The sequence below is a fragment of the Vigna unguiculata genome, chromosome 11 (genome assembly GCF_004118075.2).
Source record: "Vigna unguiculata cultivar IT97K-499-35 chromosome 11, ASM411807v1, whole genome shotgun sequence".
Taxonomy (NCBI): domain Eukaryota; kingdom Viridiplantae; phylum Streptophyta; class Magnoliopsida; order Fabales; family Fabaceae; genus Vigna; species Vigna unguiculata.
Window position 1 is genome coordinate 29,656,967 of NC_040289.1, and position 72,089 is coordinate 29,729,055.

Here is a 72,089-nt window from a genome sequence, read left to right on the forward strand (position 1 = left end):
GACCTTAAGTCGATCTTAGAGAACACACCTGCCCCTCTCAGCTGATCGAGCAAATCATCAAACCTCGGCAGTAGATATTTGTTCTTTATGTCAATTTATTCAACTGTCGATAATCGACGCACAACCGAGAACTCCCATCCTTCTTCTTCATTAGTAACACTAGAGCTCCCCACGGTGAGGCATTAGGTATGATAAATTTCTTCTCTAATAAGTCCTCGATCTGCTTCTTCAACTCTGCTAGTTCTGCCGGTGTCATTATATACGGTGCTGCCGACATTAGACCTGCTCCAGGGATTAGATCAATTGAGAAATCTATATCCCTACTAAGTGGTAGCTCGGGCATCTCATCTGGGAAAACATCGGCATATTCATTCACCACTAGTATTCTACTGATCTGCTCTTTTGTTCTTATCTTCTTCTCTTGAGCCACTATCACAAAGCAAGTAGATCCTCCCCTCATTTCTTTCACTGCCTCTTGTGATGACACCAACCTTATCCCTTTAGTTTCTGAAAATACAATTCTACGCCGTCCACAATCAATCACCACATGGTTGATAGACAGTCCCTCCAAGGGCAAGCAAACGAGGTTCAACTTGAATCGTTTGCCCTCTACTTCCATCAAGCATCCACATAGGCTGAATTTGTTGAAACCTGTCCAAATGCAGGTGTTGAGACTATCAACTCACATCCCAGGTCACGAGTAGACAACCCTAGTTTCTTCACACAATCGTGGGATATGAAGGAGTGCGAAGCTCCTGAATCAAAAAGAACTAACACATTGTTACCATATAATAGGCAGTAATCTAGGATGATATACTTGATCGGGTGGCCTCAGTGTTGGTCATGGCAAAAACCCGGCCTGTTGCTCTCGGCCTATCAGAGGAAGGTGGCTGAGATCGTGATCCTAATGTGGTCTTCTTATTAGGACATTTGTTAGGTCACATGCATAACACTTACGAGTGCTCATACTATTGCCTCCACTGCCAAGTGGTGTAATGCAGTCTCTCCTCAGATGCTCTCCTCCACAATTAGAACACTTCAGCTTCTGCGAGGAAGGTGTAGGTCTGCTGTAGGGCTTCTTCTGTTGTCTGCCCTCTGCACTATTTTTTTGAGGTCTGCTGACCCGATTAGGCCCCATCTCAGGCTGCTCAACACTCTTGGCTTGCTCCACCAAGACCGGAAACTCACGTACCCTCAGTGGTATAATAAACCGCCGCAACTCATGTTTCAAACCTCCCTCGAACTTCCGACAGTGCCACTCCTCGGTGACTGCCTGCGAGTAGAATCTCGCAAGGTACTCGAACCTCTCCACGTAAGCCTGCATAGACAAATTCCCCTGCTGCAAAGTGAGGAACTCGGCCTTGCACTCATGTTTAGCGCTGTTCGGAAAGTACTTCTCCAGGAACCTCTTCTTGAACCTGGTCCAATTCACCTGCTCCTCCCGGGTTTGCATCTGCTGCTGCATCCCCATCCACTAGTACTCAGCCTCGGTCACCAACAGAAAGGTGGCGAAAGTGAGTTTCTGTGCCTTTGTGCACTCGATTACTTGGAAGATTTTCTCGCACTCTCGCATCCATGCGTCTACCTCGTTTGGGATGCCTTTCCCAGTGAACTTAGCTGGCTTATGGCGCATAAAATCCTCCATCGTCATAGGCCTGATAGGTGGGATCATGGCTCTTGGTTGCGTTGCCACAGGCTGCATCGCATCCACCATACTGTGGATTGTATTTGCAATCTCGTTAGCACCTGCAGTATTCTTGCGTCTCCGGTTTGCCATTGCCTGTGCACGCCACATATTAGTTGCTAACAATCAACCACACATCACACAATTTCACAACAAAAAACGGTCAGCTCACTCCCTAAGTTCCCCAAAAATTCAAAATGTTTGCTCTGATACCAAATGTAACATCCCTAATGAATATTACTTAATTAAATGTTTAAAGATATAAAAAAAAGAAGTTTAAACGTCGCAATATTATTAATCCCAAATGCGATAAAATCAAAATTTAATATTCAATGCGACAATACTCAAATGAAATTAAATCAAAAGTTATTACAAGTTCCAAATTAAACCATGAAAGCAATAGTAAAATCCCTAGCTCTATCCCAGCTATCCCTCACTTCGTAGCCTGAGCACCCTCAGCATCACCTGTATTATCATCTGCTCCCGTGTAACGAGTTACACGATCATCGCCAAACATAAACAGAAGGGTAAGCTCAACAGATTATAAGAAACATATCAATTAAAATAATGCAAATACACCCAATGATATTCTCATAGTTAGACCCTAGTCACATCCTTAATACCCCAAGGCTTTTAAACCTCCAATTTAATCAACAAAGTTGGCCATGGACTCTGGATTCATGATGCTCACACGAACCTGCCCGTTCGTGGTCCTGCCTCTACGAACCTTCCCGCTCGTAGTCCTACTCTACGGACCTGCCCGCTCGTAGTCCAACACATGTGATCCACTAGCTACGTACCTCCCCGCACGCAGCATCTCTCAACTGTGAGCATGGAACATACGAACCTACCTCTCTCGTATCCCCATAGGAGAGTAAATATGTATGAACCTCCCCGCTCATACCATCACATGTTAACCACCCTCCATGAACTTACCCTCTCATGGCACAACATCTCCTAATCCACGTTCGCATCGATGCGTACAAACAATACACACAAACTACACTAATCTCGTTTGGGCTAGAAGCCTTAGCTTAAGCGACCAGGCCTGTCTCGCTCAAGCTAAGCTTCCTCGCCTGAGCGAGCGTGCTATAGTGGCTCACATACGAAGTCTCGCTTAGGCGAGCCTATCTCACTTGGGTGAGCCCCTCCTTCGCCTAAAGCCAACCCTCTCGCCTAGGCGGTGAGACAACAACATTACATTCAACCTGACTCGATCTCTCGCTTAGGCGAGTACCTCTCGTCTGAGCGAGATGTTCAGTCGCCCAAACCATGGGCTTCTCGCCTGAGCGAGACCCTAGAGCACAACCTTGCCACTACTCCATTCCTCGCCTAGGTGAGCTACTCTCGCTTGAGCAAGATGTGTAGACACAAACTAGAATTTCGTTTTTGTTATTCTCGCCTAGGCGAGCCTAGTTATCTTGAGCGAGAATAATTGATATTCTCCCTATCATGCACACAGAAACCAATCCCAATTGCCCAAAACCCCATTCCACTATGCCAAGCAATCCGTCACAGAATACAAACATTATGTGCATGATTTGAACACCAAATTAAACACCCAAAATGCGAAATCGAACCTTAAAACACAAACAGTACAGAAAACCTCATAATTTCCATACAATCTCATAAGGGTTTAATCATACCACATCAAAATAATCAAAACCCCAAATCCAAACCACAACATGCACGAAATTTCATGGTAGAGATACTTTTATTCATGTATATTTCAGAATTAGGCGAAATTATTAACAGCCAGAGATATTCATACAAAAGAGCTCCCCTAACCTGAAATTCCTTGCTCCAAATTAGATATTAAGCAGGCTTTGATACCATGTTGAGAATAAAGAAAATAGGGATTGAGATTAATTTCCCTTGTGTATAAACCACACATAGGGTAATCTATTTATAATAGAGAGAGCTACAATTAAAAAGAGTAACTAAAAATAAATAGAGTAAATAGAAGATATTGTTTGATATTGTGATTAACAATATCTAACAATATCTTAATAATATCAAACAATATCTAACACTCCCCCTCAAGCTGGAACATACAAATTGTATGTGCTAAGCTTGTTACAAATATAATCAATTATAGGTCCCCGTAAAGACTTAGTAAAAATATCTGCTAACTGATCACTTGAGTTAACAAACTCAGTCTTGATTTCTCCAAACATGATCCTTTCCCAAATGAAATGATAATTAATCTCAATGTGTTTGGTCCTCTCATGAAAGACAGGATTAGAGCTAATATGAAGAGCAGCCTGATTGTCACACACAAGTGTCATTTGGATAACATCTCCAAATTGTAACTCTTTAAGCAATTGTTTGAGCTAAACAAGTTCACAGGCAGCTGAGGCCATAGCTCTATATTCTGCTTCTGCACTGGATCTTGCTACAACACTTTATTTCTTACTTTTCCAAGAGATCAAGTTACCACCAATGGAAACACAATACCCAGATGTAGATCTTCTATCAGAAGGAGATCCTGTCCAATTAGCATCTGAATAGCAAACAACTCTTGTATGGTTATTAGAACATATAACAATCCTTTTCTAGGGGATTTTTAATATACTTCAAGATGCGAATGATTGTATTCCAATGATCTTCACATGGAGAATTAAGAAATTGGCTTACCACACTAACTGAAAAGGAAATGTCAGGACGAGTAACGGTAAGATAATTCAATTTCCCAACCAATCTTCTATATGTTCAGGATCAGATATAGGCTCCCCCTAATTTGGTAGAAGTTTAGTATTGGGATCCATGGGTGTATCAACAAACTTTGAACTCATCAACCCAGTTTCCTCCAGAATATCCATGGCATACTTTCTCTGAGATATAACAATACCATCATTGGACTGTGTCACCTCAATACCCAAGAAATATCTTAGTTTGCCCAGATCTTTGGTCTGAAAATGGTGACAGAGATGTTGTTTCAATTGAGAGATGTTCTCCTCTGAATTTCGTCCTTCTATTAGCACTTTAGGTTAAAACCCTCCTAATTACCTTAGTTTGTCTTTTTATATGGTCCTTAATTATGGTTAATGAAAAAAAATGAAATTACCCTTTTTTAATGTTTATAATTACCTTTCATAGACCATTGTGGGCTGTTTTTCCCAACTCCCTTGGCTACCCATTGTCTCTAAGGTTTTCCCACCCTTTCACATTCAGACCACAAGTATTTTAACAAAAATAAAGAGATTAATTTGTTCTAAGCAAGGGTTAAACCCACAACCACTCAATCACAAGGCAATTGCACAACCAATTAAACCAAATTCATATTTGTGATAATCCCAAATATTTTAGGATTTCATTATCACATCTCACATTCAAATATATCAGTAAAATAATTGCACATATTAAAATAGCACATAATTGGCATACATAGGACTTAAACCCAAGTCCTCTCACACAATAAAAGTACTCTCAACCATTTGAGCTAGTACTTTTCCACGTCATAGCACTCCGCATTAAATGCCTTAAAGGCTCCTTTTACCCGCATTTATTAAATAATTATTTAATTAACTATTTAATTTTCTCGGGTCTTAAATATTACATGTATGAGTGTTTATCTAGCAAAGGCAAGTGAAGAATAGACGCGAGGGATCTCTGTGATGGAGAAGTTTTTGGTTATGTTCTAAAGCAGGTACTAGAGTTATCACCTTGAAGCGATAAGGTTGTTATTGCATTGGTGTTTGAGACATAACCAGTGTCAATAGTTTCTTATTGAATAATTTTTGCTGGAAGTGTGGATTTAAGACGACAAGTGGAGGAACTATTGGAAAAGCAGTAGTTTTATCACAATATGTCACCGTGAGTAATCTAGTCTAATGAATTTTGAAAGAGAAGTAATTGTTGTTAAGATTTACAAGCGTAAGTGTGTTTAAAGGAGGTAAATCTTTTAAGATGGATGATTAAGATGAACGAAAACATGTTAAGGGAAAAAAAGTTCTAAGAGTGACTCTAAGTAAGGTTTTCAAGTAAGTTGTTGTTGTTATCAAGGTTTCATGACGAGTTTCTCAAGTGTGAAAGGCTTCGTTAGGATGTTGAAGAAAAGCATAATTGACGCTTCAATGTTGATCATTCTTGGCACAGGTAAGTCTTTAAGGTCTTTTGTGGCTAAACACCCAGATGTGAGAAGGTTTGTTGATCAGAGTGGCATAGCAAAATGATGGTGTGACATGCTTATTAGTAGTGGGAGTACATGATGAGAAGTATTTTACTCTTGACTTGGTGGAGATGCGGTGTAGCAAGATCCCTAAAACAACAAAGGTTTTGTTTGTATGTAGACTAGTTAAAGGTGTTCAGTGATCATCTATAGCCAAGAGTGTGAAGTTTCACAAAGGAAGTTGGACAAGAAAAGTAGGAAATGAACATAGATGTTGTTTCAAGATGGGATGTCCACCTAGAAAAGGGTTCACGACTTTGGTTTGATGAGCTAAGAGTAAGAGTTTGTGAAGTATAGCAATCTGAGTTGAGAAGTGGGGTGATGAAGAGGTTTTATTAGTGTAGTCTTTTGACTATAATCGGTGAGTTTCTCAAAATGATTGGGAAAAGACAATTGGACAAATCTTAGATTGAAATGTATCATGGAGCTACTAAGCAATAATCAAACCAGTGGTTTCAAGTTGAGAAAATATGTGGTTCTAAAGTTTCTTTGGAGATATGGTTATAAGTTAGAGGATTAGAGATGGAGATGGAGTGTTTGAGTGAACCAGGTTGTTGCAACAATTAAACCTTTTAGTTTGGAAGTGGAATAACTTAGTTATAAACTTTGTTATCTTTTATTAAAGTCAGTAAAAGAAGCAAGATGTTATAAGGGTAGTAGTGAATAAGGGTGGCCAAGAGTGTTAATGTGTGGCAGTAGGTAAGAAGACATGTGTGATCAAGTCAATAGAGTGATGCTTCGAGAAGGGAATAATGTAATGTAAAGTAATAACTAACATGTTTTAGTTTGAGACCTGAGGTTATTTTTGGATTTTGCTAAAAACCTACGAGAGGTAGAGAGAGCATATGGAAGGTAAGGAGTATATATCTTATACAATAAGGTTGTTTTGGCGTAAAGGATCTTTCAAGCTTCAGGTTTGAGGTTGAGAAGTTGCTTTAAGAGTAGTGGCTATATCAATCTACACTGTTGAAACATAAATTGCTTAGCACAGAGGCAGAGTTCCAGTGAGTTCAAGTGTTGTAGTCGTTACGTCAGTCAAATCTAGCTGGTTATTATAAGAGAAAATGAAGAGAGCATAGTTTTCTTTCTACCTAATGAGTGAACTTTTGAGGGCGAAAATTTTTTTCTTGTTGGAGAGAATGTAAAATCCTAGAAAATGGTATTCTAAGATGGGTAGTAGTTTAAAAATAGTGAGACTCGATTATTTTAATATTAAAAGGTTTTATTATAAATAGAATTATTATAAAAGAGATTCATTATTCTAAAACACATCATCTCTCTAGAAACCACTTTTCTAGAGTTCTCTGACTTCTCTCTACAATTTCCCCTCCTCTGTTCGCCTAATAGAAGATCTGAAACAGTAGGAGTGATCCTCACGGCGAGCTCTTTAACTTGGACTGATCAGTTTCTCCGTTCGCATAAGTTGAGTTTCCGCCTTCTTTTTTGTCTATTTTTGTTTTCTATTGCATGTGAGCTCTCTTCCGCTTGCATGCGCCATTTTATTCATCAGTATGAGTCTCTACTCATCAATGATCATGACGGTATGTCCTGATCGTTCTTGTTTTATTTCTATGTATAGATAGAGCATCCTATGGAATTATAGGTGTTTGGCGTTCATAAAGTTGTTTAAGTAGGATAACAGGTAAGAGAAGCTAATAATTGATTGATTGATGATTTTATTTGGTATAATTGTGGTATAATTTAGAATTGATAGCCTGACTGTTGTGAATTGGTGAATTGATTGGTGTTTTGAATAAATTGAGATGTGAATGTATTGTTTGAATTTGGTGTAAATTAAGAAAGATGGATTCCTGAGTCATAACTCTAATTGGTATTACCTTCCTCTGTTTAGAACTATTTTTGGACCAAAATCTATAATGGAAGTGCAATTTAGAGTCATGAAAACAGGTAGCAGATTTCTCAAGAAAAACCAAAACCTGTGTTGCTTTCTAGTGTGGTGCTAAGTGCTAGAATCTGACGCTAAGCATTGAAAAGTGCGAGAAGTTTGGCGTTGAGCATTGGCCGAGCAGTGCCTAAGCGCTTGGACCTCTGCATGTCTGGAAGTGATTTTAAGTACGGACGTTTTGCGATGGAATTGGCGCTAAGCGTTGAAAATGCGAGGCAAATGGCGTTGAGCGCTGGATTCTCATGTTTTACTATTTGCTATTTTTGATCTGTGTGAGGTATCCAGTATGATTAATTTGTATCATTTATGAATTATTGATTTGTATAAGATAAATATATGAGATTGCTTATGTGAAAATGAGTTGAGAATGGTTGATGCTGATCCAAGGAGGATTAGTACTTGGTTTTTTTAGTGTATGCATTGACATAGGGTAGGTAGTAAGGAGGTATCTTGATACTCTAATAAACATTCACACTCAAATAGAGTAGAATGTGTTATGTGGTGAGAGTGGCAGGAGATCCTAGTCTAAGGGCTTTACCTTTGCCAAAGACGTTATAACGGACTAACCTTGAGAGTAGTAGGGTGATAACCCCTTTGTTATGGGCTCTACAAGGCGTAAATACTATTTCAAGTGCATGCCTCTAGTGATCTCCTGTGTCAAATGCATGTATCCGGATATTGAGTCTTGTTGGAGTCATTGTATGTGGTATGTTTATATTTATCAATGATTTGTATGATTGATCAAGTGTGTGATATAAATTTTATTTCTATTATATGAAAACTCTTTTGCACATTAGCTTACCCTTCTTTTGTGTGTTTGTCTTGTGTTGTTTGTCTTGTTTTTGCGATGATCACATATTCGGTGAGAGTAAATATGGTTAGCAGTGGTACTTCTAGAAGATGAAGAGCCACCTTTGAGGTTGGGAAAGTTTGTTGTAGAAGTTGTTGTAAGTGAATAGTTGGTATATATATATATATATATATATATATATATATATATATATATATATATATATATATATATATATATATATATATATATATATATATATATATATATATATATCTTTTTGGTTTTTAGTTGGTTGTATAAAGTTTATATTTGTATGGTCCTATTGTTGATAAGACTGTATTAATATACTTTATACACATGATTATCTGTTTTGAACACTAGAATGAAATATTCTATTTTATTAGCTGTTTTAGACTATTAAAAATTAGGATGTTACACATACACACACTCCTTATGTTATTTATATATACTTTTATTTTAACAACATATTATGGTTTTCTTAAAATAATATTTAAATATAATTGCACATTAATTAATTCAATTATAGTTTTAAAACTGTTTATTTATCTTTATATTAAATAATGCTTTCTCAAAAATATAATTTTTATATTTTTATACAAAATTTATAATTGAGTAATAAATTGTTTATACATATATTATTAATGTAAATAATTAAATAATTCAATTTTTATAAAATGTATATTTTTTTCTTATATTTTAAAACTTATTTATTAATTTTCATAATTTTTATTTAATATATTAATTTTAAATAAAATAGAAAAGTTAACATCATTTTACTTAAAATATAAAAGACTAATGTTATTTATTTAAAAAACATAAAAAAGAGTTAGTATTTTTTTAAAATTAAATGGAGTGTGATTTTTATTTTGTTAAAAATTAAAAAAAAATGTAAATATATATTCTGAAACAAAACAAAATATGCAAACTACACATATGTTTTAAATTTTAACTCTTAGAAAAAAATAAACAAGATGAAAGAACCTATTGATGAATATGACTCCTCTATTCACATCGTTGAATGCTTTTTAAACCAGTAGGTAAAATGTGAGGATCATTCATGCTTAGATTAGTCTATGTTAAAATCATCAAATTATCAAGTCAATGGATAGAACTTAATCAGGGTTAAGGAAAGACCCAAAGGGAGAGAAAAATTAACTTGGGTCCAAAAATTAATATTAATGTTATTTTTGTTTTTTTTTATTTTTTATTAAGGGCATGTCCAGAAGAAATCTCTTCAGAAGAAAAATAAATTATAAGCTAAAATTATATTATGTGTGAACTACAAAAGAGACCGCTAAGAAAATTTTCTTTCTTATTTTAGATGCAATTACATTTTGTTAAAATTAAGGGTTAAATATTATTTTCACTTCTTTCTTATTTTAGATGCAATTACATTTTGTTAAAATTAAGAGATAAATACAATTGTCATCCTCAAACCATTATAAAAAATTGTTATTGTTTTAAACTAAATTATAAAGTATTTATTCTTTGTATTTTATGAAATACATATAAAATAGACAAATAGAAATGGTTTTTCATGTAACAAACGGAGTTTTACCGTTAATTATAATATAATCTTCCATACCATTTGTTGAGTACAATATTCATATTGTAAGGAAAAAATACTTTATAATTTAGTTTAAGAATGAAACACATTTTCTACAATAATTTGGAAACAAAAATCATATCTAAACCTAAAATAAAAATGAGAGATAAAGGTTGTGTACAGAGCACGTGGAATTATATATTTATAAATACAAAAATACAAAAATATATACTCAAATTCGTTATATCTAACACTCTCCACAAATTCATGCATATAAATCATACGTTCCAAACTTGTTAAATTAGTAACAGAAGAAAAAAAATAAGATCAGTTATTTGCATAGCTGATATACATGAAATCTAGGAGAAAGATTTAAGAATCTTAAGTTAATGTTTTACTCCATGATAAACTAGTGAAAGTAATGATGATTTGTTTGTACAAGAGTTGAAGACAGTCTTGAAGCAGGGGTAGTTGCCACAGAGGACTTTGCACACTAATCTGAGACTAATCTTCAATTAACACAAAATTCTTTGTGATCCCTTTGGTTTAAAGAAATCCCTATTCTCTAATTGCAGAGTTTCTTCTCTTGCTGTCCCTCTCCAACTCCACTCAAACTACTATGAAAATTACCTGGAAGGAGATAAGTCCTTGTAATGCGCATGGTCAAGTGCAAACAGAATCAAGAGCACTGTTGACTTTCTATCAAAGTACAAACCGTATCTGTCATCTAGAAACTCATTGCTACACAAACAACCTACTACATTCTTTCGTAGGTTTTAGTAACGGTTAACCGTCACTTTTAACAGGTTCTTGTCATACTTTTCCATCTTTGGATTATTCCATTCTCTAACCATCTTGCTTTGTACTAATCTCAAACGTGAACAAGACAACATGATTAAGCACAAGACTATGCTTTCTCCTCTCAAAGCCACATAAAAGATTTATGAAGATTTGAATTCTCTGCTGATTTTTTTGTATTATTCTTCTGCTATGTTTTCAAAATACATTGATGGATACTGATTTTGATGTTTTATAATATATTAAGTAGATTTTCAAAGTACCAATATCAGTATATTTTATACACTGAACCAATAAGAAAATATTCTAAGTATGACTTTCAGTATAGCTATTTTAAGAAGTTTACAAACCTATTTTATATGTATGTATAAGGTAATTTATAATTGGAGTGTGAGTGCATAGACGAGAGAAATTTCTCTTATTTATTAGCATATATAGTGATTCACTCATTAGCCATTCATTGCCATAGTCTCTAAAAGCAATGGCTTCAACTTCAGCATCTTGTTCCTTTACCATTAGAGTGGTATTCCTCATTTTTGTGCACCTGTCATGTTTGGCAAAAAACCTCAATGCAAAGCACAGTCACAACCATAGCAAGCCTCAACACACTGAGAATCCTCCCTTGAATCCAAGACTTCACATGGCCTTTCTTGGCCTCCAAGCATGGAAGCAAGTGATCTACTCAGACCCAAATAACTTCACAGCCAATTGGGTAGGTCCTTCGGTTTGCAACTACACAGGTGTGTACTGTGCTCCCTCAGTAGATGATCCTAAAGTGAGAGTTGTGGCTGGTATTGACCTTAACTTTGGAGACATAGCAGGGTTCCTACCCGATGAAATAGGTCTTCTGTCAGACCTTGCACTCCTTCACATTAGTAACAACCGCTTCTGTGGCATTTTGCCAATGTCCTTAACCAATCTCACTCTACTCTATGAGTTTGATATTAGCAGCAACAGGTTTGTCGGTCCCTTTCCTTTGGTCGTGCTTTCCCTTCCCATGCTCGCCTACCTTGACCTCCGCTACAATGAATTTGAAGGGCCATTGCCTCCTCAACTTTTCAACAAAACCTTTGATGCTGTTTTCCTGAACAACAACCGCTTCAGCAGTTCTATACCTCCAAACTTGGGCAAAAACTCAGCTTCTGTCTTGGTCTTTGCCAACAACAAATTTGGAGGGTGTCTCCCAGAAAGCATAGTGAACTTTGCTGACACTTTGGAGGAGCTTGTGCTGATCAATACTAGCTTGTCAGGTTGTTTGCCACAGCAAGTGGGGTTTCTCTACAAACTGAGAGTGTTGGATGTGAGTTTCAACAGCATTGTTGGCCCCATTCCTTATAGCCTTGCAGGATTGTCTCACTTGGAGCAACTAAACCTGGGACACAACATGATGAGTGGCACTGTCCCTATGGGGGTTTGTGAGTTGCCAAACTTGGCAAACTTCACTTTCTCTTACAACTTCTTCTGTGAGGAAGAGGGTATCTGTCAGAACTTGACATCAAAGAGAATAGTGTTTGATGACAGAAGGAACTGTTTGCCAGAGAAGCCACTGCAGAGGAGCCAAAAGGAATGCAGTGCCATACTTGAACACCCAGTTGATTGCTCTGAGCTTTGCTGTGTTGTTGGGAGCAATGTCTCTGCTGGTTCAGTGGCTGTTCCACCTGCTGCTGTTCCCTCAGCAATGCCTGTATCTGCTCCTCTTCTTGCACCAAGCCACCCTTAAGCAAAGTGTTTGTATTGATATGAATAGGAAAAATAAAAGTCCAAATTTGAGTTAGGAAGTGATCTTGTAGATATAAAGTGGTGTGCTAAATGTGTCTGTATTCTATTGTGTCATGCGTCTTATTCCTTGTAAAGTGTTTCATTTGACAGGAAGTGAGCGAATTCATAGATATCTCTCGTTTTGTGGGTATGCTAGCTTCAAAGGAGACCAATCTTTTTTCTGGAACAACACTTTTCCTTCATCCTATTTTAGAAAATCATGGTTCTCTCATGAAAAAACAGATTAACAGATTATTACATTCGATTAGATCCGATCTTAGTACCTACAAATTTTGTGATGTCACTATTTTTAGCATGTTTGTTTTGTTTTTGCAATAAAATTGACAGTTTCATGTTGTATTTTTTTATTCTCAATGCATATGTTACAACATACTAGGAAAGTCACATGATCCTCTACGTTTAGTAAATTTTCAGTGTCATTGGTGTTGGACATTCTCAAGTACTCAATTCCAAATACAACCATGTTTCTTCAATGTGCACGTAATCATCCACACGATCACTCGAACCATTCTACCTATTACATCATTTCCTACTTGAAAATACTTGTCATTAAAACAGTGTTCATCCATAATACATAAGAAATGAAAGCCGTAGTTCTATTCGTGACTTTGGCTTAGTTGCATACACTTGGGGAAACACAGATCCTTTTTATTTACAAGTGAGGCAAATCAGCAACAAAGAAATAACACAGGAAAAATTGTTTAATATCATTTAATCATTCTCGTCAACCATGTTCTATCAGTTTAAGGTTGCCCAGATAACCTTTTAATCATTTGTCAAATATATTTTGGTAGCTTTGAACCATCATAAAGCATGATTAATCAATAAAAAAACATCATTATTAAAATATTGCATTCAAATTTCAAAAATTATCTAAACTTCTTGTCAATACAACCTATCTAAACTTCTAATATTTCTTTTAAACTTCTAATATTTCTTTTCTTACGTTCTGTTTCACTGCAACTATCATACTTTCTCCTCTCTTTTTTTTTCACAATCCTTCTGCCATAACCTCTTTTCCAGTTGTCATCTCACTTAGACCATAATTTTTTCACCGTGATTAGTTTATCACCATTTTGTGTTCAATTTTTGTGTTTATTGTTCTATCTTCGGTGGAAAAGAGGAATGACAAACTTCATTTGAACCTTAGTTAAATTTGGGTTAAATTGAAGATTTACCTATTTTGTGCTATCATAGTTTTTATTTAAATGTACACAACCGTGCGTCGGAAAACAAACTTGTTGGAACTAACGGAGAATAAAGAGATTAACCAAAAGCACAGAATAGAAGTCAAAAGAACATCATATTGAATTTCTAATGTACAACGTTATTGATACATAAACATTGAAAGAAAGAAAAAAAAAACTAAAATTATACCAATGATGCATGATACAATTGTGAGAAGTATCGTATTTCAGTCTTGTACTGAAGTAGCAATTTTACGTACGCAATAAGGATTCTATCCCAACCTGCGAAACAAAAGGAGAAAAGTTTGTAAAATGCAAACTTCAAAGTTAAGATGTAATCATGCTAGTGACTACCATTGGACTATAATAGGTAAGGCAACGAGTAGAAAACTAAGAAATAATAGCTAGTTTAAAAAAAATACTCGTTTTAACAAAAAGAATGAGAAAAAAGTTATTTTCATGCTTTGAAAAGGAAAATATAGTAATGTTCATTTCATTTCAAAATCATGTACAGGAGCCATATTCATAGCATATGGAATGAGGAGGAAACATCAAACAACAGAATTGCTAAGATGTACCATTTTCTTGCATCAGAATTATATAAGACAAAAGTAAATGTACATCTTGGATAGCACTAAGCATATTACCAAAATTATGCAGTTGGGTAGTGTGAGTTGATCCTATTGATATGAACAATGGAAACCTCTTCAGGCAGGTGGAAGAGGGCGACGGCATGTTGGGCACTCCATCTTTATATCCATCCATCTTTGCAAACAACCAGAGTGGAAGAAATGATCACAAGGTGTCACCTGTGGAAGAGTTAGTGCATTAGACTTGTGGTATGTTCAGATTGTAAAGATTGATTTCAATAGACAAAGGTAACACATTCACATGCCATGCAATCATTGGATCGTGGAGAAAGATCAATGGCTGTCATGCATATAACACAGTCAGTGGAGCGATTTGTATCTTGAGTAAACCTCCTATAGTAGCAGTATTTCTCAGGTAGAAACTGCAAATGACAAAGATAAAGTTAGATGCGAGAGAAGCATTGTGCAAAAAGGAAAAGGAAACATCCAGCCGAATTATGATGCGTGTTATTATCAACACCATGCTCATGATTAAAGAAAATGAAACAATGTAGCCAATATTATAGGACAAAATTATCAAAAATAGATAATAGAGCCACACATATTTGAAGGATATCTAGCAAATCCTTCAAACAATCAAAGGCACATCAGTTATAAGTAAATAAAATAACTTCAGTCAAGAAAAAGAGTTGGATGAAATCAAATGAGTAAAAGTGGATAAAGAGAGATGAGACAGATGGGTCCAACCTGACGAGGAATGAACCACATAGACCCAAAATAGTGCTGAAGCAAGAGAATTGCAGCTTGAAGTCCAACAAATATAGCCAAACAAACACACCAGCTATGATCTGGTTCTATACGCAAGAAGTTGTTAGGACAACCAAAAATATATAATGGGATTGCTAGCCGAGTAACAGTTATGCCTAATATGTAATGAGGATGCAATGGCTTGCGTGAGTCACGAACAACATTGGTGATTATCTGAGGTATCCAAAAGGAGTATACAAGAAGAAGAATAAGTCTCAAATGATTGTGGAATTCATACATGAGCAGTATGCCTCCCAGTAGGATCCCATCTGCAAAAGAAGTTAAACAGTTAGGCTAGAACTGAGTCTCACTTCTTCAAACGGAAATCCTTGCACCAGTTGAAGTAACTGGAAATATATAAAAGAAGTTATCCGTCATGCTTGAACAATAGAGTGGAATGAGACCTTTTCGGATATGCACATTCTAAGAACACATGACATGGGGACCCAAATGAAAATATAACCAATAAAGTACGAAAATCATAGATGACAAAAACAGCAACTTGAGATTAATAAGACAGAAAATATAAAATTGGAAGACTTGAGAGATCCCTCTTATGATCTTCGATTTATAATATGATTGAAAACTGATACAATGAGAAGATGAAAGATCAAAAGACTGACCTAGGAGCCTAGGTACAGAATTAAGTACAACTCATAGGTACAGTAGGTAGTAATTCCCAACACAGCATAACTTGCATTTACTTATCCTATGGAACAAATGACTCCAGGGCATATCATAGTGACTAGATAACGAAAACAGGTAGCCAAAGAAACTTAAATTAAATGTGTACATACAGAATCGGCTGTATAAAACTGATAGTTCACGCCTCATTGCCTCCCAACCTTCACCATTGCTCAAAGGCCTACTTGCCTTCCAGATGGCAAGGAGATATCTCATCTCAAATATTGAGAATACCACAAACTTGAAAAATGCAGCAGTTGCAAAAGCATTGAACAAGGATTCTGCATGGCAGGTAGGTAGTAAGTAATAACAATTATTCATAAGACAAGCTTAAATAAAGAAAATAATCATCCACTCGTCACATCTATCATAGCAACGATAATGATATACTACAACCAAATTGAACACAAATACAATTAAAATCTTCTCTTCTGGTTACATCAAGAGTGCAACCTTCAAAAGCTATGATGTATTCCAAACTAACCATAATCTTCAGGCACTACCATGAACCAAAGATGATAGTTGATCTCTTCATATGGCACAGATTTAAAAACTTTTATATAATTATGAGGTGCTCTGAGGATTAGATGTTGTAATTGAACTATATTTTACTGTTCGATTACAAGTCCATTTGGTTTGAAGGTCCAAGGAGGTAGTGCAAGCATAGACAGGTTTTGTGCATCCAATCACCATTAGGTTTATTCCCAAGATTGATATGCATTTTTTTGTGGGACTTGCACCAGTGTTTGAGTAGTGAGTGGGGGATACTGACACCAATGTGGCAATTTGGCAATGTGTATTCACACTGCCCATACAATGCAGCTCTATGGCAAGCTCGCAGAAAACAAAATTAAGCACAGAGAAAAATATTTAATGACCTCTTCAAAATAAAAAGGATCCTTTGATATTTTATGAATCCCCTGAATTGGTACCTCAAAACTCTACAAGGATACTAGAGATTTTAAGATGACAGATAAGAACTGTTTGTAGAGCAATCTAAATTGATGATATGAAAATCCTTAGCACTTATTTGGAAAACTTACCAACTAGTATTCCAGCAGTCAAATGTATAAGGCAAAGATAAGCATCTACTATAGCTTGCTGACCAATCGTTAATATTGAAACCTTAGCAGCCCCCTGCAAGGGTATACATGAATCATATTCGTTGTAATTTATAATGAAGCCCTGTCCAGTAGAATCTTCACTAAATCTATAACACGAAGTTCAAATAAAATTTTGAAGCAATTCCTTACCGATTGGGTGTTGCTATGCTCCATTTGCCGAATTAAAAGAAGAACTTGCAAAAATGAGATCTTGTACAAGTACATTAAGGAAATAACACAGCAATGCAAAATAAAAGAGTTTAGAGATGAAAAAAATGAAAATATACAATAACAGACAATAAGAAAGTGGTAAAGTAGAAAGGAAGTTGACGACTGAAGGATACAAAAGTAACCATTAAGGTATAGTTCACTGCTTTATTATAGTAGACTTCAATGTTGATAGAAGTTGCATTTAACTGTAAAGGCGAGAAGCAGTCCCCATCATCGTCCACAGACGGACTCTCCATTAACCCTACTAGCTGAAAAGAATCACGCTCCCCTTCTATAATAAAGCATAAAACACCTTGGTAAATCATATAATAAAAAACAATATTTTCAACCGTAGTAAAATTGCACTCAATGAACTTTGAAAAAGCGAGCCATAATTCATCTTAATATTCTTCTGCATTCATAATCAATATTCGGTAATAATCAGCAATTGTGATATTATTAAATTAAATGTGCTCAGAAGTTTCCCATCGACATTACACCATGGTTACTCAAGCCAATGTTTTAAAACCCGGATAGTGGTGCATAGTAGACTGTTCCAAAATGCTATAACGGGATAACACAGCAGGATAACCGTTATTTTTAATTTCTTCTATAGTATACACACTGCTTATTAATAACAAATAACAGTCAAAAGTCATAGGTGTCAAAAACAAAACATACAAGCAAAAACCAACAAAAGTCAAAGACCAGTGTCCTAGATTGGAATTATAAGTCATAATCTTCTAAATTCAAGTCTTTATCATTTTCACTATTGTTACATCTGCAGATTTCAATTTTAGAAATTAAAATCCCAAAAAGTAGCTGTCCAGAAAAGTCATAATGTCTCTGTTCTAAGGAATTTTGTGTAATCAAAACATAGCATCACTGTAGTGCCTGCTATAGCTGCTATTCAACATGCAATTCGGTCTGGTACAACCACTACACAAAATTGTTCCACTACAGCAGCCTCTTTAGCGGGAAGGAGCCATTCTACATAGCTACACCGCAGTAGCAGCTATATAGCATACTTTTTAAAACCCAGATCAAGTTTCAAACTTTTATCTGAATATGTCATTTTATTAGAAACAAGAGAGAGAATACGACAAGAGAATAGCCCATCTGTCAACACAAGATAATAAAGAACTAAAGGAAGCCCACAGTCAGAAGAGACCTTCAATGTTTGTGCATATCTCACTGAAAAGAATCCTTTACAAAATGGGAAGAACATCAAAAGGTAGGCTAAAATCAACCTTGTCATGCAGCCAGTTTAAAGATATGTGTGTATCCTAAAAGTTACCACAATTTGTGACAACTAGATTCTCCCATGAAATGGAAATAATAGTAATGCTTCATTTGATCTTTTTAAGACCTTTTCTTTTCCTTGATTTCGTTTATTCTTATCACCTATATCTTCTAAAACATTGTATTACATTAAATCCTACAAAATTAATCCCCGCACAAATTAAAACCATAAAGCTTCTCACGCAAGGTTCAAATGGTAATGTGAGAACCAGTGAAAAAGATTCTGTATATGTATGCTAAATAATAGAGAACCCTAGAGCAGTGACACAAAGACAGAGTAAAATTGAAATTAAAAAATAAAACTAGAAAATTCGAGTGATATAGCACTGTACATCAGCCTCTTGAACCAATTTTGTATCTGTATTTTTATTTTAAATTTGAAATTCAAATAAATATTGTAGGAGATTAGGGTAGTGAAGATCAACATCAAATTACTCAATCAAATGTGGTCTGATTTCATTCTCCTTGATTCTAGAATATTTGGGTAGTTAAGATCAAAATTAGATTATCCTAAACTACTTTATCAATATCATTAGTGTTTGTGCATCCAAAGTAGAATCAGAATCACTTTCGAAAGAAGTTTAGAATGATTTTGAAGGATTGGTTCAAGATGTTCAATAAGAGGAAAATAATATTGTAGACAACGATCCAAATGAGTATGTTGGTAGTTAGGTGAGGGGATTTATAGAAACTCATGATAATTTTGGTTTTGGAGATGTAAATGAGGAAGGAGAGTGCATAGTCTATTCTTGATGTTGCACTGTCATTCGATTTCAAGATTATGCACACTTGTTTTAGAAAGTAGGAGGAAGTTGTACCAACTTAGAAGTGTGGAATCTCAAGGTTACAAAAAGATTTCCTTTTGGTAAGGACCTTTGGTGATAGAGCTCGCAAGAATTGAAAGGTGGTCCAAGGAAAATCTTACAACAAAATAGAGTCTTCATCATTGATATTTGTTTTAAAATCCATGAATAGAAAACCCAATAAATTTCAAATACAAGAATCATGTGGTGGCAAGGTGATAAACTTGTGACTTTTGAAGTAATTATTGGAAGGAAGGAGGTAATTAAGAATCACAAGGTCGTGCTTAACCTCACTGGAAATGAGACGTCTAAGAAAGTTAAGAAGGTTGATAATGAACCTTAATCTGTGGTTGAGTGAAAATGTTCAAGAAAAGGCAAGAAACAAAACAGGTTGTTTTTTAAGACCTTACACAGGGAAATAACACTGAAAATTGGAAGATTACAAATATATAGGCTAACTAATCAATTCAAAACTAGTTGGCAAAAAAAAAGCTAATTTGCTGTCTTAAAACTAATTACAGAAAACAATTCTTAATAAACCTGTACACAAAAACTGAATAAGGAAAGAAATATCTAATGTTACAACATCAACTCTTAGTGAATTTTGGGGGAAAGGCAGATAAAATATAACCTTTAACGTATCTATTGAAAAAGCAAAACAAAAAGGAAAAACGAATATTCATCCGCTGAAAGAACTCAAGTACCATGCTTTGACAATGACAGGCGTGAAACCTGTGCAGCTATTTCTACATTGCAATGTTTCTCCATTCCGTGCAATGGAGCTGCAATAAGGGTAAAACATAAGCATAGAAAGTTAGTAGGTACTATGAAAAAAACCATCAAGGTTGGTGGGAGGGGGATCTCTTCAAAGTATACAGGTGAAGAAGATAAATTACAGTGCTTTCTTCTCCACATCTTTTGTCGCGAAGATTCTTGGAATACTTGAGATGAGAAAACTCCAAGCTGTATTCAGAAAGCCATGTATAGTAATTAAGTAGTCATAATGCTCATTATACTCCCAAAAGTAGCAAAGATGATCATTTTTACATGACAATCATAGATGCCAGCACTTAACTCCTCAAATGGTATTAGGAATCCTGATGATATTATCTTATCTTAGAGAGAAACAAAGAGATGTAGTACAGAAATATTATCCTCTTTATTACTGAAGTATGGTATACAAATGAGTCCTCTCATTTCTCAAAAGGAACAAACCCTGTTACAAAGGGTCTATTTATACCTTCTCCCCTAACTGTCTTAACAGAAATAACAGAAACAATAATATCTATTCGAACCCCTATCATATATTACTGAACTTTCTTTCTCCTTTTATACACTACCGGAGCTTTTGGGTCAGGTCATGGCTGACCCTCATCCTCTTTTCGGTTATGTAACTTATGCTGACATCCCAGTCTTACTCAACATGATTTTGAGATATATAAAGGGATTATAACATTGAGAAACTTTTATATACACAGTTTTAACATTTAAAACTACAAGAATGCAGTTATTGTTTATTCCTTGTAGTTTTTGTCCACCCCAGCATATAGACATGACTTAGGATTGTAATTCTAATACACATAAAAAATTCCTTTCTTTATAACAGATGAACTTGTGATGTCAGATAAAATCAAACCCATGAAAAGGCCAAGACAGATTTGGATCATACCATCCTTAAATTCAGGAGTCTATTAAATGTCAACTATACAGAATAATAAACATTTTCAAGTGAAAAAAGAAAAAAAAAAGACCCGGTACCAGATGATATGGATTTGATAAAATATAGTCTCCCTCCGGATTTAGTCCCCCATCTTTACCACTACAATAAGAAAATAACAAAGAAACTATTCAGCACATTTAAATATTATAGGCTTAGCACCACTATTTGAATTGTAAATTAATTTTGATTAACAAATAAAATACAACTCAACAAATAACACCCTTTAAAAACCTGATTCATGATTAAAGGCTAAACTAGGAAGAAAATAAGTTTTGAAAATTTTAAAAATCATGATAGCTGAGCCAACTTCTCTTCAAATTAACTGGGTATGCAGACAAAAGTAATGCAAGGTCAAAAAATGAGGTTAAATCAAAAACTATTCCATAATCTCCAACATTAGAAAACAAAATGTGTTATATTTTAAGTTCAGGGTGCTGATAGCTTCTACAAGTCAAAATGGATTTCACAGATTGCATGGAATTGAATTCAAAACTGCCTATAGATAGCTTTGAAATATGAGGCATGTGTCCCAAGTAATACTAATGAAGTACTAAAGCACTAAACAAAAGATGAGTTTTTCTTGATTAATCTATTGTTTCACTATCAGTTCATCACAATCAGTTTTATGCTAAACTGATGTTCTGAAGTTCCAGTGTTTACTGAGTTTTTGACGCAGAATTAGCAACTTTTTACTTAATTACCCATTTTTTCACTATTAAATACCAATTCCCGCTAGCAAATAAACATTACTGTTTTAGCAAGAAAAGGAAGGTATAATTTATCAAATAGAAACTTGCAAAATATTATGAATAAATACATTTAGCCCAGGAAAAAAAAAAAAGGATCGTAATGCCGTAGATATCTAAACGCAATAAGGTAGCATTATAAATTGAGCTCCGCAACATATTGATATTCACCTGTTGGCTACCATTCGAAGCTGCCTATAAGGCCATATATATACACCTTCTACTCTGATTTGAGCACCACCAACATTGTATTCATTGTCAAATACATCATGGAATATGACTACCCCCTGATAAATAGCATAAAAATAGAAATGATCAGCGAGAATTTCACATGGTTTTAGTACAATACGTAACACTAAATTGCAAATTTTCTCTAGCTAAATTGGGATGGAGTAATGTAACCATCAAGGAAAAACAGAATGAAAAGAGAGATTTTGATTAATTCTTTAGCATATCAAGAGCACAGAACTTAAAGGAATCTTTGACTCTCTTGATATTTTAGATAATTATTCACAGTATTAACGTAAGTGAATACAATTTAAACACTTAAGGTAAAGAACCTAGAAGCTTCTTCATTAGAAGTTGGTGTTATTTTAAATATACAACAGAACAATCGTGACACTGTATCACATGTGAAGCTGACTTCACTCTGATTCTATTTATTGTAAATAGGGGATTATTAGGATATAATTATCCTAGTATCTCTATAGTAATCAGGAAAAAATATCCTTAGAATCTTCATATTCATTCTGTCGGATTTTATTTCTTTTTTCAAGAGAATGTGATTGCTACAAATAGAAGAGTTGGGAATGTAATTAGAATGATAATTATTAATAATTAATAATATATTTCTTTATTCCCTCTCATTATTCAAGTCTATCCATATAATTCAACAACTCACCTGCACATAATGTACACCAGTTATCTTTGTTGGCACACTAACTAATTCAATTACAGAATTTCCATTTATTTTTCTGATGTCTGGAAATCTGGTAGAACCATTTGTAGTATCTAAAAACTTCCAAGTCCCTGCATTCAAAGATGATAACATAGACATATCATCACACTGTAACAATACCAGCTTGTAAATTCATTTCAAAACAAATTAGTGAACAATGTTTATTATAAATATGCACTGATTCATATTTTAACAAATTAAATAAAAAGTCCTTTTAAAACATTATTAGTCAAAATGTCATAGGTTTAGCTGGTCCATGGGAGCAAAGTTTCTAATTTTATACACAGATGATCTTAGACATTATATTCCGTCCAGTGGTAGTCAACTAAGAATGTTTATGTGCTTAACCAAGAAGTTAAGAAGTTAAGAAGCATAGTCATAGGATCCAATAGCAAGATATGAGACTTCAGTCCCATTTTGAAAGTATGAGATTCTAGTGTGGGGTTTATAAGCCTTGGGCTCTCCAACTAAAATGGCTAGTCTTTTGTGGTGTGGTTCTCCCAAGATTCCTATCACAACAATATTGTTCCTCAATAAAGACAAAGTGATCCACAAAAATCGTAAAACTTGAAGTGATTAAAAAATTCAAGTAGGGATAGAAAAAACTATTTTCCAATCATGTATCCTCCAAATAGACACTCACCTGCAAAAGCTAGCTAATGAGTGGAGGATTCTCTAAACCTTTTTATGCTTAAATATGATTATAGTCCAAATAATATACCCATTTTATGCTTTTCACCCGTATAATTTATTTCTTGTTGTTCTGGTCCGTTTATAATTTTATTTTATGGTTTCATTCCTCTAACTGTTGAACGATGACATGTCTATTGGAGAACAAGGAGGATGTTTCTTAAATAATAATGATTATAATGAATATCTTCTAATATAAGAGGAACTGATATCAGAAGTTTTAAATTTTAGAAATACAAAATCAAATTTTGTATGGACCAAAACCATGGGAAAAGATAATTAAAATGACAAAACAGATATATTATAGGGAATAGAAACATATTGAAGTTTTTTTTATATATATTGCACGCGAAAACCATGGGGTTAATAGATTTCTGGATAGTTAAGGATAGCTCAATATCATATCTTTGATAGGTTTTGATACCGTCTTGAATTTGAACTAACATAACTCAACCCCAAAGCTAGCTTGAGACACGAGTCTAGTCCAAGCATTTATAAATTCTACTCTGGTCATATCTAATAAAGTCAATGTGGGATCTCAAATAGTAGAAACTCAACAGTCAAAAACACAATTACGCAACTAATTACATCAAACATTTGTATAATAAACCAAAACTATACCCCACTGTGGTCAATCTAAACATACATTTGTGTAAGTAAAGAATACCAACCTCTGTAAGTTCCAGTTATGTTCCATTGTGAGAATGGACCTAAGTCACTTTCGTCTTTTCTTGTAAAAACCCACTGAAAGAAGCAACGTCAATACAAGTAAACGAATGTATTTAACACAAGCGTTAAAATATCAATTTATCACTAGAAAGAATGTTTAGTTTTTAATGAGAAACCACGTTGGTTTGTGGACCTGTGGTAAAATGATAGTCCTAGGAGAAATGTTAAGGGGCTTGCAACAACACGCCACAACTAAAATAAATGGCTCATTACAACAAACTACTGTAAAAAAGATCCAATTTGTTTCTCATTTGATGAATCAATATGTTTCATTTATTTCTAAATACAAGTTCAGAAAATGTATACAAAGAATTGAACCGCATCAAGGCATTCTAAACACGTTAACTACAAACTCAACTCAACTCATGCAATGCAAATGCCTTCAGCCCTTTACAAAAACCACGTTTTTTATCTCACTCAAGCTTGACATTAAACATCAAATTTTATGTTTCCACTTTCACAACGCACAAAAATAAAAAGAGAAAAAACAGTAGCACCTAACCTAAGCAACCCCTCCATGCTCATTAATTCAAAACTAAACTTGAAGCAAGAAATGATCAGCTATCAGGCTAAAACAAAGCATACAAAATTTAGTTTACAATTTGACAGTCAACCTCAACAAAACACAACAAAGGAGCTAATTATAAACCCAATTGCAACAAAGAAACCAAAAAACAATACAAAACAATAAACATACCTCATCACCCCAGGAATTGGTTCTATCCCTTAAGGGTCTCAAACCCGCCACAGGACTCAGAAACAACAAAAACACCAACCAACCACATGAAATTCTCAACAAAATCCTCACTTCCCTCTTCTCAAGTTCCAACCTTTGAAAGTCAACCTCAACCATGTCAACCCCCAAACACACCATACCACACAGAAACTACAATTTGAACAGCCCAGTTCCCAGTTGTGGCAGTTGATCACAGGGAATCAAAAAGAAAAATCCAAAACCCATCACAGGAAATCGCTTATGAAAGCCAAAGGGTTGCTTCAAAAGGAGTCAAAGCAACGAATCGCTCGCCGGGTCACAACAACGAGTCACACTAGTGAGAGGTTGATTCAGATAAGAGAGAGAGAGACAGTGAAAGGCCAACGACTTGGAAACACAATTTGGCTTCACCAGCAAGGTCTGCCACCAAATGAATCCAACTTTGCTGTAATTAAAAATGGAAAATTATGGATTAAGAAAATATAATAAGGTTTTGGATTTGATGGAGAAGAAGTGAGTTGGACTAGGAGCCGTGGTTGACGAGGTTGGGTGTAATGTACTATGTATGGTCCATGAAGTAGGCTGCGGTTTGCTACAAAAGAAAGTATATACGCGCCCTGTGGGAGGTGTTCGCACGTGCCATGCACACTTTGTTTTCCTTGAAATTTTGATTACGATGATAGAAACGAAGTTGATAGGTGGTGAAAGAAATGAAAAATACGACAAAGTATTTGATGGAAAAGAAATAAAATATTAATTTTTTAAATTATTTTTATGAAAAATAAGAGAGCAAGGAGTATTATGCTATATAATTAAATTTAATAACAGTATTACTTATTTTTTATTTAATTACTATCTAACATTTATAAATTAATTAATTTTGATTTTATTCTTAAAACAGATATGACCAATACTCTCAAAATCCAGGGGTGAATTGGTTTGGTTCAAAAATTCTTCTTATTTTAAATTTTTTAGTTATTTAAAAATGTTTAAGACGATTAACAAGATGTAAGTGATGCTTATGTGTTGGTTGTTTTATGTAGCATAAAAAATAATGAAGGAAAGATTAAGAACACAGAACACAAAGATTTATACTGGTTCGATTCTAATGAATCTACATCCAATTTCAATCTTGCAACTTTAACTAGATATTTTCATTGATATCAAAGAAATATTACAATAATTCATCTATGTATTATCTACACACATGACACTCTAGAAACTTGAACACACTTCAATAATTTTACACAACACAATGCTTCTCAGAATTGTCTAACTTTATCACTTTCCTAGTGATAGAAACAACCTAAAATAGAAGGTATGCAATGAAAAATTAGAACAACTACACCTTATTTGTGTTGATGTTACAATTTCAACCTAAGTCAAGTCGATATACATTTGAATCAACATCATCTTAATTTATCTTGATTTTTTTTTTCAGAAATCACATAAGAAATGCTCCAAGAACTCTCAATCAATCTTGCTCAGCGTTTGTAATAATGAATTCTTAGTTTCAGAAATAAAAATATTTGGTTTTAATAGTAAAAAATAGTTTTTGACGAATTGAATCGATTACATTAATATGTTAATTGATTAAATTGTGTTTTCCTGAAAAAATTAAATCTCATTGGAATAATTGATTAATTTTACATGACATGATATTTTCTGAGTTAATATACTGCCTAATTGATTACATTGTTTTCTTAATTGATTATTTTATTTGTTAAGTGAGTTACCATGTAAGAATGCACCTGTCTTGCATAATTTTGATTGCTACACTATTCAACATTGATTATGTTGATTCTAATGATATTTTGACTTGGCTTTACAACCTTTATAGACTTAACTCTAATCCTAATATCCTAACACACACCTTAGACATCCATTGCATATTTGATTGTTGTGGGCATCATAAAAAACAAAGGTTTCAAGCTTTCCAACCAATGATCCATCCTTGTGTGCTAGGGACAACAATCTCCCCCTCTTTTATGACGAGAATTTAATTTTTCATGAAAAGAAATAATGAAATGGTTTAGTGTGGGAAAACAAAAATTATGATGGTCTACTTAGATCCATGAAGTCCACAAGTGATATATAACAATAAAAAACTCTTTATGATGAGATAATATTATTGTCATTGTTATTATCTTTATTTTTATCTTTATCACCTTCCCTTTAATAATTAGACTTATGGGAAGGTATTGTCACTACAAAAATAATTATTTTTAACGGAGTTATATTGAACATTTAAGGGAGTTTTAACCCCCACTAATAGCTTTAACAGGAATTTGCAATTCTCTTAGAAGATCCAACATAGCTAATAGATTACCGAAAAATTTTAACAACTTCTAAAAACGCATAACTAACAGGAGGTTCACAGAAACTCCTTATATTGCTTGAGGTTCTTGAAACCCCTACTATTGCTTAAGGTTGTTTTTGAAACTCCGCTATCATGGGATTCTTTAAAACCCCGCTACTGCATGGGATTCTTAAAACCCCTACTACTACCATATTGGGGCACAAACATATTTATGCGTATCAATGTTATTTGAACAAGTTTGATTGCATAAATAAATGTGGATCGAATTCAAGCAGAATAATCTCTACAAATACAAATTTTGTTATGCAGCAAACATAACCAATCTGTACAGCTTGTTCAACATGGTATTCGATTGGGTTTGTACAATGGAAGAAGATAGAAAACAAGAAAGAAATAAAAGACAATATCTACAAACTTATGAAGATGAAGAAGGAAACTTTTGAAGATGATCATGGGTGTCATAGAGTAGGACATCCATGAGCAATTACGCCTGGCGCTGTAGGGCATTTGGCCAAAGGGTAGTGGTCAGCATCGCACCCCACCAAGTTGGACCTAAAATGTCATCACTTTGGAGGGCAAAGTAGAGAACCACACTCATGAAAGCAAGTCTCGCATCTAATGTAGCTGAGAGAGAGTAAGTGTGGCGAGCCCACCATGACTTGAACTTGTTGTAAATGTAGAAACTGAAAAAGATTCCAACAGCTCCCCATGTTGTAGTTCACAGCTCTGACTGGAGGAATATCACCAACACCAAGAATGATGAGGGTCATATTGATGAGTTAAATCCACTTCTGGTTTGAGTATTCTACGAATTCAAAAAGAAAAATCCAAAATAAACACAAAGCACGTGCTGAATAAATTAAGTTTGGAATGCTTCCTTCTAATTTATTATTAGACAAATCCATAATAATAAGGTTTGTCAAGTTACCAAGTTCTTGAGGAATATTCCCACTTGAGTTATTTTAGTAGAGCTCCTTGAAATGAATTTCTTAATCTGTCTTTCTGGAAAACGATAATAGAATAGGATAAAATCAGTACTTATTTCTTTCATACCCAATCATCTTAAAAATCAGTACTTATTTCTTTTATACAGATATTGAAGGGAGGGTAGTTGGCCAAGTTTTGGACCTAAAGTTCTAGTGAAATTATAACTACCTAAGTAATACATGAAGGGAGGAGATATATGATCACTGAATGAATGATACATTATGAATTAATAATTCTTAATTTCAATAAAAAATAATTAATAATTCTGATTTCCATGTAACATTATATTTCAGTATTGCAAATATTCAATAGTCCACGGACTGTACATTAATAATAATTAAAGATATACCAAACGAGCAATTAATAAGTCCAGAAAAATCAGATTTCCTAGTTGTCAATTATCGAGTTCCAAAGTGGAGCAATGTGAACCAAAGACATTATAAGACCATTAAAGAAAAATCAAATAAATAGAACAGGGGACCCTATATAAATTTGAAGCAAAAACATTTACAAAGAGAAACTTAAAAGAGATGGCAGTAATGTACCTGATCATACCACCATATGTTAAAGTCCTCTGTGGATCTTTCCAAGATCTGAAAAGGTCTTAATATAAGTTCTTTTCATTAATATTGCCATCTTTTATATATGTCATTATTGTGAAGAATCATTAATAGCCAGTCTATTGAAATGTTTCAGTTTAATAGACTAAATTTTTATTTACTTAATAAAAAAAATACTAAAAATCTATTAATGACTTGAATGAACAACATAATACTCTTAACACAAAAATAATCATGTTTCAAATTTATAATAAAGTCAAGTAGCAAACAACAATAATAAGATTTGATAATTAATAGAAGTAACAGAGATCAAATTATATAAAATAAAATTATATACTAAGAAGTACTATATAATTACCCAGAGGCCACAATGATGAGATGAAAGCCATGGACTTGACCACAGTTATGGGACGCTTGTAAGAACTCAAAAGTTAAATAACTGCATAGTATGACCACTAAGAGAGAAAATAAAAGGACAGGGACTTGATTTTCTGTGAGATTTTCTTTTATTCATTGCAGACAACACACTTTCATCTTTTTTTAGTAGAAAAAGTTTAACCTCTTAAAACTTTTATGTTAGTGTTGCTTCTATTCTTGTCATGGATTTTTTCTTGCAAGGATCATAATAGAATATTGCAGCCTACTTTTGTGTACACCAAACTGGCCAACAAACAACAACTCTTTAATATGCAAATTGAGAGAAAAGAAATCAAGTTGCCATCATTGACAACCAATTTGGTAATGCTCAACAAGATCTCCCATAACAAGTTAATTAGAATCTTACTAATTTTCAGGCTCAAGTATAACATTGAAGCTAAAGTCATTCCTTGGAGTGAATACTTCTTGAGTTGTTCTGTCGTTTGGGTCGTGCTTATCTTCCAGTCCTTTTCATCTATGTTTTCCTGGTATTGGATGATCAAATGTGGAAATAAGTTCATGTTCATGACACCCATATATTAAGTGGTAAAAATTACTTGCCTTTGATAACCCGTTCTTCCCCTAACATCTGAACAAGGAAGTCCTTTGGGATCTGCATGCATTTGCTAACATGGTTATCTTTGAGGAAGAAGCAAAAAAGATAATGATCTATGGATGGCCTTTCTTTTCTTTTCTTTTGAGGGCTATGTAATTTTTGGGTATGATATTTGATAAAAAAATCTAATCATTTGACTAATCAATGCTTACATTTTTATTATAGTGTTAGTAACCAAATTGCAGATGAAAGAATAAATAATTTACACATGAAAAGATAATAAATAATAATTCATGTGAAGGAAACCAAGAAAAAATATAATAATTTATACACGAAGATCCCTTAGCAACCAATTCTTGAGTTGGGGTTGATTTTGACATGTCCTGAGATGAAAAAAAAATATAGTTAGAACATAGCCTCTGTAAACATCACAAGGCAGCCGAGAATTGGTGATGAAACCAAAATAAGATTAATAAAAAGTTAAACCAAAGAGATAGTAGTATTACCAATGTTGGAAGACATTCAGTGGCATGCTTCCCTACAACCAAGATTCAATTGTAATAAATTTACTTAAGATTCAAATGAAACAACTACATATGAAGCAGTAAAGTTCTTAGTGCATGAAGACAGTAAATAGAATATGTGAGTGCAACTGAATTTGGTTGATACAAATGTAAGCAAACAATTGTGATTGATTCACAGTGTTGACATGCAAGAATGTTTGTGCAAGTTAGGCAATGACTTTTGCCTTATCTTGATCAAAGAGATGAGAATCCATCACAAGGCAGACAGTAGGTAGGCAAAAGAAGAGGTAGGAAGTGAGTGGAAAGAAAGTTATGAGAAGAAAGAAAGTGATAGAAATGTATATGGATGAAGGAATTGATTATTGAACTAAGAGAGGTATTTAGGCAATGGTTGAAAGGAAACAGACGAAGGACACTAGGGTTATGGTGTTTATGGACCCACAATTACAGTGTCTTAAATAGCAGAGGAAAATGATCTCACATAGTGATCTTCACTACCAATTCTTTTAGACGACTTATTATTGTTCATCTCGTGATTTGGTTGATTCCAACTCTGTTCATCTTTGCATTATTTTACTATTTTATAACAGATAGCAGGGAGGGAATGTTGGGGTGACATGGACACCCCAATTCTATCATTCACACAGAGCCATTGTGTAAGTTCTAGTTTTGGTCCATACATTCAATAAACTAATGGATGAGTCAAATTCAGCTCACAACAACACTTCAATTAGGAGTTAAATACACACTTTTGCATAGTTTTACACTGATGCACCAATTAAAAAACTGTTTAGTAGATGTAAAATATTATTATATTTGGAGTCAAATGCTCTGGTTTAATCAAGCATAGTTGATGTTAAACGAATCCTTGAATTATGTGGAAATGAATTATGGAAGAAAGGAAGATACTTGGTCATCCCATGCATGGTCCCTGTTGTAGATAATGGCTATTCCAAGACTCCTAGCAGGTTAATGCCATTCATATGATGGGAATCGTGGCCAAGTGGACCAAGAACACAACAAATCCAATGAGAAGTGGAGCCAAAATCTACAATTATATCACCATAAATTAACCACATTGGTGCTAAATTTGGAACACACCCATTTACAAACCAAGTTAATTGAATGAATGCAGTGTAAAAAGCACACATACAGGAACGTAAGAGTCTATAGCGTTTCTCTTGGCATCAGTTACAGAGAAAACGATGCAGACAAGAACAAAAGTGCCAATAATCTCAACTCCAAGTCCATCCCCCTTGGTGTATCCAGAGTTCACAAAATTTGCTCCACCATGCTATGTACTTACGGAAACGATCACAATTGTTATTTCCTAAATCCAAGTAAAATGTTCAATAAAAAAATCATAAAGCTAAATCTCAGCGGTGTGAGAGCAAGATTGAAGACCTAGAGTGTGTGAGCGTCCATCGACGGAAAAATATCCAAACAAGGGCAGACACTCAACAATTTGAACTCGTGGTAAGGTGCAACAAGGTGCTCGCAGAGGCTTGTGTAGAGGAAAAACTGATGCAGTTTAGGGTTGTGAACGAAAACTGTGAGTGTTGGTCGTGGAAGACGATTAAATGGAGGAGAAGAATGAATGGGTAATGAGGCTAGGGCGGGAGAAAAATGTACAAAGAAGGATTTGAGAACGAAAATAATGGTCCGAGAATTTAAGAAGAACCGTGAATCTGTAAGGGGAAGATGAAACCTATTCGAAGAAAAGAAAAGTAGAAGTAAAAGTATGAATAAAGATAAAAAGTCTGAAAATATGAAAAGGATAACCGAAAAATCAAAATTCTACGTATTTTAACTAAGGTTTTGATAAAAAAACCTCGTTAGTTAACTGGGGTTTAGAAAACCCCTGATAAGAATTTTTTTTCCAAAGGTTATTATAACCTTTCTTAAAGAACACTAGGTAAAATTAAAATTTGTTGTAGTGTGTCACCCCACAACAATCCATGGATGAGAGTTGATTGTATGATGAAAGTTTGTTACTATGTCAGAGAGAAGATTCAATTAGTTTTTTTTTTTTATGATGTTCAGGTGCTAGAATAGGTGTGTGTTAGGTAGATATCCATTAGTCTTAGTGTGTGTCTTAGAATGTATGTAAAGCCAAGAAAAGACCCTTTTAATTAAGTTCAATCAAATAATAAATCAATTAGATTAGTTTAGTTATGAACTTAATCTAATCAAACGAAAATTGCAAATACTAATAGTTTAATCACTTCAAATATTAATTGATTAGGATAATACATATTGAAACCTTGTTTATTTGTGTATTAATCAATTAATTATGGACATAGTCGATTAATCCAAAGCATTTAATCGATTAAGTAAATAACATAATCGATTAATGCAAATTGTTTTTAATTTTTTAGTTTTCCAAAGAAAGTTTTAATTAATATAATTGATCAATCTTGACAATTACTTAATTTTTCTTTAAACTTGTATCTTCTCTCATTTCTTTTTAACACTTTGACATTCAAAAATCAAGAGTACATGAGTGAGAGAGATGTGAGGGACCTAATAACATTGCATAAACGTTTTTGTTTAATAAGATTAAAGATTTGGGGATTTTTCTCTTGGTTATAAGTTTTGATTGTAATATCTTCATTTAGGTGATATCTTTCTTGTATCTTTGCTTTGTAATTTCATTATTTTCTTTATAATTTAACTTTATGGTGTAGTGTGTGGTGATTGTGTGTAGCATCACCGATTCTTGTAATTATTGAAAGAGTTCTTCAAGAGGTTTATTGCATTTAGAGTTTAGGTTATGTAGGAGTTCTTGTAATTTGGCTTTATTTAAACTTTAGTGAAATTTTTAGCTTAAGTTGCTAGCAAAACATCGAAGATGGTTGAAAATTACATAAGTAGTTATTGATGTCCTATATGTTAGAGAGACCACCTTTAATAAGTAGTAATTGGTGAATATGTCAAAAAGTTGTAAAAATGTAAGCTCTGATTTGAACTTCACTCTAATGATTTTAAAAACAACCTTCTCATAGGTAAGAATTCATACCTATAGCAATATCTTCCGTAGTCAATGACTTAATTGTTGAAGAAATATGTGTAATGTGATTCCAAGCTCATGTTTATGAAGTAATACACAAACTTTGATGTTTTTTTTTCAATGAGATCAAGTTTATCTAAAGCTCAATAAAAAAATTGTCAATAGAGCTAAGTTGCAATTGTAATTTGGAACATCAAATTAAAAAAAAAAAAAGTAAAAAGTTTAAAGTTGAAAAAGTATTTATTAACACTGGTATTAATATTCTTCACCCTTTTTTTTTGTAAGTTATTGTTCCATCACATAACATTTACATACTTTAATTTACTAAATTATCATAGGCTATGAAAAGAAACAACCCACAATTTATCAACTACGAAATTAGAGTTTTGGTAAGCAATTTCATGGATAGATCAAATATCAATGTAGAAGTATGATGGAGACAAAAAGTACATGCATATGACAACCTAGTCGAATGCATGAACTCGAGTCTGAAAGAAATATGTTTCGTACAAGTTTTTTTACTTGTTAAAACAATTTTTGAAAGAAAAAAAATTGTGATTTCTCGAAGTCACTTATATTAAATATTGTGGGTTTTTTAATAATAATGTTTTTAGATTAGTTGAAGTCACTTATATTAAAAGTTTTTTTGTGAGATATTATATAAGATTATCGATGTTCATTCAAATTATTTTTTGTTGTTTCGACAATATTTCCTTTAATCATAATCATGCTCAAATAATTCAAAAGTTTCAAAAAATGACTTTAGGAGATGATTATCGGTGATAAAAGAACTTTTTACAAAACGAATAAAGTTAATATTGCGCAATTTGTTAAAGAAATTTTGTTGGTTGATGATTGGTAGATTAAACATTTGGTCTCATTCTCCCTTTTTTCTTATTATAAAAGTAATTGGAATACCTGCTTCTATATTCTTTAAAAGAAAAAGATAATATCTAGAAAGTGAAAATAATATATATATATATATATATATATATATTAATGTTTTTTAAATAAATAACTTTTAATTTTGTAAAAATAACATTTAAAATACAAATCATTAACTTGAAAATCTAAATAGCTTTCGTAAAAGAGTAGTTTCACAAAATAAATATGATTCCTCTCCTTTGTTTTTTTTTTTTCATTTGACTTTTGGTTTCCTTTTCCAATTAACATTTTTTTTCTATTTTATCTTTATCTTTATATATTTGTAATACTATAGTCATTGACTTTGAAAATTAATAAAGACTTTATTTTGATGATGTACATGACAATATTTATTTATAAAGTTTGCAAACATTTTAGATAAAAAGAAATATTTTATTGATGTCAACTTTAGAAAATAAAGATAAAATGACCTAGATAATTATATTCTTTTTCTTATTATAAAAGAAATTGAAATGCCTACTTCTACATTCTTTAAAAAAGAGATGATATCTAACAAATGGAAATATTATATTATATATACATTTGAAATAAATCATTTTTATTTTTGTAAAATAACATTTAAAGTACAAATTATTAACTTGGAAATCTAAATAGCTTTCATAAAAGCCTTAACATAGTGGTTTCAGAAAATAAATGTTATTCCTCCTCCTCCCCTCTGTTTGTGTTTTTTTTTTCACTTGACTTTTCGCTTTCTTTGCACTCAACCCTTTAGTTTATCTATTTTATATTTATGTTTATATATTTGTAATGTTGTAGATATTGTCATTGAGGTTAAAAATTCAAGAAGACTTTACTTTGATGATGGTCATGTAAATACAATATTTACTTATAAAATTTGCAAACGTTTAAGATAAAAAGAAATATTTCATTGATGTTAAAATAGATACAAAATCATGTTTAAAATCTTGAAAAAAATAAAAAGATAAAACTTATGTAGACAATTATATATTTTTCTTTTTATAAAAGAAATTGAATGCCTACTTGTACATTCTTTAAAAAGAGAAGATAATATCTAGAAACTGGAAATATTGTATATACATCTGAAACGTTTATGAAATAAATAGTTTTTAGTTTTGTAAAAGTAACATTTAAAATACAAATTATTAGCTTGTTACAGTGGTTTCACAAAATAAATGTTATTCTTCCCTTCTTCTATTTTTTTTTTTTCACGTGACTTTTTGACTTTTGGCTTTCTTCTCCGCTTAACCCTTTAAATACATGATTGAATCCAAGCGAGAACTTACGCTCTCACTTTGCAAATGTGCATGCATTCTCTCTCTCTCCATCACTAAGGTTAGCTTCTCCACTCTGTTCTTTGCTCCCCTTCCTTTATTTATCATTCACTATTTTGGATTCTCTGAGTTTTGTTTTGAAAAAAAAAACACTTGAGATTTTGGACTCGTGATTCACTTGAGCCATATCATTTTTCAAGATCGATCATGTTTTGTTGAGTTTAATTTGTGACGATTGGGATTTCATGTTTTGTGTAAGTAATTAACAGTTTTAAAACAATTTTTCTTCTACTTGGAAATACTGTGTAAATTTGCCATTATTCTGTTTGGAAACCTAGTTTATGTGCTTTGGATTTCTTAAAGCCAGGAGTTGGATCATCTCATTGTAGCTCTTAAACTGATTTCATATTGAAACCCTAACCCTTAGGGTTTTCCCGTTTTCCCCCCTTTTCTTATAACTGATTACTGTTTTAATCAGTAATATAGGGTTTTCATTGTTTCCCTGTTTTCCCCTCTTTCTATAAAACCCGATTGGGTTTTTCCCCTTTAGCTATGTACACAGAAACAAACAATAACAGAAAACAGTTTTTACCTTTCTCTTGCTTCTCTCACGAGCTTGGCTCTGCACCTCACTGCAGATCCACTTCCTCTCTTCGCCACCCTTCGTTTTCTCTTCCAGTCTCTCTCTTCTGCGTTCTCTACCATGGCCACGGTCTCTTCCTTCGCAAATATGATAGAGAGAGTGGTTGTGGTACTGCTTTATTTCATTTTGTGCTTATATAAGATCTTTTTATTTTTTTCTGATGCAGCTCATGGCCAGTGTGAAACGTTTTGAGGGATATTCTGGAAGCACTCGAAAATGTTCCGATGGAGCTGAGAAAGACGAAAATGAAAATTATTCCGATATTAATGGAAAATATAGCATACCAAATTGCATTGCTGTGCTGAAAAGATTAAAGAAGGAGTTTTATTCTATGAGTGACTTAGAATATGGTTTTGCTTTAGAATCGATTAAAGATCCTCAAAATAGAATCATAATTATGAGCTTAAAAGATTCAATGAAAGAATTATATTGTTGGAATCACTACAATTATAGTGTAAATGAACGTCGACATTTACGTTGAGATTTGGTTTTATGTTTATCATTGGAATGTCAAACACTGTGACTCTGAAGTACAATTTGTGTTTGTGATCTTGGTATAACCTTTATGTTATGATCATTTGAGTTATTACTATGACTATTAGTATTTTGTAACGTTATTAGTTTTTTTTTACTTGTTTCATTCTTCTCTACTATTCAAACCTCTTTGAATAGACATTAAATATAGGTCTTTAGAAATGATATTGGAAATCTCTTGCATTTATTGTTTATTTGTTACCATTAATTACCTAAATTCTAACACTTTTCATCTTTTGTTATTCTCAATGTAATGGTATTGAAAAAGGATAATGATATTTTAATCTATTTTTTTTATTTATTTTTAACCCACAACTTCAATCGTATTATATTATCACATCACTAAAAAGAATCAAAATATATGATCTAACGGTGATTACAATTCTGAGTTAAAAACAGGTAAAAAAAAATGAGTTAAAATATCATTTTCTATTGGAAAACTGTTACCTTAATTTCTTATTTATTGGAATTAATTATTTAAATATAACTTTTTTACCCCTTGGTATTCTCGATGTGTTTTTCTTCTATAAATAAGAAAGATTACCTTTTGGTATTCTTAATGAGAATCAATCTTCTAAGTTCTCAATATAGAAATGTGAATATCGCATGAAATCATCCGAATTTGGATTTTAGTTCTTTTGTGCAATTTCATTTTACTGATTTTAAAATATACTGATTTCAATATTTTAAAATAAATTAAGTAAAATTTAATATGTAAAAATTAATATATTTCTAAGAAAAACCTGTATTAAATAATTATAAAGTCTATATTTGTAATAAAAACAAATAATTTTGAAATATATATATTTTATATATTATAAACAAGTCAGAGACAATTTATCAAAGTAAATTAGAGTTATTTATTTTAAAATTGTGTACTTGACAGGTAGAAATAGCTTATTAAAGTTACATGTTCCCATTCATAAGTTCCGAATTCTTTTCATATTCTTTGACATTAAGTTCATATTCTTTCCTCAAAAAATATGTTTAAAGAGCAATTGGATTTGAAAAATAATCTTGACTCGTAAAATATTATGTGATATGTCATATCCTTTAAGTAAACAATTAAACTTTATAATTATAAGAGCTGGGCATTGGCGGAACTACATGGTGACAGATGACAGAGGGAGCCATGGCTCCCCATTTTTTTTTTTTTGAATTTTTTTTATATATATTTATATATTTTTTAAAATTATATTTATATATTATTTATATTAAGTTTATATTATGAAAAATTATAATAAAATAAAAAATAAAAAAATTTAATGGAGACATTGATTTATAAAAGAGATTATCTTTTCACCATGTAAATTATTATGAAAGTGTGTGAAAAGAAATAAATACAAAAGACATAGATTAGGAAATAGAGGTTGAGAAACACATAGATTGATATTGAAGTATACATTCTGGCATGATCTCTCACAGATTAATATTAGTATCTTATTATGATTTATGTATATTAAATTTATGATTCTTTTTAGGATGTTTCTCCCAAATTAAATTTATCTCAAATTAATATAAACCCTAATTATGATTTTAGGGATTCTTTTATGAGATTGGTATGAACCCTAATTATAATTTTTCCCAAATTATTATAACCCTTAATTATGAAATTTAAGGATTTTTTGTTTTTCGTTGCCTATGGTATTTTTTTTAAGTTTTGAATTTATACAATGTTGCTTATTTGATTAGAGTGATATGAGTTTTGTTATGTTTTGCACTGTATAATTATGATCTGTGAATATAAATTTTATTTTTTCTAGATAGGCGATAGGTGATAGATTTATATTAGAAAGATTATGATAAAAAGTAGAATTTTTTTTTTAAAAGAGGAAGGTTTGTGATAAAGATGAAAAAAATGCATTTACGTTAACTAAACTTTAGAAATTAAATTTCATGAAAACCAAGAATTCAAGACAATAAAAAACAAATCTCTAAAGTTCTTAGAGTTACATAATAATAAATTTAAAAATTCATCTGAACGCGATCCGGGAAAAACAGCCTCAAATTTGACAATACCACCAAATCAAATTGATGAGGTACGAAGGACTTATCTAAAATGGTATTCATGTTTTGGTATCATGATATAATAGCGAATGATAGTAATATTTTTTTTGAATTCTACTATTATGTGTGCTTGTTTTAAGCAGAGGAAATAAAGAGAAAAGATAAAGAGCTTGTTTTTCTAACTAAAAACAAATTATATATAACAAATCTAATTTAGCACCCCTACATTTTTTGTCCAAGTTCCGCCACTGAGCGTGGGTGAGAAAGAAGAAGATAATTAACTTTCTTCATAAGTAGTTTTAAGAGATAACAATGTGGGATGGAGTTTGCCCTTAACAAGATCGGCGTATGTTGTTGTCTGGATAATAAATTTAAGATTTAAATATACATTTGGTCTTTATTTTTGTCAAAATTATTTAATTTGGTCCCTATTTTTGTTGTTTAGTCAATTTGATCTTCATTTTTGTAAAATTGCATTCACTCGAATCCTTTTAGCAAACAATGTTAAAATTGTTAACGACATAGTGACAACATAGAACTGTTTGGGGTACGTGTCAAATTTTTGTAGTTACGTTGGCACAGTGTTTATTTAGTTATAATATAGGGAAAAAAATTAAAATTAATCTTGTAAAAGAATGTTTAAGTACAAAAAATAAAAAGCTAGAATTGAATATTAACTGCAGGGAGAAAGTGGAAGTGAAAAAGTGAAAGTTGGACACTGGAGTGTTCAAGAGATAGGGAAAAATTAGGGTTCATGACATCAAATTAGGATTCGTGAGAAAGGAGAAAATTAGGGTTCGTGAGGAAGGGGAAATTGCACTTTGTTCGTGAATTGAGATTGGAGATTTCGCTTTGAGGTTGTGCTTCGAGATTGGAGCGTCAACCAGGTTAGTAAGCTTCATAAAAGAAGATTGGAACAATGGGAGTTAAAGAGGATTTGCAAATGGAGGTTAAACCCATACCCTTGGAACCACGAATATGAGATCCACTGCAACTTAGCTGCCCCCAACTAAATCTTAAACCCTAAACCCAAACACTAATTTCTTCCCCAATTGGATTTCATTTACTTTTAAACATAAAACAGCCATACAAATGAACATTGTGCCAACGTCACTACAAAAATTTGACATGTACCCCAAACAATTTCACGTTGTCACTGTACCATTAATAATTTTAACATTGTCTACTAAAAGGACTCGATTGAATGCAATTTTATAAAAATGAGGACCAAATTGATCAAACAACGAAAATAAGGATCAAATTGAATAATTTTGACCAAAATAGGCACCAAATATACATTTAAGCCTAAATTTAAATTGTACGAAAAATTATATGTTTTTTATATTAAATAGAAAGATAGATATTTCATGGCAATAAGGATTTGTAGTTATTAAATATATCTAAGTATAAGATTTATTAATTGAACATTCAAATAAATTTGTGAACCTAATGATTATAATTAGTGATACTCATAATTTAAATAAAAACATTTAATAATCTTGAAAAATCATTCAAAAAGTATAATTATTATTTTGTTTTCAATGAATATTTTATCCATTACATTTAAATTCCTTTTTTCTTCTTTAGACACAATATCTCCGTGTATTTGTAAACACTCAATTTTGTCCGGGTAATAATGATAAAAATAATAAATAAATAAAAAATTAAAGTTTAATTGAGAAGCATAAATAAATGATTAATAAAATAAAAAAGGTAAAAAATATGTTTTAGTTTGAGAAAAAATAAATATCTATATTTATTTTATTTATTTATTATTATTTATTTTATTTTTAATTTAATTTAATTTAATTCTTTTTGTTTTATTTATTTATTTGTGCTTTTTATTTTATTTATTTATTTGTGTTTTTATTTTTATTATTACTATTATTTTATTATTACATTATTTTTCTTTCCGTTATTATAGTTCCATTTTGTTTTACGTTTCTCGTTCTAGTTTAAAAAAGGCTTAAATACCTTTTTGATCCTCATTTTCGTAGTGTTTGTTGCAGATGATCCTCATTTTGACAGAATGTTTAAAATGATCCTCATTTTCGCAATTCGTGTTTTATTTGGTCCTTTTATGTAACGTCGTTTAAATCATTAACAGAGCATTGTACAAGTGGCACGATTTGTATTGGGGTGTGTTACGTGTACTGTACATATGACTAATTAACGTTAATTTTTTAATTTAGGAGAAATTTTGCAATTAGGGAAATTTCTTCATCTTCGTCTTTCTTGAGCTCGGAGATTTGCAGAGGAAGCAGCTAATACTTTCCATTTCATCATTGGATCGCAGTTGCGCTCTTCATTTCAATTTTCCAGTTAATCATCATCAATGAGGTAAATGGGTTTAGGGTTTTCTGGGTTGTGTTTGCTCGTAGAAGAAAATGTAGCATATGCCATCAGATTGGACATAACAGGAACAATTGCCCAGATAAGCCTGTGGATGAGTAGACTGCAACACCTGTTGAGACTGCACCAGATGCCCAAACTGCTGAGAATGCACCAACTGCTGAAACTCAAACAACTCAACCACCAAGGAATGAATTGGAGAGTCAAGCAGCACCACTACCAACACTAGAAGAACCATCTCAGCAATTTAGGATGAAATTACAGATTAGGAGGAGGCCATGATAGCAGCTACAAACATCTTAGTTATTTTTTGGAATTTCTGATGTAGAATTCATTATTGATGTACTGCATTTTGACTTTCCTTAAACTTCGTTCAATTTCACTTTTGCCAAACATTGATGTAAAGCATTTTGATGAGGATGAATTAATGTTATGAATTTAACTTCTTCCAAACTTAGATCAATTTAATTTTTTCCAAGTTTAGATCAATATCACTTACTTCAATGCTCAAATTAAGATGTCATTTTGAACATGTTGGGACTAATATCAACATAATCAAACTAATTCATTTCTTCATTTAACAATAATACAAAACAGATTGGACTTTAAAAGATTACACACAATAACAGTACGAATAATACAATAACAACACAAGTGAACCCTATTACTAATTACAGCCTCTTCTTAGCAACCTTCAATGACTTCTCCAAATCATTAATTTGCCTCATTTGTGTCATGATGATGACATCCTTTTCATCAACACCACCATTTGAAAAAGTTGCAGCCCACATTATTGGAACCAACACTCTGTAAATCAATAAACTAAAAATTAAAACCAATTTATTATTAACACAAAAATAAATACAGATTGTACCAAAAATTTTCTACTAATATTTTTTGGAGTTCTTGCCATCCTCAAAGCTGCCATCTCTCCGCAGCTAAAAATCGGGGTTAATTCATTTCTCGTTGAACCACCAATAGTGCATGAAGTGATACAACACGGTTGTCTCTAACTATTACAACCAGAGGTAAAAGAAGAAGATTGGGATCGTAACATACCTATATAATGGGATTGCAGGAAGAATAAGATTGCAGCAACACCAATTGGGAATGGAGGAACAAGATTGCCAAAACTCACCAACTGTCCAAACATTCCTTACCAAAACCCTAGCTCACTTATTTATCCCCAAATATCTAATTACCACACCTGTACAGTACACGTAACACACCCTAATACAAATCGTGTCACCTATACAATACTCCGTTAATGATTTAAACGGCATTACAGAAAAGAACCAAATAAAACACGAATTATGAAAATGAGGACCATTTAAAACATTCGATAGAAATGAGAACCATTCTAAACATTCTGTCAAAATGAAGACTGATTAGCATATCATATATAGATATATTCATGCATTAGTTTAGGACATTTTTATTCATTTGTGCATTATTAGACTCATTTCATCATGCATTATCTAGTTTCGGATCATACATTTGGATTGGTGTGTTGTTTGTGTAAACAGGTATGAAAGGAGTAAGTTAGACGCAAAACAGTATGTTCCACAAGTGCCTGGTGGAGTCTTCCACGACTTGTGGATGTGGCTTCAGAAGATGCAAGTTTCAAAACAGTTTGTTCCACAGGTGCCTGGTGGATTTTTCCACGACCTGTGGTTTGGTGCAGTGAATTGGAGGATACAAACAGGGTGTTCCACAGGTGCCTGGTGGATTTTTCCACGACCTGTGGTTTGGTGCATCCGCAACAACACTATGAAAATGAGAACCAAAAATGTATTTCAGCCTTTAAAAAAAAAGAAAAAAACAACAAAACAAAAGAAAAAAAAAACAACAGAAAGAGAAAAAAAAAGAAAAAAGGGAAAGAAAGCTAGAGGTAACGTAAGGTCTATGTGATCAGACCCATGCCTGCTATGTTATCATGGTTTTTGTATTGGGAATGACCTGTAATAGCTAGCTGGCCATGGTCATGATGGCTGAAGGAGCAGGAAGCAACCTCTGTTCTCAGTCTTATCCCACATCTCGAGATTGGAAGGTGCAGAGAAAAGTGAACAGAACAAAGGAGAGAATGACATAATAAAAGCAGGAAAATTCATGAAAGGGGATTTTTTTTTACTACACAGGGGAGAAGGCACTAGAAATCAGAGAGGGAGAGAATGAGTCAAAATTGAAATGGGTAAGTGTTCTTAACTCCTTCTTAGCTTATTTTACTATGACTTGATATTGCTGTTGATGTTCATGAATGTATGAATTGGAGCTTCTGTTATCGTGACTTGATATTGATGTTCATGAATGTATGAATTGGAGATGATTTGAGATGAGCATAGTCACATCTGTTATTTATTTTGTTTATTTCCATCGCAACTTCGTAAAAATAATAAAGAACAGAGCACACATATTTTACTCATCAACTTCATTGTCAACCATTCACCTGGTATTTCTTCTCCTTTCCTCTCACTGCCATAATCATCATCTCCTTTCCTGCCACATTCAACGCGAATTTTATCCCCCTTCCGGCCCTCACTCATTTTCTTCTCCATTCCATCATTCTGTTGCATAAAAGCAGAAACACACATGCTCAGTTCACAGTTCACTCCACTCATCATCACCCATTCAACTCTTTCTTCATATTCGACCTTCATCTTCACTCGCACAAAAACCAGAGAGAACAGAAACCCAAAACTAGAACTCACACGCCCAGAACACTAAAAACAGTGGCCGTTTCCAGAACCTCTTCACCATTAAATTATCTCCCCTCAACTCGCAACATATTCTTGCACGATGTCGCACCTGAGATGAAGGAGCGCGAAGGACGAGCGTCCTTGGGTTCTCGTCGACGTCTCCGGCATCACCAACAAGCCAGTCGCGAGATGGCACTATGAAGCAATGATGAAGGTGGTGTTCTGTTGGACGATGACGAGAGAAGGTCTCGCGGTATAATGAATGAGAAACGACAATGGGAACGATGCGACTTCGACGGTGGCTAGCGGCTTCGACAGTAGTCGGCGTCGTCAACATTGGCCCTGGCCGACCATGAGTGAGTGAGGGTTGGTGCCGTTCACGTAGAAGAGGAAGAAACCCTCTTTAGGGTTTTCATGTTATGAGAGTTATTTTGGGTTGGGTTTAAATCTGGTCCCATTAACTTCCTGCACCACCACTTTTAATATTCTCACCTTTTTGTGTATTGGGTCTGCCTCCTTTGCGCACCCCATCTTTAATCTCTGCACACCCTTTTTTTTATCTATGCACACCCGTCTTTAATCTCTGCACACCTCTTTTTTGTCTCTGCGCACCCTGTTTTTTATCTCGCACCCCTGTTTTAATTTTACTTTGAGTACCCCCCCTTTACTAACCTCTCACGCCTGCCACACTTGTTTCATGTTTTACTCCGTGCACCACCATCATTGATAACATTGCACCCCTGTTTATGTTTATCTTGTTTTGGGCCTGTGTTTTATGTTTACTTCATGCACCTCACACATTACTCATGCACCCTACTATTGTATTTTTTTAACTTTTATCATTTTTTTGTTATTAATTTTTTTTTCTCCAAAAAAAAAGAGAAAACAAAAATGTTTTAAATTATAAAAATTACAAAGAATAGAAAAATTTTAAAAATGAAAAAATGTTATCTTTGGCTTTATTGTGTATGTCCGGTCGCTCGCATCGTGAGATGCTCATTTTCAAAAGTACCAAAATAGATTTATTTATCTTTTAGTGACTGTCCAACCGTTCGCGTCGTGTGACACATGTTTTCACGTAATTCAAAAATACCAAAAAAATATATAAAATTTCAAAATATAAAAACATCAACATTTTTAAACAAAGATGTCTTTTTAAGAACTACGTGATCCTTGATTCTTCCTCGTGAGATACGGAGGAGCAAGGTTAGTCTTTGTCAGGTTCACCTCCAAAAATCAAATCATTTTCCAAATAGTTTTTTTGTTAAATATCTTTTCAAGAACCACCTAACTCTGATTTCTCACTTTAAATGAGAATACGTAGGACCAAGGTCAATTATTGTCAGACCCAAAAAAGTAAAAAAAATATTTTTGTTTCTTTTTAGCATTTTTGTCTTATTAGTTTTTTTTTGGGAAAATTAACATTTTGAAAACCACATCAACTTTGCATTTTTAATTAAAGGTACCGCCCTCGGGCAGGCGCGTAGGGTACTAACACCTTCCCCTACGCGTAACCAACTCTCGAATCCAAAATTTGGTTTTTTGCAGACTTTCTTTATTTTATGGTTTTCCATAGTTTTCCAAAAATAACTGTGGTGACGACTCCAAATCTCTTTTTAAATCCGTTTTTTTTTGTTTGTCGTCACGTCGTGATTTTGGTTGCGATAGTATTGTGTTATTTTGGATGGGCTAATATACGACAGATCAAAACTAGCAAGCTAACTCACATTACTCATTAATTTTCAACCAACATTTTTTAAGAAAATATTTATTGCTTTTTTCAAATGGATATTTGCGTTTTTATTTTATAATAGAGTTTCTTATTTATTAACTAATAAGAAATTGTGTGAACTCTAAATTTATTATAATTAGTATAAAGACTAACATTTTTTTTATCATTTAGTAAAACAAACACAACAATTAATGCCTATGAGAATTAATATATGCAAAAATAGAAGGAAGAAGTTATTGGGAGGAAGATTTAAAAATCCTCCAATTTTCTCTCAATGTTGAACCTTCTCAACCTATAACCGGCGATATTGATTTTTATTTGTGTAACTATGACAAATGAAAATCTAAACTATCATCATTGATCAAATTTGACTCATACAGAGCATAGGAATGCAAATTCGAGTCATATTTAATAATCAAGTGTAGCAAAATTACCTAAAATGGATGATTTAACGAACTCTTTAGAAACATGTTTGAGTAGTATTGAACTTGAATTTTACTCTTACAACAAATATAAAAAAAACTTAAAACATAAATTGATGTCGATGCATGCAAAGTTCAACAAAATTAATATCCAAATATTTAAGTGTATTTACAGGTTAAATTTGTTAGACTTAAAGCAATTGTATGCTAACTTGGCAGAGTAATGTTTCTGCATATAACAGACACAATCCAAATGGAAGCAGCTGAAAAATGGAAGAGATAAAAGACTTTGTATATTCAACTAACTTGAAAGATAGTACATCATAGGTTTTTAGACACCTTTCACAGAAACCGAAGCATATAACTAGTGCAGATTTTGCTTTTTACCTCGCCTTATATGTCTCGGTTGGCCAGGAACCGAAGCATATAATGACACGGTGGTATTTTTGCAATTCCAGGCAACTTTTATGTCTCGGTTCAACGAAAACCTGAAGCAAAAGAGGGTTATATGCTTCGGTTCAAAAAACCCGGTGCCAAAAGAGAGTTATATGTTTCGGTTCTATAGACCCGAAGCCAAAAATGTGACTGCATATTTCAAAAATGCCGCTAGCCATTACGTCTTTGGCCTCGGGTGTCATTGAACTGGGGCCAAATAGGGCTATATGCCTCGGTTATTAATTGAACCGAAGCCATATAGTTTAATTAGGGTTCAAAATTTGCAAACTCCTTTTCTTCCCCGCGCTGCATTTCTCCTCTCTCTCTCTCTCTCTCTCTCTCTCTCTCTCTCTCTCTCTCTCTCTCTCTCTCTCTCTCTCTCTACCCACCACCACCACCACCATGCGAAGCTCTGCAACCACGCTATGCTGCCACTACGCTGCTCCGACCATCGTCTCCGCGAGTCGTCGCCAGTGGCTTTGGCGGACCCTTCAAGGAGAAGAAACCCTTGGAGGTTTCTGTTCGTGAAGAAGATGAACACGGGTTTTCTGCACATGAAGGAGATTAACACTTGTACTCGTGAAGAAGATGAAGATGAACACGGGTTCGAGCCCATTTTTTTCTTTTTCATTAGGTGAGGTTGGAAAATTTAATATGGTGGTAGCAGTTTATTGAATAGTATTTTGCATATTTTTGCTTAATTTCAATCCTGATTCTACTCAATAAGATTTGATTTAACATGAATGTTCAGGGGATTTAATGATGTAGTGAAATGCTGCCTCCCAATATACCATCTTTCTCGCTACCGTGGACAACTTGGTCTTCCCAGTATTCAAAGGAATGCTCTCCCGTGAAATTCTTGTTGCTGTGAAGATACTCAAAGACACAGTGGGAGATGGGAAGGATTTCATAAATGAAGTGAGAGCCATTGGGAAAATTCATCACGTTAACATTGTTCGTCTGCTTGGTTTCTGCGCAAATGAGTTCCACCGTGCTCTCGTCTACGATAAGAAACATTACCAAAATTCTGAGAGAAAACTTCAGGGGCAATGTAGCCCAAAGTTCCCCTGGCTGCAGTCATCGAGAAAAGGATCCCCGCACTGATGTATCAGAGAAAAGGATTGTTGGAATGTTCCATGAGCTCCTTCACCTTACACTTCATAAACAAACTGAGCGCAAGAATGTGAGCAACTTGCGTAGACCCCTGTCACTGCCCCGAAGATGTGACTATATGGCCTCGGTTCTTACCATAACCGAGGCCAAAGACTCTGCAAAATTTTTAATTAAAAAAAATATTGTGAATCTATGGTTCCGGTCTCTCTGCAACCGAGGCAAAAAAGTGTCTTTATGGCCTCGGGTGATAACCGAGACCAAAAAGCACTCCCTTTTGACCTCACCCCAATATGCCTCGGTTTTAAAACCGAGGCAGAATGATGAAAATAACCGGGGCCAAAAGCCCTAACTTACCATAATAGAAAAACAAATTACTTTTAATTTTACTTAACTAAACTCCTCCTTAAACCAAAAGTATTAAAGACACAAATCTGCTCTCTAAGAAACTTGAACCTCTTATTCTTCAAGGCTTTTGTCATGATGTGCACAAGTTGCACTTCTGACCTGCAGTGTTCAACCATTAGTTTTCCACTGGACACTTGCTCATGGATGTAATGAAACCTTGTTTCAATATGTTTGTTTCTATCGTGAGAAGCTCGATGGTTTACTAAGTCTATAGCAGACTTATTATCAGTTAAAAGTTTCAATTTACACCTGTTGCACCTTTAATTCGTTCATTAGGTAGCATAATTAATTTGCCTAAAAGGCTGCATCTGATGCAACAATATACTCGGTCTCACAAGATGAGAGGGCCACCATTGGTTCTTTGATAGAATTTCAAGAGATTGGTACTTTTCCAACAAAGAAAACATATTCCGCTGTGCTCTTTGTATCACTTTTGTCTCTACACTAGTCCGCATCCGACTATCAATCAATTCATTAGGTAATTCGTAAATAAAATTATATTTCTTACGGATTTTGTGACTTACCTATGGATATTTACCATAAATAATATGATTTTTTCTTGTAATGTTTCATAAAAGCATTTATGAGGATTTCACAAAATAAATATTATTCCTACACTTTGTTTTTATTTTTTATTTTATTCACTTTACTTTTGGCTTTCTTTTTATCAAAACTCTTAACTTTATCTAATTTATCTTTATGTTTATATATTTGTAATATTGTACATATTATTGTCTTTGACATTAAAATTTCAAAAAGACTTTACTTTGATGAAGTAAATGAAATATATTTACTTATAGTATTTCCAAATATTTTAGATAAAAAGAAATACTTTATTGATGTTAATAGATACAAAATCTTGTTAAAAAAGCTCGAAAAAATTCAAAAGATAAAACTTAAGTTACCTAGACAATATTATATTCTTTTCCTTATTATATAAGAAATTGAAATACGTACTTCTACATTCTTTAAAAAAAACGATAATTTAGAAAATTAAAATATTATATATATATATATATATATATATATAATAAACATTTTTGAGAAAAATGATTTTTAGTTTTTGTAAAAATAACATTTAAAATACAAACTATTGACTTGGAAATCTAAATAGCTTTCAACAAAGTATTTATAGTAGTTCTGCTTAATAAATGTTATTCCTCCCCTTCGTTTTTCTTCTTTTAATTTTTTTTACTTGACTTTTCCCTTTCTTTTCCACTTAACCCTTCATTTTATCTTTATGTTTATATATTTGTAATATCATAGATATTCTTGTTATTGGCATTGAAATTTAAAAAAGACTTTACTTATTTGATGACGTGCATATAGAGACAATATTTAGTTATAAACTTTGTAAATATTTTAGATAAAAAGAACTATTTTATTGATGTTACCTCTAAAAAATAAAGATAAAATCGATACAAAACCATGTTTAAAAAACTCGAACGAAATCAAAAGATAAAACTTTAGTTACCTAGACAATCAAATTCTTTTTCTTATTATAAAAGAAATTGAAATTACTACTTCTACAATCTTTAAAAATAATAAGGTAATAACTAAAAAATGAAAATATTATATATTTGTGTAAGTTATTTAAATTTGTTTGTGATGAATTACAGGTCATGACCGGTGGAGAAAGTTTTGAAGAATATTATGAAACTGAGGATGATGAAAAGGAAAATTATTCCGATCTAAATGGAAAATATTCCATGCAAAATTGCATAGATATCCTCAAAGAAACATATAACCATATTGGTACCGTGGAATTTGGGTTTGCTATAGAATTGATTAAAAATCCTCAAAATAGGATCATAGTTATGAACTTACGAGATACAATTCATGGTTTGGTTGCTTGGATTCATTATGTATATGATATATCGGTTAATTAGTTAGCTTTAGATTCGGTTTTTTTATGTTAATCATTGGTATTTCAAACATTGTGATTCTGACGTACAATTTGTGTTTGTGAACTTTATAATTTTTATGTTATGTTATGAATTTGAATTTTTATCGAGAATATTGGTATTGACTAATAAATATAGTTAGTAATGGTACTGGGAAAGTGTTACATTAATTGTTTGTTTTGACATTTTCATCATATTCTTTCTAAAATAATATGTTAAAAGAACTGTGTATTCGTAAAATAATGTTGACTCGTAAAATTTTGTGATTTGTCATGTCCATAAATTAAACAATAAAACATCGTAATTGTAAGAGCGATAGTGAGAAAGAAAATAACTTTTTCTATAACCCTTCTTTTCGGGATTACAATTTTGGCCGTATAAATGGGATGGTAGTAGAGTATGGTAAATTCTTTCTGCACCCCAATATTTTCTTCTTACATCCATACATAATTTTACTATATGTGGCGTCAATCTCATGATTCTGACCTATTACATCCGTCTCAAAAGCACCTACATCATCATTGGTTGAAGGCTTTCTTGTTCTCCTTTCTTTAGAAATATATTTTCACCTTTGATGTAGTTATGTTGTGATGTCTTTAGATGATGTGTGATGTGCTAGTGGATCCAAAACCACCATCATTGTTGTCTCTATGACGTTCTTTTTCACTTTCATCCAACTCTTAAACACCACTATTGTCCACATCACTTTGCTTTTCCACACCAGCAGCCTCATCCTCAACATCCCTACCTTCACCTACATAATTCTCATCATCCACTCTTCCATCCTCCACTCTTGCATCCGAATTCTCAGTAGTCCAACTTCTTCTACAATATCCTCATCCTCCACTCTTACACCACCCCTTCCTAGCATCCTTACATTCCACACCAGCCATGACCACCACAAAATTAACATCATTAACATCAGGCCCCTCTTCACCACCAGCCTCACCCGCATTTTATGTCCATTCAATAAACTCAATAGGTTGTGTTGTACTAACCACATATTCTACATAAATTTGGACCTCTTCTTTCTTTCGGCATACGCACACAATTGCAGTGCATCATTATCTGCAACCACAAACAATCTCTTCATCGCAATTTGAGTTGAGTTCTACATCGTAGAGTGGTAGTTGTTAATTTATGTTGAAACTTCTGGTGACCAACAAATTTTACCTTCCAAAGTCAAAATTATCGTAACCCTAAACGTGCGTTTCACTTATTCGAATTAAAAAATAAAAAGTTATACTACAAATTTTTAATTAATAGAACATGTGTCAATACAAGTGTCAACAAATCTGCCATTGATGTGGAATGCCTTTTGCCACACAAGATGATTTTTAATGTCATTCACAAATAGGGACGAAAACAAACATTTTAAAAGCGTAGGGACCAAATGGTGATCAAGTTTTGAGCAGGAACCATTTCCAAAATCAGCTGAAATTACATAGACTACAAACATATTTTTCCCTTTAAACAAAACAAAAATTGATGAACATTAGGCTGTAACTTTGAGTTTGATGAAACCATTGTATGGCTTAAAGATCCTTCAATTAGCAAAAAACACACATTAAAATGTTTAAATTATAAACACATGTTTATACATACGGTTCAAACTTAATATATATTAGCATCAAAACTTATAAAGGGACTATTGAGATTAGATCATACAAATGGGCAACATATATAGGTCTAAGATCTCAATATTGAGATATCAAATTTATCTGAACATTGAGATACCAAATTTATTTAACTTGTGACCATGAAAGACTCGTTAACTTTCATGATCCTAAAAGACAAAATCCATTATGTTTGTTTATAGAATTATCACTTCTTAATACATAATCATGACAATTAAATAAATTTTGTTTCTTCTCATCTCCTTTCATAAACTCCTACCACCGTGATCAACATAGTGCACAAAAATAGACATATCTAATGGACAACTGGAAATCCTTCATGATGAACAAGTCCTTTTACTAGTATATCCGGTGCATCATCACAATCCATATCATAAACACAATCTCTAAGAATATATGTTTTTTTTTTAATTTACATTTTCGATCATTATATTTAAAATTAATTTATTTGTATAATCTAAATTTTATAAATACATATTTTGTTTTCTATTTTATATTAAACAAACCGTTGGACCTAAACGTCAACGGCGATTTAAAATATATCTCAAACTTCACCTATGTGGCTCATTGAAATAATTTGAATGATTAATTTTTACAAATATTGTTATGTCCAAAATAACAAAAAATAATTAATAACCTAACAAGGTTATAGATAATTACAATTTTTTAAAAAATAAAATTTTTATAAACAAAAATTCTAAAAAATTATGGACTATAAATAATTACAAATTAAAATCCTAAGAATATTATTTAGTAAAATATAGCATAAAGGCAAATTAAAAGTATTCCGAAAATTTTACATTGTTGTATACATATGACTTTATTTTGACAAATATGACTTTTCAAAGATAAGGAGAGCTCATTTTGTTGACTCATGTAAATAAATGTTTTTCTATATACAGATGGTCAAACTTACTTGAATATATATATATATATATATATATATATATATATATATATATATATATTTGTTTGATTTTCAATTAAAAATATTTATTTAAACTTTGTAAAGATATATACTTCTATTTATTGTTAAAAAGAGTGAACAAACATTGTTTTCCAAAATATAAGATTAAAAATGAATACAAATTTCTTATGTAGGAAGAAAGATTATTCAAGGTTACAATTCTAAATACCACCAAATTATAAAAAAAAAACAAATACAGATTAAGATCTTGTTAATTAACGCTTTTAGAATATTAATTGGTTAAATAATTAAAAGCATTTTCTTTTAAATAGACGAGACTATAGTAAGAAATTAGAAGAATACATTTGGCGTGTCAAAATAAAATATATAATGCTTTATTTTCCTCTTTTAAAATATTTTTTTAGTATTTGTATGTTCATAAGGGTTATAAGTTAAAAAATCAAAATCGAAAAGTTCTTTATAGTTACCAGGAGAGATATGTTTCCTCAATTTTTTAATGCATTAACTTATGATTATCTTAATTTTTCAAGCCACTATTAATACATTGGTCTAATTAAAACAGATTTAAATCTACATAATTTACTCTTTTTATAACACCATCAAAGTTGAATCAAATGTTTTATAAAGCAATGGCTCATGCTGGTGCAATAGAAGTGAAAAAAGTACTCAAAGTATATAAAGGATTTGAAGGGTTGTCAACACTGGTTGATGTAGGAGGTGGAGTAGGAGAGACCCTGAAACTCATTCTCTCTGCATACCCTTCAATTAAAGGGATTAACTTTGATTTGCCTCACATGATTCAAGATGCACCTCCTCATCCAGGTACATTTATTCTAATTTCTCTTTCTCTATCTATATATAAAGAGGTTACAAATATTTTAAAACTTTCTGAAAATTTTCAATCACCAAATTAACACTCATTTTGCATGAAGGTGTGGAGCATGTGGGAGGAGATATGTTTGAAAGTGTTCCAAATGGGGATGCCATTTTGGTAAAGGTTGGTGCATTACATAGAGTTTAATTTTCTACTTTTAAAAATTACATTTTTTTTCTTTGGTTTTTGTTATTTCAGTCTATATGTCACAACTGGGCAGATGAAGATTGTACAAAACTTTTAAGAAACTGTCACAAAGCTTTGCCACCACATGGGAAAGTGATTGTTTTGGATTATATAATTCCAGAGGTTCCCAATTCAAGTGATGCATCTAAACATAGTACTATTGTGGACAATCACATGCTTTTAGCACATGGAGGGAGGGAAAGAACTGAGATTGAATTTGAGAGCTTGTGCAAGAGTTCTGGTTTTTCCAAGTTTCATGTTGCATGTAGTGACATATCGGCTACTGTGGGAGTGATGGAGTTCTATAAGTAGAGTTTTTCGGTCATTCTTTTTATGCAGAATAGAGTTTTGGAGCAGAAATTAGTATATGCAAGCAATCTTAAATAGGAATGTTCTGGAAAAGTTATTGCAGCATTTTAATAAAGTGACATGTAATATTTGAGTGTTAAATATTGATCACAACTAAATCTATATGTTATTCATGTTGTTGATAAAGAAAATATAGAACAAAAAGACACATGTCACTAAACAATACTTACCTTTCTTTTAACTCTGAAAATTTACTAATTTTAAGCAGTCCTATAAATTTTACTTCAATGTTGTGTGACAATTTTACTCATTTTTAAATAAGTTGTGCTTTTTTCATTATAACTTGATTTAAAAGATAATCATTATTTATCTTTAAGAAATAAGAAATTAAAATACATGATAAGTAAAGGAAAAAAAAAGTTTAGAATTGAGAAATTAAAACACATGATTTATCTTGTATGATTATTGTACTCTATGACAAGTTGGCCAGTCAACTCCCCACTAGTTGTAGTAGGACAACAACCGCTATGACTGTTGATCAATGTAACGTTTAAGTCGGTGGCCGATCAGTGAAATGAGCGAATATTTTGAAATTTAAGCTGCAATGCTCGACATATGAAAATGTGTAGTAAGATTAGTGGAAAGAACATTTTCTTACCAAAAAAGAGAACATGAGAATCAATCATGAATAGAACAGAAGAAAACAATGAACTTAACTTTAAGCAAAACAGAAGAAAACAACGAACTGCACAAAAAATGAGCGCTACAAGGGAATATAATGACTAAAAACATCTACCACCTTTGCAATAGTAGAAATGCATCCAATGACTTGCATGTATCCAAAGTTGCGTAAATTTATTAACTATAAACATCAATAACCTTTGAAGTAGTAGAAATGCATCCAATGACTTACAAGCATCCAAAGTTGAATAAACTTATTTATGTTTCAAAAAGAGTTTAGGAAATTTAACACAACACAATTCAACCTCTCGTGCCATTTGCTAGTTTCGGAGCAATTTCACATTGTAATTTTTGTTAATTTTGCAATAACACCGTAAATTGTTCAAAAATTAATTTAGTTCTGCTTTCGAACCAAGGAACACAAATAAATTGTAATGTAGCAAAATCTGCAAATAAAACGTGCAGAAGAATCAGAAAAGGCTGTAACAAGATGCATACTACTTTATTTGCAACTTGAACATAATGATGAAACTGAAATGAGTAAGCTACATACCATTTGAATGAGGTTAACAAATGGATGAGCACAAATAAAACCTACTTGAAGGTCGCTTAATCTCCAAATTTTCTGTATTCAGGCTTTAGTTCATACGTGCCTTGATTAGTTCCTTTGTTGTTGTAGACACAAAGGTCTTTTAGTATATCTTTCAAAAATTGCTGTAAAAATATGAAGATCCACCACATTAGTTAAAACAGGCTCTACTAAATTAATAATCGCAAACAAATAAATGTCAATTTGAAAGCATATTGTTTTATAATGGTGTGTGGGCTTGTGGAGACTTACCTACTAAGCAGTAAAAGTACAACATACATCATTATCTTCATCATTTCTCATAAAAATAACATAAATGATACAAACATAATCTTAATCTCTCAAAATTTCTCTGAAAATGAGGTATACAACTTGGATTAACTTATCAACCTATCTTGAATAGATTAGTTCAATTGCACAAATTATTATATCGAACATGTACGAGCATTCACTACATATGCATATCCATTATAAGCAACAAACTTTTATGATTGTAGTTCATTTTGCGTAGATATTTGATATTTAAGTTTGTTAAAGTGCAAGTATTCAAGAAATCCAAATTTTAAGAGTAAAACTACTCAAAGCACATACTTCAGGTTGGTCGGTTTCTTGTATGAGGTTTCGTAAACTCCAATTAGACTGTCGTTCAAATAGCTTAAACACAATCTCTTCCATCTCCCCACGATCTCTTCTTGTTCTCTTTGTATCGGTTGCTTTAGCAGGAGTTTTCTTCTTTTCCTAATCCAACACAAACATCTGTTACAACTGAAGTATAAATTAATTAAAAATATTGAACTGCATAACAAGCTTGTAGAAATAGTCTTCAACATCACCTCTTCAACACCCTATATCTCATTTATCTCATAATCAACTGAAAAAGAGGGAAGAAGGGTCAGGGGGAGGGCTAGATGTGATTTGATCAGGAAGTTATAAACTGATGATGAGCTGACATTTTGCCAAAATAAGGGGATTCTCTTAGCATGAATTCATTAAGGACTACAATTGGTAACAAGAAGGAGAATAAGCCATTACAGGGGGGCCAGAAGTTGAAAAACTGATCATCCCTGGCATTGGCCTCATGTGTGCCCCACTATCATTGTCAATAACCTGAAAATAGAATGGAGAAGTCAAAGATAATTTAACTGTTTGCCTAACTCATGATAAGGAGAACTAGAGCCAGTAGAAAACCTGAATTTGTCTACTTTTGACCGTATACTTGTTTGTCCTTTCCCGGTACAGTTTCCCATAGAGTTCAAGGTTTTGATTATGGGGCCTCATGTCAAACCTATTCAATATTTTTCCCTCCACAGAGATCTTTCCTACAAAATAATAGAAATTTCAATAGCTGGATTTACATTTTGCTAAGTTAACTTTGATAGAGAATATTAATGATGCTTTAGATATCCAACCAAATCATGTCTAGAAAAAAAAACACTTTAGGGAAAAGAGAAAGAAACAAAGTAGAAGAGCAGAGAATAAAATAACATGTAGTGTTGTAGTTGTAGACTAAGATATAGAAGGCCAACATATTAACTAAATAAACTTGTCAGTCTCTCTGGCATATCCAACAAAGAAACACCCTAGAATAACCACTTGTTAAGCATTAGCAAGGAGACCTCTCGACCTCGTAACAAGAGACAATTGAAGAAAAACATTCTTGGAATTTTTACAACCAAAAACATAGATAATAGCATAAACCTAATACTCTTTATAGGGAATTTCAGTCCAATAATATCCGGCAACTAAATATTTTAAATGATTGTTAGTTGTTAAAAACAGCACTTGAGAAACACAAACCAAAAAATTTAAGATAACAACATGTTTTCTACATATATGCCTTACCAGCCCCCATCAGAATAGGTGGGATCTAAGAATAGGCCCATATAGATAAATGGGTTCCCATTCCATGCCCATGGCTTGATAAGATTCCACATAATGTGCCAGGTAAAGTTCCTAAAAATTATTATAAATACCACGTGGCTTTAGGTAATTAGGTATGTTTTTCATTAATCACTAAATCTCAGCTTTGACCGCTTGTTAGAGCATCTTGTTGACTTGAGTGTTAGAGGGTCTTCTGCAAGTACAATCTCATCCGATTAAGGAAGAATGGGTACTTGAAAGAGGACGAGTACACCTCGGCATAGGACACATAGAGTACTTTGAAGTCTTTGCAAGGTATTATTTCGGTTCCGTAAGAACAATTACTCTGAAATGTAATTGTCCAAATAAAAGATTTGCTATAACAGATTAGCTTAAATTTTGGAAGGTCATATTCGTAACTAATTTAGAAAAGAATGTACATGCATCATAAACTCCTTTGATTATTTCAAACATATGATTTCATAGCTTATACACATGAGGTCCACTTGTTTCAACCTAAGGTGTTTAAAATAATGAATGGCCTCATTTTTTTCTTTTATGAAGGAACACCCTCATTTCAATAATAAGCACAATGATACAGGTGATCATTTAATGACAAAGGAGTATGGACAAGGACATAAAATTACCAGGTGATAATATTAAAGTAATATATACATCTCATAACGTTCAAACAATCACAGCTACTTCACATCAAACCGAGATATAAATAATAGTGAGCTTAACTATCCACCAAAGTAACTTTCAATGTAAATGGTCACCGAAAGATGAAAATTATTTACCTTGCGGTGTGTATGAAAACACATACATGGGAATGAAGTCTTTAAACATATCCATAACATAGCATTTAGGTATATGTCCAACTTCAGCTCCAGCCAACTCCATTGTAAACTGAGTATTTTAACTAAATAATCAATTTAAAAGGACAAAAATAACAGGGAAAAGTGTCACTAATGGCTATAGTAAAAGTAACTATTTTCATATGATACAAAATACATGTATAATATACATATCATTTTCCTAAACAAAAAGATATAGGACAAAACTTGGAAGAAGTTCCGTGTAGGCTTTTGGTGTTATTCTCCAAGCAAAAAAAGTTTTTAACCTTAGTAATTTTGTTGATTTTTAATACATATCCTTATTATGAAAATTAGCAAAGTTAAATTAAACTTCAATTCTAATAGAAACCAATGTTTAATAAATCAACCTGTAACTAAGATTTTGGCTGCAATGACAAGATTTTTCAGTGTCTGAAACCGTAATGCGACCGAAAGTGTGGTTGTATTTGCCAAATTTCTCATAGATTAAACTTTTGAACGCACTATTCTTCTATCACATTTATTGCTTCACCTTAGTAACTCCAATTGATTTTTAATACATATATATATATATATATATTTATTACACAAACTACCAAGATTAAATAAAACTTCAATTCCGATTGAAAAGAAAGGTTCTCAAAATCCGCTTGCTACTATGATTTTGGTTGCACATGAAGGTTGTATTAGTGTCTGAGGCAGTAATGCAACCGAAATGTGGTTGCATCAGCTACATTTGTATGTGATTTCAAAAATAGATGAAACGACAACGGCAATTTAAAACCTAACACCAGAAACCTATCCATAAATTTTATTTCAAAAATCATTTGCAACGAAAACAATGGCAGTAGATTAAAAACAAGTAATGTATTATTTTCTACCTCGACACACTTTGGTTAATCAAAACAACTGAAAAGGAATATAATACCCAATTGAACCTACCCTTGATTTTTAGGTCTCACCATTTGCACTCACACAATGTGGATTATGGCATGACATCCACACATTCATTATTTGTATATAGAGGAAAGGAAAAGAACCTTAGTAGGAGAATCGTCATCGTTGGAGTTGAGAGGGTCGATCGAGACAACGACCTTGGCGACGAGGCGAGAGGGGTCGGAGGGAGGGGCGCAGAGGCAGCGAGAGACGAGGGGAGGACACTTCATCAACCACACCGCTTTCTCCGCTTTCGACGTGTCCACGTACGCATTATTCATTTGTTTCGTGCCACCACCACCACCCTGGTCTTCCATACTCAATAGAAAGAAGAAGAAGAACAATAAAAGAACGAGTTTGCAGTTGGCTTTGATTTTTGAAGCAGAATGAAACCGTTTTGTTTGTTTTGTTCACAGCCAACTCTTGGTGCGTTGTGCAAGATCAACATGGCATAATATTTTATATTATTTTTATTTTATTTTCTAAGAACTATAGTTAGCTATTCAACCGTTATTATGGTCAAAATATCATGTCGAAATGGTTTTAATAAATAATGATCTAATAATATATAATATTATGTTTTCAAAAATATTAAAAAATATAATTGTTTTTTAATCTATGAAATAAATATACCAAATTTAGATAATTTTTTTCTAATAATTATAAGATTAATTCTTAAAGATTTAATATTTTTTATTGTGTCCATCCCATGAATAAAATGGAATTGTTAATATTAATCTGACATAAAAAGTCATATTAAATTTGTTTTAAAAAATATAAAATTATATTAAATAAAAAATAAATAAATATATAATGATTATTATTATAAATATAAATATTAAAAATATTATTGTAACTATTGATTATTAAATTCGTGTGTTTTCTTTTATTGTAAACTAGTCTGAAATTCATATCACGTTTTTTTAGAAAAATAAAATAATTGATATTATATTTATTATTTATAGAAAAATTTGTAATTATTTTCTAAGTAAAAATTTTCAAAAAGAAAAAATTAGTAAGAAATATACAATTTTTTTAGTAATAACGTATACTTACCATTTTTTATTTATTTAAATATGATATAAAATTAACTAATAAAAATATTATATTATATTTTTATAAATTTAGTAATAATATGATTAATAATATTTTTAATTTATGGCCATTAATAGAAATATTTAAATAAAATAAAAATAAAGATTATTAGTTTCGATTAAATAAATATTTAAAATTATAAATATTTTTAAAATCTTTTACATGTTTAAAATATTTATGATTGAAAAATATTTATTTTATCAGTAGTATATTAAAATATTGTTAATATTATAATTATGGTAACTTTTCAACAAACATAAATTTATATAAAAATTTCTAAAAAAATATAAATTTGTTGTGAAATAAAATTAAATAATAAATAATTTTCAAGTAATATTCACATGAAAATCTTGCTAAAAAAATGAAAATTAGCAAAAAATTTAGTAATTTCCTGTTAAATTTTAAGATATATTTAACATGTTTTTACTAATCTAAATTCGTAAAAACATTTGTAACAAATATAAAATTTTTATGTGAAATTTTCAAGAAATTTAAATCAAACAAGAAAAAAATCTTATAATAACTAAATTACAACAATATTTTCTAAGATATTTCTGTAAAAAAAGAAATTAAAGGTAATTCATAAATTTATAGTAGTGATTAAAATAGTTTATATAAAGAGATATATCAATAACAAAACAAAAAAAAAATCCAAATAATTGAAATATGATTTTGAAGTAAATAAAAAAAGTGTATCTAAATATAATAATAATAATAATAATAATAATAATAATAATAATAATAATAATAATACCACAATATTTTCCCATACTCATTTCCATAGAAAAAATGTATCTCAATTCTTATACTCAAACTCAACAAGTATCAAACTTTTGTCCCATTATAATGGGTATATTCTCATACTTATACACATATTCATTTTCTTACTATTTCAATATTAATTAATTAATTTTTATAAAATAATAAAAAAGTACGGTAAAAGTAACATAATATATCAAATATTGAATATCAAGAAGAGGGTTGTTTCTTCGATATAAAATATTTAGAAAGAAATTATAATTGCATATATTTCAAATTAAAATACCAAATATAATTTCATGAAAACAAAAACATTTATTAAATTTGCAAATACTATGAAACCTAGTTGATAAAATTAAAAAATATTTTTAAAAAAATATAAAAGTAAAACAATATATTCAAATTAAAATATATTTTAAATGCCTCTTTACTTCAATTTTTTAAATTCTAATGAATCTCTCTTTTATACACTAATAAAATTTATAGCACATCATTTGATAAAAAATATCAACATAATCAATGGTTGAAAAATAATAAAAATTATTTTAGCGAAACAAAAAGGTTCTTCAAATGAAACAAAAATTAATAATAATAGAGTAAAGAACACAAATTTTTTATGTTACCTAGTAAAGGAAATGTTTATGTTATATATTAATAATAATATAGCGAGGACGGGTATTATGACGGGTATGAGGGCGGGGACGGGATGGATATATACATCCTCAGAAAATGATATTTTAACCTATTTTTTTTGACCCATTTTTAACCTAGTACTTCAATCACCATTATATCGTTTATTTTGATTCTTTTTAGTGATGTGATGATCTAATGGTGATTGAAGTGGTAGGTTAAAAGTGGGTCAAAGAAAGTGGGTTGAAATATCATTGTCCTATATCCTCATACCCAATTGAAAAGTCGGGGATTTCCCATAATCATACCCATACTCATATCCAATCAATGTGGAGATTCTCTGTCAAAATGAGAACGAGTTCGAGCAATACCCACGTGGCAGGTTTATTTGTCATCTCTACTTTCCCCATATTAATAATAATATTAATATATTATATATTAATATCTATAACAATATATAAAAAAGAGATATCCTCTTTTGTGTCCACATTTTGTTATTCCAGTTTTATCCTTAATTATTATTTTAAAAATTAATTATTTTATAAACAATTTACCTTTAATCGTTATTCTAAAAATCATTATTCTAAAAATCTTTTTTGTCTTAACAGTTATTTATTTTATGAAAATTAAAAAATCAAACACAAGGGTGTGTGTTCACTAGTTACTAATAATACTAATAATGTTATTACTATTAACAATATTAATAAATTTAATAATAATAATATATAACTTATAAAATCAATATGTAATAATAATAATAATAATATTAACAATAAGAGCAATGCTAATAATTTAGGTATTGATTTTCTATATTACAGGTAATAATAATAATAATAATAATAATAATAAATTTCATAGTTTTTACACACTTGTGTGTAGGTTATAAGTTAACATGCATGAAGAACCACAAATGATGACGTGGTAATTTTTTGAAGTTCAAATGTGCATGGTATTTTTTTTAGTCAATATATTGGGTTGACAAATGCAAATATAATATTTTTGTGATTTTAGTTTGTATTTGAGGTTGAACATTATTTTGGATTGTATTGAAATTTATTTAGATTTTAATCACAATTAAAATTTAGTTTGTTAGGACGGAAGAAAAAAATGATATATATTTTTTAATTAAGTGCACCAATGAGTCAACCCGTTTAATTCACCAACCTGTACAAAAGCAATAACTTTGTTTAAAATTTATATTTGGTACTTAATTCTCATAAAACATTTATTTTTTCAAATTGAAACCATATGAAGAGTCTAATCAATATTATGCATGTTAACCTATAAGTGTGCAAAAACTAGTGGCATAATATTTAATTAAATACAACGTCTGTCCGAAGACTTTAACTTAAAAAATAATTAAAATAATATTTAAAGGGAAAAAGAAAAATCATATTGTTGACAAAAAGAAGAAGATGAACATCTTCCTCCAATAAGGAGTTTTGATGATGATGATGACTTATGAAGAAGTATGGAAGACTTGATGATGATGCATGGAAAATGTTGAAGACTTAAAAGAATGCTTTGATTCAAGAGATGTTGAAGACTTAAAAGAATGCTTTGATTCAAGAGATACATCGAAGACTTAGGGGTTTAGTTGTTTACGTCTTGTAATCTGTGTATGTTATTTAAAATAATTAAATTAGTATGTCAAGAGTCAAGAAGGCAAAACCCAAGTAGTAAAGCACCAAGAGAATTTTATTTATCTGTAAAACTTACTGGAATAATCGATTATTCTTAGTGATAATCGATTATCTTAGTTAAAACTGATTTTTGAGAAAAGCCTATGGGATAATCGATTATCACTGTTGATAATCGATTATCACCTGCTGATAATAGATTATCCTGACTGATAATAGATTATCACAGCAAGAAAAATGTTTTTAGAAAAGTTTTTGTGATAATCGATTATCACTTATGCTAATCGATTATCTATGGCAGTTGTGACTTAACTTTTTCATATTCTTAACCTAATTCCTAAATAGGCTTCTATAAATAGAGTGGTAGGCTTCCATTGTAAAAATACAGAAGTTAGAGAAGTCTGAGTACTTGAGAACTCTCTGTGGGAAGGCTTTGAAAAACCTAGTATGGGTAGAGCGATAACTTTCATCAAGTGGGATCTTGAGTGATTGAGTGCTGCTGCTGTTGCTAGGAGAAGCCGATCATCCTTTGTGGGATTCAAAGGAGGTGTTCATTCCTTGTGTGATTCAAGGAAGGTGTTTTCATCCCTTGTGGATTTCAAGGGAGGTGTCTTCATCTCTTGTGTGATTCAAGAGAGGTGTTTTCTAAACCCTAATCTTTCTTATCATTGATTGTAAGTTTGGTTAATTTTAGTGATTGAGTTAATCTCGTTTTTTAGAGATTAACAACTGGACGTAGGGTCTTTTGATCCGAACCAGTATAAATACTCTGTGCAACAGTGTCTTCATTTCTTGTGTGATTCAAGAGAGGTGTTTTCTAAACCCTAATCTTTCTTATCATTGATTGTAAGTTTGGTTTATTTTAGTGATTGAGTTAATCTCGTTTTTTAGAGATTAACAACTGGACGTAGGGTCTTTTGATCCGAACCAGTATAAATACTCTGTGCAATTTTCTCTTCTCTACTCTCTTTATTTTATTGTGTTTATTAAAATAAAGGAGATAATTTTAATTGATCTTTGATTTTAAAAGAGAAAATTTTAAAAGCACAATTTTTATTAAGAACCCAATTCACCCTCCTCTTGGTTTTTTGTCCGCACACTCAAACATTCCGCTGCGCGATACCAACAATTTGTATCAGAGCTTGCTTTGATAGTTATTCAAATTTTTCGAAAATGGTTGGACAAAATCAAACTTTTGCTGAGGGTGCGTCTATTGACAGACCTCCACTTTTTACTGGTGAAAATTATCCTTTCTGGAAAGTCAGGATGCAAATCTTTTTGGAGTCTATTGATAGAGGTATTTGGGATTCTATTTTAAATGGTCCTTTTGTTCCTACTATTACTGTTAATAATTTGCAGGAACCTAAGCGCTTTTCCCAATGGACTGCGGAAGAAAATAGAAGGGCTCAATATGATGTTAAGGCCAGAAATATAATATCATCTGCACTAACTCTTGATGGATTTTATAGAATTTCAGTTTGTACAAGTGCCCAGGAAATGTGGGAGATTTTACGAGTAACCCATGAAGGAACAGATGATGTTAAGCGTGCAAGGAAGAACTCATTAATTCAAGAATATGAGATGTTTCGAATGCAACAAGGCGAAACCATTTATGATGTGCAGAAGAGATTCACACACATCGTTAATCATCTCTCTGGGTTAGGTAAAAATTTTGATATTGATGAGTTAAATATAAAAATTCTAAAATCCTTGAACAGGACTTGGCAGCCAAAGGTTACAGCGATCACTGAATCTCAAAATCTTGCAACAATGTCCATGGCGACTCTTTTTGGTAAATTGAGAGAGCATGAACTTGAACTTGGGCGTTTAAATGAAGAAGAGGACCAAGGAAGGAAAAGAAACATAGCTTTCAAATATGAGATCATCAAAAGCAAAAGCCCCAAAGAAGATGACGACTCTGATGATGAGAATATGAGTCTAATGATAAAGAAGTTCACAAAGTTTATGAAGAGCAATGGCAAAGGTCGCCACAAAAGGTATAAACACGAAAACCAAAACTTTGTTTCAAATTTCAATTGTTATGGATGTGGTGAAATAGGTCACGTAAAAGCGGACTGCCCAAATGCTAAAAAGGGTAAAAAGAAGAAAGGCAAAAAGGTTTTCAAGAAAAAGAAATGGGAGGATAATGATTCAAGTTCTCTTTCAAGTTCTTCTTCAAGCTCATCTAATTCCAGTGAATCTGACGAGGAAGCAAATCTATGTTTGATTGCTGGCCATGACTCTTCTGACAGTGAGGTAAGTTCTTATAGTAATGACAATGATTATGATTCTTTGTATGATGCATTTCAACAACTACTTCATAAATCTAGTAAGTTAGATGCTGCTCACAAGAAATTAAAATATGATTTTAAGGAGTTACAAAGTAAGTTTGAAAAATCTCTTGAAGAAGAAGAAGTCTTGAAAAATAAAATTTCAATTTTAGAAAATAAAGAGACTGAAATTATTGAATGTGCATCTTGTAAAAGCTATATGTTTGATTTAAATATTCTAGAAAAACAACTTGAAGATGCATTAGAAATTAAAAGTGTTAAAAAGCCTAATTTTAAGAAAAATGATTTAAGTAACAACAAACAAGCTCCTAAGAATAAGAATAAAAGAGCCCATAGGGTATGGGTAGAAAAAGGTAAGCCTTATTCTAGGAATATCAATTGTGTAACATGTTTTTATTGTATGCAAAAGGGGCACACTTCAAATAAATGTAGAATCAAACATTTTGATGTCCCTAATGGAAGATGTGTTTGAATTCCTATTATAAAGTAACATGTCTCTAACCTCAAAGGACCCAAATAAGTTTAATGGGGACCAAAATGTTATTGTTAAGAAAGTCTCTTTGGATGTTTAAGAACTAGTATATTATATGATTTTGGTATCCTGGTAAGTTCTATGATTTTATAAGGGGTTTGTCAATATTATATATGTGTAAAAGTGATAAAAATCTTTCATTTCAGTGTTTTCCAAATAACCCCGCTGGGATAATCGATTATCTCAGGTGATAATCGATTATCAGCAAATCTGGAAATTCTTGTCAGTGGATATGAACCAATAATCGATTATCTTAAGTTGATAATCAATTATCTTGCATAGTAGGACGCATATTTTCAATTTTTTTTTTCCGTTTGAATGAGCTTTTCAAAAATTTAGACCATGAGCAACAACTAGGTACTTCATAAATGCAAATTAAACGTTGGAGTTCATTTTGTTAAATATAACATTTCCTTCTTTAAACCCATATTTTTTAATCTTTAGAGTCTCTCTTTCATTTAGGGGGAGTCTTTGATTAAGGGGGAGTATTTGTTCTTGAAATGTTTGTATCAAAAAGGAGAAATATTACATGTAGGAGGAGTTTTATATCTTAAACAATATTTTTAAGGGGAACTTAAGTTATCTGATTTAGGGGGAGTTGTCTAAAGAATTCATTTTTGATTATGATAAAAAAGGGGGAGATATATTTGTGTTATTATCTTGTGATAAGTTTTACCTATTTAAAGGGAAGATATGTGTTTATTGATATCTTGTAATACCTTATGTTTTAAAAAGGATAGAAAAATTAATTATCTTTTATTTGGATTAACTACTCTTTTCTCTTAAGTTGTTTATTAAGAACAGGACATATCACAAGTCTTCAGTAATTTTTGATCATCATCAAAAAGGGGGAGATTGTTGATAAAAAGAAGAAGATGAACATCTTCCTCCAATAAGGAGTTTTGATGATGATGATGACTTATGAAGAAGTATGGAAGACTTGATGATGATGCATGGAAAATGTTGAAGACTTAAAAGAATGCTTTGATTCAAGAGATGTTGAAGACTTAAAAGAATGCTTTGATTCAAGAGATACATCGAAGACTTAGGGGTTTAGTTGTTTAGGCCTTGTAATCTGTGTATGTTATTTAAAATAATTAAATTAGTATGTCAAGAGTCAAGAAGGCAAAACCCAAGTAGTAGAGCACCAAGAGAATTTTATTTATCTGTAAAACTTACTGGAATAGTCGATTATTCTTAGTGATAATCGATTATCTTAGTTAAAACTGATTTTTGAGAAAAGCCTCTGGAATAATCGATTATCACTGTTGATAATCGATAATCACCTGCTGATAATAGATTATCCTGATTGATAATAGATTATCACAGCAAGAAAAATGTTTTTAGAAAAGTTTTTGTGATAATCGATTATCACTTATGATAATCGATTATCTATGGCAGTTGTGACTTAACTTTTCATATTCTTAACCTAATTCCTAAATAGGCTTCTATAAATAGAGTGATAGGCTTCCATTGTAAAAATACAGAAGTTAGAGAAGTCTGAGTACTTGAGAACTCTCTGTGGGAAGGCTTTGAAAAACCTAGTGTGGGTAGAGCGATAACTTTCATCAAGTGGGATCTTGAGTGATTGAGTGCTGCTGCTGTTGCTAGGAGAAGCCGATCATCCTTTGTGGGATTCAAAGGAGGTGTTCATTCCTTGTGTGATTCAAGGAAGGTGTTTTCATCCCTTGTGGATTTCAAGGGAGGTGTCTTCATCTCTTGTGTGATTCAAGAGAGGTATTTTCTAAACCCTAATCTTTCTTATCATTGATTGTAAGTTTGGTTTATTTTAGTGATTGAGTTAATCTCGTTTTTTAGAGATTAACAACTGGACGTAGGGTCTTTTGATCCGAACCAGTATAAATACTCTGTGCAATTTTCTCTTCTCTACTCTCTTTATTTTATTATGTTTATTAAAATAAAGGAGATAATTTTAATTGATCTTTGATTTTAAAAGAGAAAATTTTAAAAGCACAATTTTTATTAAGAACCCAATTCACCCTCCTCTTGGTTTTTTGTCCACACGCTCAAACATTCCGCTGCGCGATACCAACACATATAACTTGATGAGAATGGACATAATTCTTGAAAACACTATGGATTAAAAATAAGTATCTAACTCTACAATATAGGAGTGGTGAAATGCATACTTCTTAGTATTAACTATACATATAAAATTATATAGAGTTATACACCTCAATCTCCTATATAAAATTATACATAAGAAATAAAATATTATATGCTTAAATCTGATCTTTCATGTTCATGATCACACCCGGACTCCACCTCAACATTTTGTCAAGTTTGTTACAAAATTTAAAAACATATACGTCAAAGTTTTTTAATTTTTTTCTTGAAATATAAAACACACGAGCTCCATTTTAACTTTGTCAAAATTTCTCAAAAGATTGTTGGTCAAAATATCATTTCCTTCTTTTAACTTTGAAAATTTACTAATTTTAAATAGTCCTATAAATTTTACTTCAATATATTGCGTGACAATTTACTCTTTTGTAAATAAGTTGTGTTTTTTTTATTATAATTTGATTTAAAAGATAAATATTATTTATCTTTAAGAAATAAGAAGTTAAACCACATGATAAGAAATTAATCTTTAAAGGAAAAAAAGTTTAGAATTGAGAAATTAAAACACATGACTTATGTTATATGATTGTGTTTAAATATAATTTTATTTTATATTCAAACCTAATTTCTATGGTTAATAAACCAACACATGACTTTATATTAGAGATTTATCTTGGTAATTTAAAAATCCTCAAATGAGTCATTCTCCATACTAACAACAAAACTAGCAAAAGTAAATTATGAACATATTTGAACAAATTTTTCAAACACTTCTAAACTAGAAAAAAAGAAACATTTTTACAACCTAAATTAACCTAGACAGAAAATTAAAAAAAAATTAGAAAAAATTATATAATAACATTTATATAAATTAATTTATAAATAAATTAACTTTAAATTATGAAAAAAAATTAATTTATTTTTTATACAATTATTTATGAAAATTTTTGCATCGATAAACTCCTTAAGAATTAGAAACAGAAAAAATTAGAGAAAAAAAAAAGAAGAAATCATTTTACTTTTACTTTACAATTTCATTAATCTCTTTAAAATTTAACAGATGAATAAAATGTAAAAATTTTAAAAAATTATTAATAATATGCACTAAAAAGATATTTAAATACTGTTAAAAAAATAGTAATTAATAATAATAATAGGATTAATTAAACCATTTGTTCCCCTTAAAACTACTTAGCATGTGGTGTCTATTTAAGACTTATCAGATAAGTCTCAGTCTCCGGACCTTTGCATGTTGAATCAACTGAGGAAAGAAATCTAATCATCTTATATTGTCTCATTAGTTACTTAAATATTGGTATAATTACTCGTATAGTACATACTTTGAGGCTAGTATATCAAATAGGTATCCGGTTTAAAAAAAAAGTGTCAATTGCATCCAACTTTTGAAAGAGTGCTTCAATTAGGTTCCTTTCAGACAGAGTTGACTAATGTTGTTAGTCAACGTGCCACGTATTAATATGTGGTTTTTTTTTTTGATTTTTTTTAATTTTTTGAAAATAAAAATAAAAATGCCACATGTCAAGTCCCTGTGTGTGACACATGGCATTGTCAGTGCCACGTGGCATTGCAATGCCACGTGTCAGTATCATGCCATTGTGTTGATTGCAATTTAGTCCTCATATATGTTTTTTTGTTTCAATTTAGTACCTACTTATGTGTATTTGATTCAATTTTGACCTAATATTTTTTAATAATTAAAATCCATTTTTTATAAAATTAAAAGTAATTAAGTATAAAAGTTTTACAAAAATTAAGTATTTGATATTTATGTTAAAATTTAATGGTAAAAGTCATTTTTAATAAAAAAAATAGTATAACATTCATACTAATAGAAATTTTGGTTTAAAATTAGTAACAGACAATATTGTTCTATTTGGGAAAAAAATAAAAATTCACAAAACATGAGTACTTAATAAAAAAGTAATTAATAAAGTAATATGTTGAAAAGTCGTTTTTAATAAAAAATATTAGTATAACATTTGTACAAATAATAAATTTGGTCTAAAATTGAGAGAAACAATATAAATATTAGTACTGAATTTTGTAAAAATATTTATACTTAATTATTTTTAATTTTATAAAAAATGGATTACAAAAATATTTTAATTATTAAAAAAATTAGGAACAAATTGAATCAAATACACATACTTAGGTACTAAATTAAAACAAAATGACATATATGTAGACTATATCAAAATCAACACAATGACATCTGATCCATGTGTCACACAGGGACTTGACATGTGACATTTTTATTTTCTTTTTCAAAAACATTTTAAAAATTTTAAAAAAATTTAAAAAAAAACCACAGACTGACATATGACACATGGCATTTTTATTTTTATTTTCAAAAAATAAAAAAAAAACAAAAAAACCACAGACTGACACATGGCATGTTGACTAACGGCATTAGTCAACTCCGTTTGAAAGGAACCTAATTGAAGCACTTTTTCAAAAGTTGGGATGCAATTGACACTTTTTTTAAACTGGGTACCTATTTGACACACTAGCCCCAAACTGGTTACTATATGAGTAATTATACCTTAAATATTCAATCAAAATGAAAAAACCCTAAAATCTAAAAGAACCCTAAATCCAAACATGCACGAGAGGACAACCTCCAGCCGCACCCTTCTAGCGTTTAGCCAGGCCAGCAAGCAGGCAGCGCGGCCCAAGGTCTATCACTTCTCCCTCGTCGCTATGAGGGAGGCGCTACCACGACAGTCGTTCCAGCAAGCTGCGAGAGACATCTTTGTGATGAGCCCCGCTACGATGTCTACATCGTAAGACTCGTCGTTTTCACGCGAGTTGCAATTTTTAACGACAATCCATGAAGATTGTAACTTTCAAACGACACGAGACCGAAGAAGGAGAAGAAGATCGTAATCTCGTACGATCTTACTAGTTGAAACGCCATTTTGACTACCATGCTCGTATGACTTCCAAGCTCTTCTTCACTAGATTCAGTCGTCTACACACTCATACGGCGTCGTTCTCAAAGCTCGACAACGATGTCGTCGCTGCACTTTGCAATTCCTTCAGAGCATGACACAACTTGGATTCCATAACTCGCTGCACTTTGTAATTCCTTCAGAGCATGACGCAACTGAAATTCCATAACTCGCCAATTTCGTTCTCTCCATTTAAACGACTCGTCGGTTCAACACCTCCTTCTGCAATTCAATTCCCCCTCTAACGCGAAAGCCGCACTAGGCTTCTTCCACTGGGCCGCACCTCGGCCCAACTCCACCTTCCAGCCTATCACTCGCTCCTACGCCATCACCATCAACCTCTTGTTAAGAGCCAACTTACTCATCCACGCGCGCTCTCTTCTTTGCTCTCTCACTAAAACAAACACTCACTCACATGTTGTTCCTGCACTCGTCGATTCTCTTCTCGACGTGGTCGTTTCAACCTCTTGCGACCTCGTTGTGAACTTTTTTATCCAAGCCTAAGCGAAGGTCGGGCTAACGGATGACGCCTTCCACGTTTGTCGCTACGTGGAGGAGCATGGAGTCTCCGTCACCGTCGTTAGTTTTAATGCCTTGCTTCACGTGATGTAGAAATTTGAAAATTGTTTTCTCGTGTGGGAGGTTTACGAGTTCATGATTCAGAGAAGGATTTACCCTAATTTGACGAGTTTGCGAATCATGGTTGATGCGTTGTGCAAGGAAGGTGAATTGCAGAAAATTGTTGACACGCTGGATCAGATTATGCAGAGGAGTACTTTCTGTTCTCCTTCTATGATCGTGAATTGTAGTTTGATGTCGAGAATTTTAGAGAGGGGAGCGGAATCAGAGAGTGATGTCGTGGTTTTGTTGAAAAGGCTGTTGTAGAAGAATTTGCTTCACAAGAACGTTGTGTGGTCTCTGGTTCTGCATGCGAAGGTTGCGTTTGGGGATTTGGATTCCGCGTGGAGATTGTATGGGGAGATGATGAGAAGAGGGTTTGAGCCGAACACTTTTGTTCACACGTCGTTTGTTGGAGCGTTTTGCATAGATGGGAGAGTTGGGGAGGTTGTTAGTTTGGTGCGTGAAATGGAGGGGAAGGAGCTGAGGCCATACAATGAGACGTTTGAGCATGTTGTTGCGGCGGATTCATAGGAGTGTGTGAGGGTTTTTGATGAGATGGTGAGGGTTGGGTTTGTGCCTAGTTGTGTGGTGTTTAATAAGGTGGTGGAGAGGCTATGTGAAAAAGGGTGAAGTGGAGAAAGCGAATGGAATGTTGAGTGTGTTGATGGATAAAGGGTTTTCACCAAATGATGTTACTTATTCTCTTTTGATGTAGGGTTATGCTAGGAAGGAGGACGTTCAGGAGGTTTTGAAGTTGTATTATGAAATGGAGTACAAACATGTGAATCTTGGGTTGTCAGTTTTTGTGATGGTTGTTCGGTGTTTGTGTTATTGTGGAAAGGTTGAAGAGGCTGAGAGATATTTAAGGGTGATGAGAGAGCGGATGGTGGCT

The 72,089-nt window shown here is 32.2% G+C and overlaps 5 protein-coding genes and 2 long non-coding RNA genes across 9 annotated transcripts; 3 read left to right on the forward strand and 4 right to left on the reverse strand.

Moving 5' to 3' along the window:
- The first annotated feature begins 11,310 nt into the window (after positions 1–11,310).
- LOC114169153 (leucine-rich repeat extensin-like protein 4) lies at positions 11,311–13,182 on the forward strand. The gene has a single exon (XM_028054191.1). The coding sequence runs from the start codon at positions 11,401–11,403 to the stop codon at positions 12,637–12,639; it is 1,239 nt and encodes a 412-aa protein (XP_027909992.1). The 5' UTR covers positions 11,311–11,400; the 3' UTR covers positions 12,640–13,182.
- An 802-nt stretch (positions 13,183–13,984) lies between these two features.
- LOC114169869 (transmembrane E3 ubiquitin-protein ligase FLY2-like) lies at positions 13,985–25,499 on the reverse strand. Its single transcript, XM_028055227.1, has 15 exons — positions 24,925–25,499; positions 24,170–24,242; positions 22,752–22,879; positions 22,022–22,137; positions 21,143–21,203; positions 20,281–20,347; positions 20,089–20,166; positions 17,414–17,571; positions 17,220–17,279; positions 17,010–17,103; positions 16,080–16,247; positions 15,223–15,551; positions 14,781–14,897; positions 14,533–14,694; positions 13,985–14,167 (listed from the first exon to the last, which is right to left on the reverse strand). The coding sequence occupies exons 1-14, from the start codon at positions 25,099–25,101 to the stop codon at positions 14,593–14,595; spliced, it is 1,728 nt and encodes a 575-aa protein (XP_027911028.1). The 5' UTR covers positions 25,102–25,499; the 3' UTR covers positions 13,985–14,167; positions 14,533–14,592.
- Positions 25,500–27,507: 2,008 nt separating this feature from the next.
- Positions 27,508–29,713, reverse strand: LOC114168711. The gene is made up of 4 exons (XR_003600744.1): positions 29,594–29,713; positions 28,795–28,842; positions 28,191–28,264; positions 27,508–28,067 (listed from the first exon to the last, which is right to left on the reverse strand). It is a non-coding gene; the product is annotated as an uncharacterized LOC114168711 (long non-coding RNA).
- Positions 29,714–29,783: 70 nt separating this feature from the next.
- LOC114168712 lies at positions 29,784–32,064 on the reverse strand. The gene is made up of 6 exons (XR_003600745.1): positions 31,711–32,064; positions 31,460–31,636; positions 31,216–31,354; positions 30,289–30,320; positions 30,114–30,165; positions 29,784–29,839 (listed from the first exon to the last, which is right to left on the reverse strand). It is a non-coding gene; the product is annotated as an uncharacterized LOC114168712 (long non-coding RNA).
- Positions 32,065–35,426: 3,362 nt separating this feature from the next.
- On the forward strand, positions 35,427–36,722 carry LOC114168710. The gene is made up of 2 exons (XM_028053619.1): positions 35,427–35,554; positions 36,303–36,722. The coding sequence occupies exons 1-2, from the start codon at positions 35,480–35,482 to the stop codon at positions 36,615–36,617; spliced, it is 390 nt and encodes a 129-aa protein (XP_027909420.1). The 5' UTR covers positions 35,427–35,479; the 3' UTR covers positions 36,618–36,722.
- Positions 36,723–47,293: 10,571 nt separating this feature from the next.
- On the forward strand, positions 47,294–53,688 carry LOC114170340 (isoliquiritigenin 2'-O-methyltransferase-like). Its single transcript, XM_028055819.1, has 5 exons — positions 47,294–47,554; positions 49,452–49,712; positions 52,907–53,123; positions 53,234–53,298; positions 53,374–53,688. The coding sequence occupies exons 1-5, from the start codon at positions 47,294–47,296 to the stop codon at positions 53,671–53,673; spliced, it is 1,104 nt and encodes a 367-aa protein (XP_027911620.1). The 3' UTR covers positions 53,674–53,688.
- A 439-nt stretch (positions 53,689–54,127) lies between these two features.
- Positions 54,128–58,969, reverse strand: LOC114170485 (general transcription factor IIF subunit 2-like). 3 transcript variants are annotated; one of them, XR_003601082.1, is made up of 7 exons: positions 58,677–58,969; positions 57,601–57,709; positions 56,129–56,259; positions 55,973–56,047; positions 55,532–55,678; positions 54,905–55,065; positions 54,128–54,269 (listed from the first exon to the last, which is right to left on the reverse strand). XR_003601082.1 is itself a non-coding variant. In XM_028055974.1 (6 exons), exons 1-6 carry the CDS (start codon positions 58,887–58,889, stop codon positions 54,961–54,963), a joined length of 780 nt encoding a protein of 259 aa, XP_027911775.1. In that variant the 5' UTR covers positions 58,890–58,969; the 3' UTR covers positions 54,281–54,960. The 3 variants fall into 3 exon arrangements, 1 of the variants encoding a protein (XP_027911775.1); XR_003601081.1 differs by lacking the exon at positions 54,128–54,269 and adding an exon at positions 54,281–54,797; XM_028055974.1 differs by lacking the exon at positions 54,128–54,269 and having other exon boundaries at positions 54,281–55,065.
- Positions 58,970–72,089: the final 13,120 nt, after the last annotated feature.

Bases quoted from the DNA above. Each gene is read 5' to 3' on its own strand.
- LOC114169153 (XM_028054191.1), top strand. From the start codon at position 11,401: ATGGCTTCAACTTCAGCATCTTGTTCCTTTACCATTAGAGTGGTATTC.
- LOC114169869 (XM_028055227.1), bottom strand. From the start codon at position 25,101: ATGGTGTGTTTGGGGGTTGACATGGTTGAGGTTGACTTTCAAAGGTTG. The intron at 21,204-22,021 runs GTGAATATCAAT...TTCTTATTGTAG, and splicing joins CTTCGAATGGTAGCCAACAG to TGGTAAAGATGGGGGACTAA. The intron at 15,552-16,079 runs GTATGTACACAT...CTTCTTTTGCAG, and splicing joins AGTTTTATACAGCCGATTCT to ATGGGATCCTACTGGGAGGC.
- LOC114168710 (XM_028053619.1), top strand. From the start codon at position 35,480: ATGATTGAATCCAAGCGAGAACTTACGCTCTCACTTTGCAAATGTGCA. The intron at 35,555-36,302 runs GTTAGCTTCTCC...TTTCTGATGCAG, and splicing joins TCTCTCTCTCCATCACTAAG to CTCATGGCCAGTGTGAAACG.
- LOC114170340 (XM_028055819.1), top strand. From the start codon at position 47,294: ATGAGTTCCACCGTGCTCTCGTCTACGATAAGAAACATTACCAAAATT. The intron at 47,555-49,451 runs GTTCTTACCATA...GATGAATTACAG, and splicing joins GATGTGACTATATGGCCTCG to GTCATGACCGGTGGAGAAAG. The intron at 49,713-52,906 runs GTTAATTAGTTA...ACACCATCAAAG, and splicing joins ATTATGTATATGATATATCG to TTGAATCAAATGTTTTATAA.
- LOC114170485 (XM_028055974.1), bottom strand. From the start codon at position 58,889: ATGGAAGACCAGGGTGGTGGTGGTGGCACGAAACAAATGAATAATGCG. The intron at 56,260-57,600 runs GTAAATAATTTT...ATTATTTTGTAG, and splicing joins GTTTTCATACACACCGCAAG to GAAAGATCTCTGTGGAGGGA. The intron at 56,048-56,128 runs GTTTTCTACTGG...TTCTATTTTCAG, and splicing joins TCAAAAGTAGACAAATTCAG to GTTATTGACAATGATAGTGG.